We start from the raw sequence: 72089 nt of genomic DNA, 5'->3' as shown, positions 1-72089 counted from the left end.
CCCTCCTGAATTCAGTGGGTTCTAGATCGTCTCCCTGCAACCCACCCGACTGTGTCCTCCTGATCCTAAATGGAGAAACCGTGTTAAAAGTCTCCCTGCTGATTCAGACAGCAGATATCCAGCCGCAGCGGTTCAGCCACGCAGACAGACTCACCTTCCCCATAGTCTGCGTATGCTTTTGTTGCTTCTCACGGCTTCCTGTGGAACAGGGGACTGCTGGTCAGAATCCCCTCTGGACAGTACTGGAGAAGAATCAGAAGTGCTTGTGTCCTGCAGTCTTTCTGTCTTTCCTGTGAGAAAAATAAAGGAAAACACATTCATGCTCCCAAGTGTTATCACAGTAACACTTATGATGACCACAAAGAAGTCAAGAGAGATGCCAAAACAATCTGCCATTCCAAGCCAGCTGGAAAGATTTCACAAGTCAAATAGTGCGATGTTATCGGTGCAGCTAGCCACTGTTTTAAAGGATCATTTACAGCTATGTTTAGCACAATTAAATAAATTCAGTAAATCCTTTCAATATTTCACATTAGTAAGAGGATAAAACGCTTAACTGAAACTATGTGGCCTCTTTTACAATATCAAATATCATAGAGAGACAGTCAGAGAGAGTCCTAACATTGGTGTGGTCACCCCACTAAGCTACTTGATGAAAGGAGAGCATGAAAGTGCATGCAGAAGCACAGGTGGTTGTCATTTGGTGAATGGGTGGAGGACAGAAGAGGCCTGAAATACCCCTCTAAAGATGTCTAGGAGACGCCAGCGGTAGCTACCTAAAACAGGAGCGCTGGCACTCCTACAGCGAACTTCAAGCCATAGTGGAGAGTTGAGCAAGGCCAGACGAAGAGGAAAGGGAGAGAAAACACACAGGCTGTTAAGGTCAAAGTTAGCTACAGCCTCACTGAGGCCAACGTTAGCTACAGCATCACTGAGGCCAATGGTTAGCTACAGCATCACTGAGGCCAACGTTAGCTACAGCATCACTGAGGCCAACGGTTAGCTACAGCATCACTGAGGCCAACGGTTAGCTACAGCATCACTGAGGCCAACGGTTAGCTACAGCATCACTGAGGCCAACGGTTAGCTACAGCATCACTGAGGCCAACGGTTAGCTACAGCATCACTGAGGCCAACGGTTAGCTACAGCATCACTGAGGCCAACGGTTAGCTACAGCAACACTGAGGCCAACGGTTAGCTACAGCATCACTGAGGCCAACGGTTAGCTACAGCATCACTGAGGCCAACGGTTAGCTACAGCATCACTGAGGCAGACCAGCACATTAAGCGTTGAGCCAAAGGAAGATCAGGTACAAGCCGCAAGAGTCACATGGTTTGTGTGGTTTAAGTGTGCCTTATTCAGGAAGCATAGGATAAACACGATGGTTAATGTGCAGTGCATTCCAGGACACAAGCATGATGAAATTCGTACGCAGGTTGAGGTCACTGTTCTCGTTGCTTTCTGGTGCCTTGGGCCCAAGGGTGTCACTCATTGTACCCTCTGTTTGAGTGATAACACCCATCTGAGGTCTGAAGTCAGAATGCGCAGTCTGGTAAATACAATCACAAATTGACACATTTAAGAGCTTTTTGTGCCAGTATTTGCTGAGCCGAGCATGTGTGGATGTGTAAAAACAAATTTTAAAATGAATGTGATGTATAATACCTTTTCTGAACAAACAGACTGAAGAGGAGTCCCACTTACAGCCTATGGACAGAGGGCAAAACACCAGAAACTAGATCAGAGAACAGACGCAATGGACATCACAGCTACTGCAAAGCATGACATGAGACCAAAACATTAACCATGACAAGAGAAATAACAGTGATCGTACACTACCTATCACTGCCTCTATTGACATTTAATATAATGAATGAAGAGAATTCAGTACATTTATCGTCCATCTGAAATCTTAGCACCTTGTTGTCCCACTGTCCTAAGATGCTACCTAACTGACTTTTAGCATAGCAGGTCATGCTCTTGAGCTGCTATGGCACTTTTCTGAAAATTCTTCAGAAGGCAGGACAAAAGCGTGTGTGTATGTATGTGTGTACACATTTGTCCTGAGCACCTTTTGCATTGAGTAGTGTTTGTAGCTAGTTCAAAACTGGGCATCTAAGATGACAAACCTTTTGTGCCACTCCACCTTTCAAATCCTCCATGCTGGAGGACAGATGTCTGGGTTGTGACCTGAGAAAATAATGCACAATCATTCACACTGAGACTAGCAGGCCACTCGCAGAAACTCGCCTCTTCCACACGAGTCTCCAAGGCATGTAAAATAATGCAGGATGTAGTCTCGGAGCACAAGCCCTGGCCCAAACCATTCAGGACGCAGCCCATTCAGGCGGTGGAGGAGACCTGAGGTACCTGAGCTCCGTCTCTTTATGAGTGGACATTGTGGATGCAAGAAGGGGAGAGGAAACGCTGGATGTCAGCTGAAAGAAAGACAAATGAAGCAGTGTGGATTACACAGAGCACCTGACATGAGCGCCCACACCTGTAAACGCAGTTACATACCTCAGAGTGAGCTGTGACTGCCAGGTCCTTCGTCCTCACTCCGCCATTCTTCTCATCCTCCTCACTGCTGATTTGTGCTGTTGTGAGCGCTGGTGCTTATGGGTAAAAACACACAGGCCAATCAGGCATCTTCTCCAGCACAAGGTAGAATCAAGACAAGACTTGGGTAAACAACCGATACTGCTATATAAACAACTGTACTCAGAAGCTATTGTTTAATTTAAAGTTACAAGTTCCTAAATGCAATACAAGGCAAGTATGGAAATCAGATATGCAGACTTACGCTGTGACAGAGTCGTGCCGTCTCTAAACTGCCGGCACTGGCTCAGGAGGAGGGAGAGTTCCTCTATACGCCGATCCTGCACAAACCCAACAAACCAATTACACTGCAATTCATATACGGAGTATATAATAACAGGAACAATGCATAAAAGAACTGTACTTGCAATATAAGCAATCAATCTTCAACAGGAACATAGAGCATATATGGTATACACAGTTTTACTGTATTACAGTAACAAATAACTACTAACTACATTTGAACTAATCAAAAGTTCAAGAGAGAAGAAAGGACTGTGCTTCTTAGAGCACAATCGAAAACTGATGTGAAGTGCCTTGATATTTTATGGACATTATGTAATCTGTCAAATTACGGCTTTGATTAAAAGTTCAATCATCAAACTGGTAATCTGTAGAGGCATAGATTGCAGAAGCAGCCTTCCTCAGTCTGATCGTATATTACACACATGGGAGTGAAGCTGGATGACATGTGGGCTAGATTACACAACTACAATCTGGCAGAGAGTTCAGAGGCCTGGGCAGGTTTTGAAGTGGTGCCCTGGGGTGAAGCCTGCCACGTCTCTCTGATGTTTGGCAGGGCCTTGCACCTATAAGTGGGTTCAGAGGACCCAGCTGAGGGGAAGAGTTCTGGTCAAGATCCTGCCAACACCCAGTGCAGTTCCCAGACTACAGAGCTCAAGGCTCTGCTGGGAAGATGGGTCCCCTCACCCTTGCCCCATCACAAGCTAGTGAGAGAGCAGAGAACAGTGCCCCGGTGGCTACAGCACACCATTCGTTGTTCTGGGCATTTCCACATATATTCTTTTCATGAAGAATTACGCTAGTTACCGTTGGCCTATGCTTTACTGTGCTTATCCCAAATACACTTATCGTGTTTGAATGCCAAAGCCAGACATTTTTACCTTTTCATCATTGGCTGCAATTAGTAGTTCCATGCCTGCTTTTAACTTTTGCAACTCTTGATCTGTCGAGAAAGAGCAAATGTGCATCTTTACGGGAGCTGTGTGCCAGCTGCACGTGGATCGCAGTGCTTGCTGTCCTGGGTGTCCTGGGTGCTTTACACAGTCTGGATTTAATTACAAACACAGTGGACGCAGCCTGCACACAGACCTCATTACAGCACCGACACAGCTCCCACATATAAGACAGTAGAGCAGGGGTGCCCACAGTTTTCAGCTTGCGAGCTACTTATAAGATGACCCAGTCAGAAAGATCTACCGGGGTGGCGGCGAACGTAATTTGTTGAGCGGGGGGGGGGGGGGGGGGTGGGGGGGGGTGGCGGCGAACGTAATTTGTTGAGTGGATTGCAGATTGGCTACCGTGAATGTCAATCAAAATACAACCGTCAGTGCAGATGTGCGATTCATCTACTACTATTTTATGTGACGCGATCTACGCACATTCCTTCGCGATCGACCGACACTTCCTTCGCGATCGACGTAATGAGCACCCCTGCAGTAGAGGAAGAACTATATGGAGACTCACATTGATTTAGATACTGTATTAGAACGCTGCTACTGAGAACAAAGAAGCCAGCATAATTCTCCCGATTCCTCTAAAGAGCAAATTTAAGCCAGAGTATTAGACTACACCCTGGTCCACATAATAGACCAGGAACTCTGCTGCTGTAACAGGTTAGAAAGAGACAAAGCAGATTATGTGATGTAAGAACGGACAGTGACAGGCACGCTTTGATGTGTTATTACAAAAGCTTACGGGAACAGAGTGGTGTGAGTGGGAATGGGTTGGCTTAAGCACAAAAACCAGCAGGAAAACACACACATGTTCAAGCATCAAAAAGAGTCAAAGGCCAGCAGTGGAAGCAGGAGTCTTCTGTGTAGCTACACACAGCGCTTGCACATTTATGTGTGATGAACAATCTCCTGGTGTGTGTATGTGTGTAAGAGAGAGAGAGACAGTGAATAAATATTCTCAAGCCTTCTTACGTTTGCTGTGGAGCCTTCTCCTGTATATCTCCTCTAGTGATGAGAGCAGGGTGGAGAGGACACAGAGCCTCTGTTAGACACACAAACATTCGCAGACACCACAAACACCTGCAATACAAACACCACACCAACACCTACCATGCAGACAGCACAAACACCTCCTACACAAACACCTCACCAACACCTACCATGCAGACACCACAATCACCTGCTATACAAAACACCAACAGTTATTATGCACACACCACACCAACAATTACCATGCAGACACCACATGCTGTTACACATACCACCAAAGACCAATTCACACTCTGGTGGAATCACAGCTCTTGTATACTTAATTTGAACCACATATTGAGCAGGAAGATCACCTATTGCTATTGTTGAATATAGTATTTTAAGATTTATTCTGGAAATTTCCTCCTGATCCATCAGGCATTTACAACAATCAATAGGGTAGATTAGGACATTACATGGACTACCATAATTCTTACTACGAGAGCAAGAAGCACATTCATACACCAGTAGGGATTGTGCGCTGATACAGCCATTAGCAAACCTGCAGTATGGGTGGTGTACCTCTCTCTGAGCTGTCCACAGACACGGGGGCTCTGGCCAGGAGCTGCGTCTGAAGGGTCTCTATCTCAGCGTTCTTACACTGCAGAAGCTGCTGGAGGCTTGAGATCTCCACCTGTAGGGAGGCGGTTCCTGCGTCAGTCTTTACGGTTGCATAAAGAGCCTTGAAGGATGATGAACTCACAAGTGTGATGGAATAAAAGAGGTGATTATGGAAGTGGATGTATACTACACATATTTCTATTTCATACAGACATGAACAAACATGTGTAACCTCAGTATTATAGACCAGAGGCAGAAAATGTAAACGAAGCAACTAAGGTATGTTTTGAAAGAAGGGGTCGCATGTTTTAAATGGCTACCTTTACCAATGGTTCCTTAGCAAACCTTAAAATGTGTGAACCTTACTGTGACCCTCCGTCACACAGTAATTACAGTGCATGTTTCATGGAGCCATGAAGAGTTGTGCTTCACCCCACAGCAATTATCACATGCAGGAGATGCCATTATTAGACGTCATTATTCCAGAGGCATTGAACTAGCCACCCAACAGAAAAGTACAAGAGTTTCTGATAAAAAGATACAAGAACTTTATCTGGGAAGAGCTGAACTCATAGCAGACGTTATTGTCATCATACATACAGACCAAGGATGGAAGAACGTCAATCACTTCAAAAAAAAGAGGGAAATGACAAAAGGAGAGAGAAGCTGTGAAGGGATGAGTGGAAGATGAAAGAGCGTTCAGGTCTGAAGGAGCCAGGAGGGTGGAGAAGGAGTGCAGGAGGTCTCAGGAGGAAGGAGGGTAGGAGGTGGAGAAGGTGTGGCTGAGGAGGGGCGGAGACGAGACTGAGGCAGCCAGGACGTGGAGGAGGCGGGACTGGAGAGGGGAGGAGGTGGGACTGGGGAGGGGAGGAGGTGGGACTGGGGAGGGGAGGAGGTGGGACTGGGGAGGGGAGGAGGTGGGACTGGGGAGGGGAGGAGGTGGGACTGGGGAGGGGAGGAGGTGGGACTGGGGAGGGGAGGAGGTGGGACTGGGGAGGGGAGGAGGCGGCACCTGGAGCCTCCTGCTGCGCTCCTCCCACTGCTGCTTCTCCACCTGGAGGTGCTCGACTGAGAGCCTCAGACTGGACAGCTGAGTCACCAGAGACTGGTAACACACGTGAAGAGAGCAGGAGACAGAGAGCTACAGAGAGACGAGCAGAAGAGACCCAGAGAGAGAGAGAGAGAGAGAGAGAGAGAGAGAGAGAGAGAGAGAGAGAGAGAGAGAGAGAGAGAGAGAGAATAAAGGAAGCAAAGAGGAAGATGAACAACAATACAAAGTCCTACTATGAAAGGGGCCTGTGCAGTAGTGAAAAGTGTCTGGCGCGCTTTGCTGTTTGCTGCTCTGTCGGTTCAAAACAGGGAAGTTTTAAATACAGATGTAAAATAATGATGAGTCCTCCATGAAGAGAGTGCTGCAGACAGGGAGATGTAGTCTTGCACAGTGCCACCCGGCCACCACCCCTGTGGAAGATCACGTACTTCTGCGTTTGTACCTTTGTAGCTTTGAGTTTCCTCTCGCACTGCGACTTCTCATCCTCAAGCACATTGACTTTGTTTTTCAGCAATCTCAGTTCCTGGAGCAAGCCCTGTTTGGAAGAACACGACATACGATACGATCACACAACATGATTACTACCCTGAGCAATGTCTGTTCTCACTCCATGCTCAAACAGTTCACTGTGCTTGTTTGTAGGGGTTCAAAGGAAGGCTTCAAAAGTTTTGTTATGACTTCAAGCTACAAACAATTTAGTTAAGCTTAATAAAACACGGAGCTCTCAAGTTAACCGTTTTCATGCCGAGTTAAACATGTGTCCAGAGCTAGACCAGACCAATATGCAGTGGTGCATAAACAGAGCAACAACAAAAAGAAAACCCCAAACAATAGAAACAAAAATACAAGAAACCTCAAGCCCAAATTACCAAGCATATTATTACAGATGCACTGGATAAGTAACAGGCGTTCATTTTGGTCAGCAAGTGACAAAAACAGCAAAACACAAGTCTGGCAGTAGGTTCACGGGCCAGTCCAACATTCCCTCAAAAGCAGAGATCTAAAAGGTTAACACAGTGCCTACACTTTCTTTGCCACAGCAACAGATCTCCTCAGCATCTAAACCTCCGGAGCCTGGCTCCAGCACGGGCCCGTCTTCGGCCTCCACTGCCCCACCTGGAAGAGCCTCGGGCGGGCTAGCTCCCGCACCCTCGTCAGGGTCCAGCTCCTGGGCCTCTGCGTCCCGTTTCTCACGGATCTTACAAGAGAGCTCTTGCTGAATTCTACACATCTCCTCCTGCAGCTCGCTAATCAGATTCACTACATGCTGTCAGAAAGAAGGACAGGACAGAAAAATTGGCATGACAAAGGTAAGAGAGGAAGAAGCCGTGAGATATGGTGTACATGCCAGTGTTTGGTGCATTCATGCCAACTTGAGTAGGATCAAGTAATCATTATTTTTTACAACATTTGGCACATTGACCTGCATATTTATCAAAAACAAAATGTTCCTTCGTATAAGAGGTTCTGCTTTTTGACTTATGCCACTTGCCAGGTTTTGCTGGCCGGAATATTTCCGAGCTGTATAAGTGTGTCACTCAGCAGGACATTTATAAGAGCAGAACGAAACCACATAGAAAAAACACCACACAACACCGGCTTAAGGCCACAGAGGTGTCACGGCTGGCGGGGCCTTGGGAAATCGGTCCAGCCGCCAGAGTAAACAGCTCCCTGACCCTGTGTGTGTGTGTCTGTGTGTGTGTGTGTGTGTGTGTGTGTGTGTGTGTGTGTGTGTGTGTGTGTGCTTTTTTTTGGCATGCCAGGAACTCAACTATAAAGCCTTTTGTTTGGAGGCCAAATGGTAATATTCCACTTCCTGGATATGCAGCATGGGTCTAAATGCGAACCAGCTTCAAATGTTGCATTTATATGACTTCATCGTCTGGCTAGCCGAATCACAGCACTGATCTGACCTTTAATTCAATTAACCGATATAGCTGTCCCCTGTAGGAAAACTAAGCTCCACTCTGCAAAAAAAAAAAAACAGAATATATGTGGTGAACAACTTAATAAAATATGCTGCACTTGTTTCATTGAGTGATGTGGAGTAGCCAGACTGGTTTCAGTCTAACGTGTGTAAACATCAGTTAATCAAGGACTGGCACGTGAACGAAGGAAGTGTCACGCGCTACAGACAGAGCCAGAAAACAGCAGCGGAGAGGACAAGTCCCAGATCGCTATCTATAGAGCTCCGGTGCCTGCCACCATTGGCGGAGCCCCGGCCCGCCAAATTGCTGTCATTCCTTCATTTCAAGAGAAGCCCCACAGTTGGTGGTGGTGCAGCTCGTGTGTACAGCCCAGGTTAAAATATAGATGGACTACTAATCTCGCACACACTCAAGACAGCACAGACGGTGTCTAACCACAAAAAGACAGCAAGAATCCCAGGGCTTAACAGAGGGCTGCCTGTGACACGAGTGTTTGCTACTGAAGGATGGGTGTGACACAATATGTTTGTTGTTTTGAGTCATATTTACATGGGAGGTAGCCGACCTCACAGACACACACTCCACACGCGCGCCACGTGTGCACACAGACACACACTCCACACACGTGCCACGTGTGCACACAGACACACATGACTTTGGCAAACATGCCAAAAAACCTAAGGCAAGATATATTTTACATCACCAAACACTAACTGTCCTGGGTAACCTAGCAATTACAACTGGCACATAAGCCTCACTTTTACATTACTGTAATTACGAAAGGGGGGAAAGCCTCTAATTTGTTGTTGGAATATGGTTGCTGCTAACACATTTACAAATGGGGATGCACCAACAAACAAGAGCCCGTGTGAATACTGAACACTCATAAGCTTCAAGTAGCACCATTTTCATCCATTAAATAAAAACATTGCCACAAACTGGAGACCTCATTCAAGTCTCATTCAAGGCAATGAAAGGATTCAAAGGAATAACTACTGGAATGAAATTATCCCTTAGTCTTTAGTATTCATTCACTTCACATCATTGCTGAGAAGTGTTGGGGAGTCTGAATATGAGCCCAATCGCTTTTCCACTTACTGCTCCAGAGCCTCGGCAAGCCGGTTTGGAGACGAGCGCTTCTCATGGCCAAGTGACTTCTCCGAACTCCCCCCACAACACATACAGCTAACAAAACGCATGTACTGGTCTGGCATTGTTGTGTGAGGGAAAGCTGAACAAAGTAGAGTCATGAGCTCAACTCTTAAAACTTCTCTTACTTTATTATTGAGACTGTAAGACAGTCAATCCTCAGGGGTTTGCCACAAGATTCGAGGGGGTAAATGAAGAGCAGTGTGGTACCTCAGCATTCTGCTGCCTCTCCGTTGCGTGATTCTGCCTCTCTTCCATGCCCACCAACTTCAGTTTCAAAAACGAAACCTCATCCATCAGATCCAGTTTCTGGGTCTCCAGCGCCGTCCTGCTCAACAGTTCCTACACAAGCAGGCACACGGCACACATCATATGCACACGTACGTAAACAAAACACTGAGGTGGATCTCAGAGAAAACCTTTCCTCAAAGAGACTTCAAATGTTTTCCCCAGGCTCTGCTGAGCCCCTGCGTGACTTGGGCTAAATATACACAGCCTATGAGGGCTATATTTACTTCGCCTCTCAATGAGGGAATGACACAAGGTGGTGCCAAGCTTGTGCAGGCGAGAGTACTGCTGCAGCTGGACAGGGTGAGGCCACAAACAGGAACACACACACACACACACACACACACACACACACACACACACACACACACACGCACACACACGCACACACACGCACACACACGCACACACACGCACGCACGCACGCACGCACGCACACACGCACACACACACACACACACGTACACGCACGCACGTACACGCACGCACGTACACGCACGCACGTACACGCACGCACGTACACGCACGCACGCACTCCGGCAGATTAACAGGTGCTTTGCTATTTGTGTGAGAACTGCAGGCAATCACCATAAAGCAAAAGCCCATAAACAGACTCAAAAACGCAAACAGCACCAAACACAATGTCACAGATCTTCCAATTAAGATAAGATGCTAACTTCAACACCTGAAGGTGGTTCTAGGCAGGGACATGTTCGTCACATGGTACAGGCCCAAGAAAGCATGTCAAACGCTCGACTTTGAGCAAGCTTGGTGCTTTTAACAGGCGTCACATGGAAAATATTAGAGCAGTGTCACTGGAAACAGATTTCCTTCTGAAGGCCAAAACCTCATAATGACCACATCTCAGGCAAGCACACTAAAAATACTTCCAATCAGAGAACCCAGCGCTGCAGATTCAATCACTGAAAAAACACACTCAAAACAGAAACGTGCAATTAACTCCCCAGCAAAACTAATGTTGAACAAAGTGAAAAATGTTTCTTAATTTCTAGATCAGATGGAGAACTTGGAAATGAAGCAGAAACAACAGTTTCGCTCACCAACGTTTTGGAATAGGCTAGATGTCTTTCTTATAAGGCTAAATTTTTGCTTGCTCCACTGAGGCCAAGGATATTAGAGTGGTGCTCTGAAAGATGTGAGTAATATAAACCTGAAAGATCACTTTATTGTTAACTTCACATCAATTACCTAATATCACTGCTCAGAGTCTCTCACGTCTAGTCAATTACATTATCTCACGGCTCAAATCTTTCTCTTTTCTCTTATCTAATGTTGAAGCTTTCTCTCTTCCAGATCTCACTGCTTAACTTGTATTTCTCTCTTCTAGTCTCATACTAAATCTTTATCTTCCCGTGAGCTAATCTCACTGCTCTAATCTCAATACAAAGACCAGGCATTTCTCTCTTCTCATCAGTTACCTAATCTCACTGCTCACTGCCCTGAGACTACCTCTCTGCTCACCTGGCCTGAAGCTCACCATCCCGGCTGGGCACAAACCCAACCCTGGAACACCACAAAGACCCTTAAATATTCATGTTGCTAGGGCAATACGGGGGCCAGCAGTCTGGAATCCCGTAGAAGAATTTCCTGCTATGAAACTCCAAACACTCAGAGGTCTGCTGTGGGCACATCAAGTCCAGATTTTCCCCAAAGATATGAGAAAGACATCTATTTTAACTGAAGCCTGGAATTACAGCAGTGAGAAGGACCTTAGCTAAAAACTCTTTCACATATCTAAATAAAGCCAAGAGTGATGAAAAAACACAGATGAAACCAGCAAACATGTGAACGGGGTATCAGTGAACTTACACATGTGAAGAAAATACTGTAAAAACAAAACAAAAAGAACAAAACAAGACCATGAGCACGAAGTGAGTGGAAACTGAACACTGCAGAAACAGACAGACTAAACAACCAGCAACCACATAACACATCCATGCCTGAAGCTCCCTTTGGACATTTAATCGTTCACTTTTCCAATTATTTACAGTTTTTGACGACTGCTAACATGCGTTTGTCCAATCTACAGTCACATTTTCAAAACTCTAAACGCATTGAACACAACATCAGTCTTCAGTGGCTATATTATTAGTTCAATTCATGTTGTTATGGCACAAAATGCAGTCATTTTACATGTTTTTATAATGCTTACATTTTCTAAATACACAAGGTTATCCAATAACAAAATTCTGGATCGTTTTTGCCTTATTTACAATTGCTTACACACAGCATGTCAAAAATGCTAAAACCTAAGGTTCAACACCTTAAATACTGTATAAAATGCAAAGTTCTACAAAAACAAAGGCAGCTGAAAAGCTATTACTGTAATACATATTTTTTGCACATATCCATCAATGAAATAAAATGAAGTACAGAAATGTACAGGGTCAGAGAGGAGCAAATATAACAATTTGTCCTGCAATCTCAAGTGCTGGTTTGGTCCTTCACAAATGCCAGATTGGTCCCTAGAACAGTGTCCTCCTTCTTTAATTTTTGAATGAACTCTACCAACAACTGGTTCCAGAAGCAGAAATGGAACAGGAGGACATTTGTGATGGGACAATGTAGCATTTTGTCATTCTCATGTCATCACAAACTGGTTTATAGACCATCCAAGAGTGATGTCCCTTTTCCTCCCGCCCTACTCGCCTTTCCTCAACCCCACTAAGGAACTTTTTTTAGTCTGGAGGTGGAAGGTGTATTATCATCGGCCCCATGACCAAATGTCCCTCCTGGATGGATCCCGGCTGCAGAGACATTTCAGCTGATGACTGCCAGGGGTGGATAAGGCATACCAAGTTTTTCTATCCCAGGTGCATGGCAAGGGCCAACATCAGATGTGATGAGGATGAAAACATGTGGCCAACTGCTGAAGACCACTTACATTACACATAACAAGACTGTTCAGTTTTGTATTCTGGTTTTTCCCCCTTGTGTGGCTTTTTTTTTGTATATGTGTATTTTACACATATGGGACTATGGCTAATTATGTTTACAATTATGGTAATTATTTTTTGGGTTAGGCCACAATTTACAGTAATGTCCCTAATACAGTAAAATACAACCTTTACTGCAAAACTGTTACTGACTCCTTTTTTGTCTAAGCTACATTCCATATAGTACCTAACAGTAAATATCACTCATTGTGTAGACAGTATGTTGCCAAAAATGCACACATTTGAAAAAAAGTCCAAATGAAGCGGATTACAGTAAAAATGAACTGACTAAGAAAACAACAGATGTTACTGTAAAATGTCTGTTGTTTGCTGGGAGAGAGTAAAATATTACATGTAATACTGTTTCTGTATTGCCATCAAATGTTAGCAGTCGTCAAAAACTGTAAAACAAAGTGAACACTGGAAGAAAAGCCAATAGCCACACCTTTAGTGCTAGATTTCCATACTGTAAAGCTAGTCCAAAACCATAGGAACCATTTTCTAATTGTGTTAGCACTAATGTTGAATGTGAACAATACCTGTTGCAGCATCTCTTCTGTGGAGTTGAGTTTGTGCTGGTGTTCTTCTAGAGAATTCTCCAAGTCTCTGATCTTTTCTCCCTGAGCTTCTACCTGGTCTGTCAACACACTCACCTGTAAGTTTGTTTACATTTATGAGAGACAGAAACACACACAAATAAAAAAGATTACAACAACCTACTCACACTCCCTAACAGGCTACACTGCACAGGCTGAATCAGCACGTCTTTACTCCACTCCACCTGTCTTTATTTGGCATTCAGGTGCAACATAAATATTAGTAATTTAAGCAAAGACTCAGGAGGCGTTCCTGGTCTAAACATGTCCTGCACAGGTTGCTGATCCACAACGCTTTCTGCACATGACCGCAACAGAGACACTCGAAACCAATAAGCCAAGACAAGCCCTGTCCATTTCAATGAGTTTTGAAACAGTCTGAGCTCGTAATCCTGAAGCAGACAAGCAAAGCTGGCCCTAGATGTTTAAGAGTTAGCGTAGCTGCCACACACACACACACACACACTCAGGTAAGGGCCGAAGGCGCTAACTTTGAATCCCGCCAAGCAACCTGACGGGTTGCGGCCATAAGGGTCACGACCTCTGCGATCTGCTTACCGCTCTCAAGCGCAGCCGTCCACACACGTGACAGAGAGGAGAAGTTCCTCCCTCCTGGCTCAACTTCAGCTTCAGAGGACTGTGTTACCTGATCCAGCCAGTGTTTATATTTCCCCACACGCTCCCCACAGGGGTCACACAACTGTCTGCTATAGGGCATGCTCATACCTAACCAGTGTCCACCCCTCTGTACTGTGGCCAGGCTACTCAAGGGGTTATGGTTTCACAACATAACATCCGTCATGAATTCAAAATATTTAGCGGAAAGCCGCCATGTCATACATACATCATGTGAATAATTTAGTAATTAGACCTGAAAGTGTGAATAATTAATGTGGACCACAATTCAAGTCTCAAACATTTGTGTGTGTGAGATTGGGGGGGGGGGGGGTTGTGCTATATGATAGAAAATGGAACCAAAATAAAGAAAAAGGAACCAACACGCGCATGGACACACATGCACACACAGACTTCCACAATATAATTTCAGCACATGCAGACCGCCTGTCTCACCTGTAACACGAGAGACTCCTTGTCTCCCTCCAGGCGGGACAGACGCTCTTGGTAGCTCTCGCCGCTCTCGCTGCTCTCGAGTCTGCGCAGGTTGACCTGAGGACCAGTGGTCAGGCATAGATAGCATTACATTCACATGTGGCTACAGATTTACTTACTGCAACACAAAACAGGCAGGAGAAAACACGGCAAACCATGCAGACCCAGAGGGTCACGGGGGCAATCACTCATGCCTCCTGGGAGCCCAAGAGAGAGGTTTGCCCATCACGTGTTTTCTGCCCCTTCTCCAAGCCGAGCTCCTCGACTAACTCATGAGCTTGTTCACGTGAAGAATGAAGGACCTCCTCCCTTTTATTGCTTTTAATAGGAAGCATAAGAACTTGTGTCTGGACATAGAGCTGGTGTTTATCAGCCTGACCTCTCTGTCCTGTATTTGGTTTCCCTTCTGAGAAGTGCTGTTGAGTTCTTCCTCCTTTAGACTCATGAAGTGTTCAAAATACCAACTCATCTATTCAAGCCCAAGCAAGCACTGCTAGCCACTTTTGTGTTCATATAACTTCCCCTGCTGTAAAAACCTACAGTTCCTCTTCAAAAAAACAACGAATCACATGGGATCGGTGGCTCTCTGTGGTGTGCACAGGCAAAACAATCAATGATGTACAATTTCTCAGCAAAACAAATAAAACAGAAACACCAAAAATTAACACCATAGTCAGGCTTACCTTGTTAAGCCACGCAAAATGTTTATAAAAATCAATGTCACACTCCATGTTTCAGGGCCATGATCCTGCTAGCTTCTTTTTGCAGTTACCAGAACGAAGACTACCTCAGTGCTTGAATCAAACACAGAACTAAACACAGCAGCGTGCATTGAGCTCTGAGCTACTTCTTCCGTGTCTCCAGTTTCTGAGCGCAGTGTGTCGGGTTTACTCTCTCTCTCCAGATGAAGGCTGCTTCAGGTTCCCGAGCATCTGGTTTGGAGTACTGAGAAAGCTCCAGTCTCTAATATCAGACTGCGGGATCCTGACTTCAGTCTAACCAGCTGCTCACTTTCATCCTCCCTCCCCCCATCCTCCTCCTCCTCCTCTTCCTCGCTGTTTTCTCTGTCCTCTATGGTAATTCAGTTCTACTATGTTCTGTTTCTTCTCCTCATGCCCTGTAGCTCCCTTGCGCAGGTCTAAACTCACGCGCCGTCTCCGGTCTCTGGACTCGCACGGCTCTCTGATTAACGCGCGCTCCGGAGGCCACGTCCCAACAGCGCGTTGCTTTTGTGGGGCTTTGTGAGGAGGAGAACACACACGCGCCCGCCACACACATGTTGCACGGCAGGCGGGAGGAGGGAAGGGGGGGAGAGAGCAGGGGTGGCGAGGGGAGCCGCGGAGGGAGGGAGGTGAAAGTACAGTACCGTACACGAGCTAGGAGAGAGAGCGAGAGAGAGAGACGAGGCAGAGGGGAAACAGCACAGAGGAAAAACTGAGGGAAATAAAAGGGTTGAAGGAAATGTTTGAAAGAGGTGGGGGCAGGACACCGAGAGACCTCCACCTCAACTCATTGCCTCTGTCTCTCATTACTGGTGGAGTGCATACCCAGAAGCCCTCGGCAAAACTCATTTCCTCCCGGAGGGGCCCCCGGGTGCAGACTACCACACTTGAGGAATTGCTGAAGGTGTATGTAAGCTACAAAATAGCGCTTTACAATATGCAGTAGCTGGTTTGTAGATGGGTCAGTCCCGCAGAACAGACAGGTGAGCAAAGTTCAGAAAGCCACAGCATTTGTATCAAACAATAATTGCATTAAACAGTATTTGCTTAATTTTAACGCTTCATACTCACTAGGAGTCCAGACCGGCTCAAACCAGCTCTATTGTGTTAACTTTTTCTAACTTCTGCATCATTATGATTAAAAAAAAATTTTCAGACACCTAATCTCATCATCAAAGGACTGATGGTACGAAGCACTTAGTACCTAGTATGTAAAGAAACACAAAAAGACCCATGCGGTCTAGACCCACCAGCCCAGCGAAGTCCCACCCAGTACTCACCAGGCCTTGGTCCAGCCACATCAGAAGCGTGTGTGTAGTGGCAGTGGGCACCTGCCTCCTCAGGGCTTCCCTGTCCTCCACACATGCCTGGGCATCCAGGCTGCCCCTCAGCTCCTCGGCCAGTCGCAGAACCCTTGCTGAGGGCCGCCGTTCCACCAAGACGCCGGCCGCCAGACCCGCCGGGCCCTCCGGACCCACGATCCTGGAGCCTGCAGCGGAGACAGGCAGGGGTGGAGAGCCCTGGTCCTGGTGTCCGGATTTGAGTTTACAGTCTCCTTATATTTTTAGTGATGCGAACATGATGTGTGTGTGTTCTGTGCTGTAGTGAGCATGTGCTTATGTTTGGAACGACGCCATAGCTTTTGAGGTGCCATCAAAGACGAGCTGCAACTTTTACAAGTAAGAACATGTTTCTCTCATCAGCCAAATTTCCATTACAGTTAATGGCATTAGGGGAACTAACAGGATGAGGCCACACACGATGCTTTAGTGCTTCTGTGGGTTCTGCTTTGATCTTTAGGCAATAATGGAAACAGTACTAACCTCATACATGTGATTATATTTAGAATATATAATAAAGTACAGTAACATGTAAAAGTATAATCATATGGTTACAAACTAAAATATGATTTATGGTTAGATTCTGTGAACATGGACAGTTAACATCGGTGTCCACCAGATGGCAGACTCACCATTTCTGAAAATAGCTGACTGAGATTAAAGAACTCCTACTTGAACTGGGCAATTTTTAGAACAGTAAAATTCTGATCCACTCTACTTTAAACATATGTTCCATGGGATGGACCTAAATTGGCCTTTCATAATAAAAATTCGGGCTCATTCACAATGTTGTTTTATTTATTTATTTTCTACTTGTTTGTAAACAGAGCGAAAGTATTTTGCAGCTACTAACAGTCCTGCTGCCTGAACCAAACTGAAGAGACAGAGTTCAATTGACGGCTGATTCAAGAGCTGTTTAGGTTTCGGGAACCAAACCAAACTCTCCTGCAGACTGCACACTGTTCAGTTTTGAAGGCGGTTCCTGGACATCTACTATTTGATGGACAGCAGGTGTGATATTTAGAACATTATCATTTAATTTATTTCAAAATACTACACAGAGTGCCACTGTAAACCAGTACTGGATCATCATGTGTCTGTGGAATTTAGACCAAGGGCTAATCTTTCCTCAACATGAAAACATTACAGTTAATCACATCACTTGACTGTGTTTTTGAAGCATCTTGCTGAGGCTGGATTGGGTTTCCCATGGATTTATTCATAGATGACTGCAGGTAACATGGCAAAACCACTTTTAGAGACGTCAGAGCCATGAGCCATGGCACTGCACTTCCCACAGCCCCGCCTCCTCCCACAGCACCTCAAACACACATACACCAAGTATTGCAGTACCACACTGCTGAATAAAGGTTCACATTATCCCTGGGATATTAGAAATGTTTCTCTTAGCAGTGTCATAACCTGCACTGCACGGAACCCCACTGCAGTGCACACTTTACCCCTTTAGCCTCTGGGTGTTTCTCTCATTCACACACTTAATAAGCTCTGAAATGCACCACTGATGAAAGCCTACAAAATCAATCTGTGCTCTTGCTCCAAGGAGATCAACTCATTCACACTTGGTTTGAATTTCTTCCCATGCACCTCCCAAACCCTCATTAGTATGTCTGTGGGACCTATAAATGGGTCTATGGACCTATAAAGGAGGATTCCCTGACTGTCGTTCTGTCTGACTTTCCCATTAGTAGTCCTGCAAGCTTCTTGGTGAATCACTGTCTGTAATTGCCTTCTTACTGTTCAGACTTAACTATGCGCCATCAAAGACTGGGAGATGCCGCCATGCTATTCTCATAGTAAGTGGAGCTGATGTAAAGAAGCTCTCTTGAATCTCGGTTTGTTGCTCCTTAGGGGCCAGAGGGAAAACACTCACAGAAAAAGAGATCAGGATGTGGGGATGCAGGAAGGAGAACAAGAACACTCACATATTTGTAGAAATGTTTCAAAGTGTTACGGGGTCCTATATGTTGCCTTTTATAAACCCTGAGAGCTGTGGAGTATGTTCATTTCGTGATGATGTCTGATATGCTGCTTCTCCCTTCCTGAGCTTATGTCAGGGCACTGAAGCAATTTTAAACAAGATGTCAAACTGCATATTACAAACAAAACAATATATATATATATATATATATATATATATATATATATATATATATATATATATATATATATATATATATATATATATATATATATATATATTGTGTGTGTGTATATATATATATATACACACACACACAAATGATTTACCACACACTTAGGTCATTCCATATTTATCACACATCAGTAAAAAACAAACATCAAAGTTGAATGCAATACTTGTAACTGAGACACAAGTCTTACCAGCTATGATGCCATCCATCTGCTCTAAGGCTGCCTCCAGCATGTGACTGGCGTCTGATGCCATGGTGACAAACTACCTCTTCAAATGTGGAGCTTCAGCAGGCAATAGGAGACATTCGGAAAAATCCAAGCAGCCATCAAAGTATGCACTGAAAGCCAAGATTGGAAGAGGGGGGGTGTCAACAATCATTTCAATCCCCCCCTGACTTCCTAGATCCATCCAGAGGAATAACAACAGCAGATGCTGGAAACGGTGTTGTATATATTCACAGTGGAAGTAGTTTTGGTTTTAGACTCTTCTCTCATTTGGAAGCAGCCATTCCTGCTGTTGTCCACATTTCTAGCCAATTGCAGTGGAATAGGGATGCATAATTGATTTATTCTGCGCTTCAGTTCAGTGTGAAAAATGTGATTATTACATGACCAACTACACAGAAATTACCACATTACTTGGGCTAACCATGTCCACCTCAAAAGCTCTCTGAAACAGGTTAACGAAGCCCAAAAAGAACAAAATGATCTTGCTTAAAATAGTCTTATTTTACCACAAGGCAATTGTATCATTATCGTATGACTATTAGCATAGATATATTCTGTAAGTGCTTGTGTTCAGCAGTACCACAGCCCTCCATAAGCACTTACAGGATCGTATGGACCTTCTCTTGACACATCATTAAAGACCAGTTTGACAGGGAAGACCCAGGACCCGGGGAAGTACAAATACACACACACACACACACACACACACACATCAACATCATCTAGGCCAGCAGTAATCACTCTGACAACACAGATTACGCAGTCGCCTTGGTGACAATGCCTGATAGCTATTACTGCAAATAGTGTGTGAAACACCTGACATCATAGCTGTCTAAATAATTAGCATCAAAGCACACGTGCATGTCCCACACTCTTTCCACACAAACCAGACTGAACTGATGATAAAAATGTTTCACAGACTGAAAAGTGAAATGTGAAAAATGAACAGATTATTTTTAAATGTTACAATACAAGTACACTTATGCTTGGAACGTAACTGGCAGCCACGATGTGGAAATATTTCAAGGACAAAATCAATAATATTTAAAAGCCAAAAGAATCCCCCATCCTCACCTTGGGAACGGTTTGAGGCTCTGAAGAATGACCGGAGAGAGCGGAGCTCCGTCATCCTGCGGCTGGGATACGAACCCGCTCCGCCAGCAGGTCCGAGCCACACTCGCCAGGACCGAGAAGCACTCACCTGGTCCCTCGGCACTTCATGTGGGTAGAACAAATTGCAATGAAATAAAGATTTAAAGTTTATACAACGCAACTGTTAGCATCAGCTTCACACTGGCACGAGGAAAGTGGACGAGCGCATGGATAAAACTGAAACTTCTCACGTGGAAGTAAAACATATATTTCTGGGTTCTTTTTTAACCGATTCCCAACGTGTTCTAGCGACAGTGGCATTTTCTTCATATCTTTTCAAACTCTCGATTTGATCATGAGTTTGGAAGGGAGCTAATTAAGTAGGGTGTTAATAAAATTGTGCAATTACAGAAATCTAGGGAACATTCAATAGATGACTCATCTGAGTGGAGTATCATTGTGTCTTGCGGAAAAGAGGCAGATGCGCCCCGCACTATTAGCGCAGCGGGGTACAAATAGACCCACGCGCTCCGGCTCGTGATGCTTTTAATGATAGTACAGCAATTAAGCTTAATCTCCTCTGGCAGGCAACACAGGCAACATATGGCAAGACTCCAAGCTACACTACCTCATAGAGAGAGAGAGAGAGAGAGAGAGAGAGAGAGAGAGAGAGAGAGCGAGAGAAAATGTGAGTGAGAGAGAGAGTGTGAGTGAGGGAGTGAGTGAGTGAGTGAGAGAGTGTGAGTGAGTGAGTGAGTGAGTGAGAGAGTGTGAGTGAGTGAGTGAGTGAGAGAGAGAGAGAGATGCCTCCAAAATTCAATGTTTCGTGTTATTTTTTGTATTCATAATTTATTTAAAATTCCATTCTACAGCTATTCACGGTTCTTCAAAAATGCCATTCTTATTATTTCTTTCTTTATCTATCTATCCATCTATCTATCTATTCTGAGCGTGGAGCAACGCCTCAGGTGATTAATACACAGTGAATAATGTCTGAAGTTTAACTTAATTATTCTTTAAATAAATATAATTATATATTTTTTATCCTCATTATATTCATATTTAGATGAATAGATGTTTGGCTGCGTAATGCGGATTGGTTTTAAGTAGCAATTCAGGCTGACGTTAGTCTTGATAATCTTATATAAAGCAATAAGATTTTACACATTGTAGACCTGCAAAATACTTACGTCGTTCTCACTAATACGACTATACACATAGTAAACTGCCACGCTGACAAGTTTAGTTATAGTGCTGGGTAACAGAAGTACACTAGGTACAGGACTACACAATAAAAGACATTAAACAAAGACGCACGTGTAGTTCTAAACCCAACTGTACGTTCATAACTCATTCACGTGCATTTAAAAAGCGACTCAAACCACCGGACAGAAAACAGGAAACAACTGTGGGAGGCAAAACGGGAGCGACACACTCACCAATAAGCGGAGTCCACTTCTTTTGATCGGGAGGAACAGGTAATTGTCGAGACGCCTACGTCGAGGTTTCACTCAGAGCTAATCTGAGCCCTTTACTCTTTAGCGCCCTCCACAGGCGAGATTGAGCGCCGTCGCTCCGCAGATACATCGCGAAAGCTAGAGGTGAGGCAAGCGGCTCCTTCATAAACATTTACACTCGTAAAACCAACATTTGATCTAGAACAAACTAATGTCAACAAAGTCCACAGTCACCTGTGATGGGGATTAGACTTTCCTGCAATATCTAAACATAGTTCCAAATTAAAATATCGTTTCACATAGCCCTTGATAATTTCTTATAATGTAGACTTCGATAAACCTGTTTTGTTAATGGTTCCCTCAGACTACTCGAGGCGATCCATTCTTTGCTGTCCATCAAGTGTCAATATTTCTATTTTTACTTGTAGCTTTATTTATTTATATATTTTACGAAATAACAGACATCCAACCAGCTCTGTAAAACTGCAATATTTTATTGTAATTTATTATTTTCTTTATTTTATTTGGTCTTTTATGATGTTTTATGTATTTAAAAAAATGCTTACATTCATCATAAACTTCGCTTTTGTGACCACGGCAATGAAAATTATGAAGTTTTATTACAGAAACAGACGATTTTGCATCTTCTTCATTGCAAATTTACACAGATTACCAAAAACTGTTCAGACGTGTGTGGTTTTCCGAGATTTACGACTATACTGCAAATCAGATTCTTGGTGACGCTTCCTCTGATCTGTGGCTTAATGTTTTCATCTAATAAGGTCCATTGCTTGAGCCTTGATGTCAGAAGCTGAGCGTTGGACTTGGTGAGACCAAGGTCTCTGATCAGATCATTGAGATCTTTTTGGTTAGGTTAGTATGGCTTCTCCTCAGCTGCATATGAGAAATCATGATCTTCATCATCTTCCTCGGTGTCTGACCTGTTGCTTTCTTCTGAAGGTGGTGCTGCTCTGTCTGGAGATGTTGGTACAGGAAGTTCAGGGCATTGTGGTACTGGGGCAATAGATGAAAGAATGCCAGGATATGTTACAGGCGTTGCATTTTTGCCAGTGCGACGTTTGGAAGGGTCCACCATGCAGAAGTAGCTATTTGTTGAGCGATTAGTCGGTTCACGCCAAATTCTTGGGACAGCAAAATGCATGGCTCTCTTCTCTCCCCTGTACCAACCTATAAGCAAACAAAATAAAATGTGGATTGAGAATTTGATTTTGGCCTATTTCACACTAATGATTAGTGATATGTGCTATATTAACACAGTTTATATATCTGTTATACAGTTGTGATCAAATTTATTCAACCCCCACTGAAATAAAGTGTTTTGGCCAGTTTGACATTGATTTTGATAATTTCAGTCATCTTATTTACAATTATATCAAAGAGGCACTTATAAATTAGACAAACATAACATAATATTTATGATGGAATAACCACAAATGTCTTTACTGTGCTCACATCATTATCAGTTTTATTCAACCCCCTAGTGACATTATTTTTTAGTACTTAGTACAACATCCTTTTCCAGTTATGACAGCTTTCAAGCGTGAAGCATAGCTTGACACAAGTGTCTTGCAGCGACCTATGGGTATCTTAGCCCATTCTTCATGGGCAAAAGCCTCCAGTTCAGTCACATTCTTAGGCTTGCGCACTGCAACTGCCTTCTTTAGGTCCCACCTGAGGTTCTCAATTGGATTTAAGTCTGGTGATTGCGATGGCCACTCTAGAATGTTCCAGCCTTTCATGTTCAACCATGCTCTAGTGGACTTGGATGTGTGCTTCGGATCATTGTCCTGTTGGAAGGTCCAACGTCTCCCAAGCCGCAGGTTTGTGACTGACTCCATCACATTTTCCTCCAAGATCTCCTGGTACTGAAGGGAATTCATGGTACCCTGCACACGTTGAAGCTTTCCTGTACCATTAGAAGCAAAACAGCCCCAAAGCATAATTGACCCCCCGCCATGCTTCACAGTAGGCAAGGTGTTCTTTTGTTCATAAGCCTGGTTCTTCCTTCACCAAACATAGCGCTGGTCCATTGTCCCAAACAGTTCTAATTTAGTTTCATCTGACCACAGTACACTGTTCCAAAACATTTGTGGCTTGTCCACATGACTTTTGGCATACTGCAGTCGACTTTTCTTGTTCTTTGGAGTCAGCAAGGGGGTGCGTCTGGGCGTTCTGGCATGGAGGTCTTCGTTATGCAGTGCGCGCCTTATTGTCTGAGCTGAAACTTCAGTGCCCACATCTGACAGGTCTTTTTTCAGTTCCTTAGCAGTCACGCGGGGATTTTTCTCCACATTACGCTTCAGGTAGCGCACAGCAGTCGCGGTCAGGATCTTCTTTCTGCCACGACCAGGTAACGTTTCCACTGTGCCCTTTAACTTGAACTTGCGAATGATACTTCCGATAGTGTCTCTTGGAATATTTAACAACTTCGCAATCTTTTTATATCCATTGCCATTCTTGTGAAGGGCAATAACCTCTTCTCTTGTCTTCTGGGACCATTCTCTTGCCTTCACCATGCTTGGAAACACACCAGTAGATGTCTAGAAGGAGCTGAGTATCACAGTCCTTTTAAATCTGCCTAATTGGTGCTTATCATGCTTGATTGCTGCTCGTTGACATCCACAGATGTTTTCAATACCTGATGGAAAACACTGGAATGAACCTCTGTTCTTAGGAGTGGTAGTCGTAAAGGGGTTGAATAATTGTGTCAATGAAGAAATCACAAAAAGGCCATTTAATACTTTATGACAAAAAAAATTGATGCTATCTTAGTTGCATTTAGTTCTTTAACAAGTCCTTGTAAGATTTCATTATGAACACAATTACAAATGTGCACTGAATTCCATAAAACCCTTCGCAGCATTGGGGGTTGAATAAATTTGATCACAACTGTATATCAAACAATAAAATATATCTGTATATATTGTATTATTTGACATATTTAACTACAACATGTGAAAAGGTGCTCTTTTAAACTTTAACTGATTTAAAAATGTTGCAAAATAAAAATTTGAATCTGCTATTTAAGAAAGTAGCATTTATCCGCTTACCTTCAAGACTTTTCTTGCAGTGCTAACATGTGAAATGTCACCATCAGGCATGCCGAAGTATGCTTTGTAGGCCTCACACATCTTATCAGATGCTTCCACAGAGTACTTTTTCGCTCTGGTCTTTATAAAATGGCCGCATACATAGCAAAATGCGTCTGCTGGATGTATGCAACCTCTTGATGCCATCTAAATTGACTAAGTTGCTGTGTACTCGATAAAAATGGTCAATCTTTATTCCATGCAGTATCAAAGTACAAGAGTGTACTGAGGATTCAGCAGAGCAAGACTGATCACCCGCAGAGTAACACACAATATATACATTTTAAAGTAGTGGTCCTTCTTAGAATCCTTCTGTAATGGTTGTGGGGTGAAGTGTGGATACTGTCGTTATCAGAATCTGAATAGATATTGAATTCACACCTGTCTGTCTAGGTAAATTCCCCTTTGTCTGTGATGGCTGTTGCCCACTTACTATGCAATCCCAATCAATTAGATCATGTCTCTCCGTCTCTCAGGAAGGGCTATAGTGGCCCTATATAACTGTAGTTATACAGCTACCTACATTTCTGTACAGTCCCAGAAAGTTCTAGATCATTCTAGACAATTCTAGAAACTTCTTGATAGTTCTCACAATTCCCGAAGCTTCCTAAGTATCTTGAAATATGGCGAATATACTTAAAAATAGATCAATTTCAAAATATCATTGTGCTGACCACAAAAGCAAAGTTTACAGGGAATAATAAGTTTTTTCTATTCATTTAGGGTACAAACAATCAGGAAAGCACGAAAACACACTTAACAATTTTTTTGAAAATTGTTACATGGTGTAATTAGCTGATGAGCTGTGATTCTTTACTGCAGAACTCTTAAGCTAGGTCTGAATTAACCCAACAGGTATATTAGTATTACAAATAATTTTCTGGAAAAAAAACAAGCAGAATCATTCTGAAGAATACGGTCTAACAATGAGAAAATACACATTATATGACAATATATTATAAATTGGGCCATATACTATTCTTAAAATTCCACTTATTTCTTCACTCTATTTCATGCTTAACCTCTAGGAACTTAATTGAACTATTTCTTAAGTTCTGATGTCAGGACGATAGATACCTAATGTTTAGGTATAACAAGAATCAGGTAGTATGCCCTGCATAGCTGCACTTGACGTCTTCTGTACTTTTGTTTTATAACCACTAGGTGGAGCCAGATTTATACATTTGCAAACTGTGTGCAGGTACTCAAATTAGTAAGCAGGAATACAAGTACCCACATGGCCATAGTTATGTAATATAACAAGCTCAACATAACATTGTAATTATTTTCAATATTATATGTTTATTATGCCCAAATATTATATTTAAAGTAATTATATTTTAAAGTGAACATGCTATGTGATCAACCTTGTTTTAACTCAAGTGTTCCAGTGTTAAAGAGTGTTTGAATTGTGACTAACGTATTACAAGATCCTGAGCCTCATTATTGTGTTCAGTGTAACAGTGGAGCTGTTTGACCTTTCACATTTAGTTGGAATTTCAGTTCAGCTTTGTGGTCTCGAATTGAACTTTAAATTGTTCAGCTCTGACTCTGGACTGGGACAGTGACATAAACCTCACTGATAAGACTCAGTCTATGATAAGACTCAGTCTCCTCATGATATCAGTCTTATCACAGTATTGCCCCCGGTTAGGCTTGGTCTTTACACAGACATGATATGTGAAGGTTAAAAGATCTTTTACCTGTTTCTAGTGTCATCTAAAGTGGTCTCAAACACACTCTCAATTTCTGTGTGTGTGTGTGTGTGTGTGTGTGTGTGTGTGTGTGTGTTTGAACATAATGGAAAGCTGTGCAAGATGAATGAACAATTAATGATAAAGATCCTAGCAGCATTGCCAAAGGGAACACTCTGACATTCTGAGAGCTTACTCAGTTCAAATAGCACAACCCTCATTATCAAATCCGAGTGGCTTACAAAATATCAGAGTTCAGAGGTTTTAGCATAATTTACCCTCTTTAACATAAAATGTACAACTATCAATCCGCATTATCACAGATTTTAGCTAATCCGTGATGCTTTTTCAGTGCACATCGGTAGTTTTAACCAGAACACAAGACTCTGATCTGTATTTGAACCCTGAATCAAACTCAACAAACAATTTATTTATTAATTTATTCACAACAGCAAGAAGAATTCATTATTTTGCCAGGACCATTTGTAAGCAGAATCTGGGCTCTCTAGGGTCCGGGGGCTGGGGCCAGGGTGGAGGGTTGTGTCTTGAGTGTGTTCTTCATCCTGGTCCTCTGTCAGTCTGATGGACCTGACCTTCTCCACCAGCCCTGCGCTCTCACTAATGTAGTTTTCCCAGAGAGCAGCAGATCAGTCAGCACCTCAACAGCCAACCGGCCACACAAAGTGGCAACTATGCTGCCGTGTTGTACATCATTCGATTTTAGGGGGAAGTGACATATAGGCCATAAGCCGTATATCTTTGGCCGGCAGTATGGTAGTACTTAAGAGCCACAGCGCTGCCACAAGTGAATTTATGGGCAGCACCTGCGCATTATTCATTCCTTCCACTCAAGTCATTAAAGGTGGCATTTAACCTAGAATTATGTGGTCTAACATGTATGTTTTAGACTATCTAAAAATAATAATACGACACTGACAACAATGGTGTTCCTAAAAATAGTAACAACATCTGTTTGTTGAGCGTATATCAAAAGAGAGCTCTTTTCTCAACATTTACGTAGACTTCCTTTGTTGATCGTGTTAGGTGCCGGTTCTTACATCAGCAGCCATCATCAAAGGGGCAGAGGGAGAGAGCTAAGCGTGCTCGGGGGCTTCTGTGCAGCATGTTTGAATAAAGGAAACCCTCCTGCGGAAGCCACATCTGCTGAGCTAGCGACAGGGACGACAGGGACGACAGGGACGACAGGGACGACGGGGACGACGAGGACGCCAGTGGACACATCCCAGACTCCGTGAGCAGAGAGCGCAGGACACCTGACCATGTAAGCAGACTTAGAGCTGCACCGAATCTCCTTTGCAGCGTTTAGAGAGGGGAGAGTGAACGTAGGCTTAAGTCTAACATCTTCCCACAGGATCATTGAGCTTCTTGTAACCTAACCCTCCCTTGATAAGGAGATATCAAGCTGCTGTACATGTCTATGGACACGTATGGAATAAAGGCTGTAGTGTGGCATACAACAGGAGCAAGCTCGTTTAGCTGGATGCAAATCAGAAATATATCAAGGGTAGTTTATATAGTTATTTAGAAATATTTCAAGGGTGTTTTAAGAAGCAAATAGGAGCATTCTGAGTTGCAAAATGCTGTCTGCATAGTTTCAGCTGCCAATTATGATTATGGTTTTAATGATAAATGTAGACATTAATGTTGATTAGATCCATGACTAATAATGATTAGTGCAGTAATTTTACAAGGGTGATGATAATTAGAATCATAACAAGGACATTGTAACAGCACAGACACGTACTACAAAATAGAATTAATAATTTCTAAGCTGCTAAAGGTTTGTGTGACATACAAAGAGCAAGAGAAAGAGAAAGGGAGAGCGAGGAAGAGAGAATGAAAGAGAGAGAAAGGGAGGGAGAGAAAGGGAGACAGAAAGATAGGAAGAGAAAGGGAGAGAGGGGAGAAGGAGAGAGAGAGAGAGAGAGACAGAGAGAGAGAGAGAGAGAGAGAGAGAGATGCATCAGTGCACTTCCTCTGTTCACCTAAACTCAGGGGATTCTTTACACCCCTACAGATTGTTGTCTTTCATCCCATTACTGGGGTAAGATGAATATTTCAGTTTTCATGTATAGAAGCAAGAATCATATGTCTAATATCCTTTATTGCTCCTTTAATATATGTAGCGTGAACTGTTTTAATTCTGGTTGCTATGAAAGTGAAATAAACATATTTAAGAATAAATAGTATTAATTCATGACATCAATGTTAGGACTATTTATGTTTGTACAAAGTAAACGTGTCTTACAGTGGTTTTCTCATTTATAAGGAGTTATTGAACATGTTGTGGTCTATTCCCTCCCCATGTTTTTTAGGCTAATAGTAAGATTTTGTTGATAATAAAGGAATTAGAAACACTCACTGGCTGCCTAATCAGATGAGCAATGAGAGGTATCTTATATGTGCATTTCATAGGTGAGCATTCATGTATGTGAACATTCATACTGTATCCTAGCCAGATACTGGATTCCTTCCTGGTCAGTTTATGACCACAGCAGCACTGCTGATGGGACATTATTTGGATGGCTGACCATTCTGAGCACAGCAGCGGGTGTCATGCAGCGAGGAGTCTGTCAGGCCCAGCAGTGCTGCTCCAGGTTCTCAACATCAATGTCACTGCTGGGCTGAGAGTGCCCAGCCACCCCAGAATATCCATCCCACATCCTCTGGTCAAAAATGGACCATTAATGAGTAGGAGGAGGACTCACACAAATGTATATGGGAGCAAACGGACTACCGTCCGTCCTGCATGGTGATGCTAATAAACGCTTCTGAAACAGTGTACGGGGAATGAAACTGTGCACCTACAAGGTCTTCTGTTATAGAAATGGGTTTCATTAAGTGGGAGTTGTGGTTTGGATAATAAGATAATGAAAATATAAATTTGGATAATAATGAAAATTTTTTGTAATACACATTGAATAGAATTCAAAAACAACACAGCAAACTCCAAAGCATGTCTTCTGTGCTAACACCTACTGTCTTGGGTTGTGTTAAAAGTAACCTATGTAATATCTGAATGACCTTACAGTCAAACTGAGAGAAAATATGGCATTATTCTGTAGGCATAACATGGCAGTCAAAAATATGAGTCATGTACAGAGGGTAGTGTAAGGGCAGAGAACCAAACATCTTTATAAATCCACCTGACAAAGCCGAGCATGACAAATCCATGCTCAAAAGACCTGCAACCAGAACCTTGGAAAAAGAGGGAAAACACCTCAGTGATTCTAAGACAGCGGAAGGACAACAAAGCAAAAGAAAAAAAATATATGCACGTGCAGCACCACTCATGACTGTAAAAGCTAGTAAAAACTCAAAGGCTCACCAGTGGGAGGGGCTTGTGTGGGACGGCCCATGATGTGTGTCAGGGCGGAGCCTGTCTCCTCACTGCAGTTCAGCATCTTGAACACTTCGTGGGTATAAAAAATAGGTCCCTCATTAAAGCACATACTCTCATGAATGTTTTCTCAGTCACTCTGGTACCAGCGTGTGAACTAATATTCCATGTAAAGAAGCACAATCTTGTCTTAGACTGCCACATATCTTGTGCTGTGAAAGTTGCATTTTCAATAAAAGACAAGTCTGAACTATGAATGAATGAATAAATGAACTTCAATAGTGCCTTTCTGAGCCAATACAGAGCTTTAACATCCTGTCAACACACCGTTGATAAGTTTCACTGTACACAGCATACTCTCAACTGGAAACCACAACCCACTAAGCCTTTGGAGAGTGATACTGAGAAGGTGGTAATGCGCAATGTTTTGATGTACTGAAGCAGATCTGGCAAATTGTCTTACAGATATACATAATCTTGTAAGTGTACAAACATGTTTTCTGAAGTGTAAAGGAATCTTTTTGCGTGTATATCACAGCAGTATTCCATGGAAAAATCACAATCCAAAGTGAAAAACTCTAAGGTTTTAATGGAAATACGGACGTTGTGATGTAACTTTGAGACAGGCATCTTTTTTTTGCTCAGCTACTGTACTGTACTGTACTGATTGAGCAGAGGCAGCATGACTGTACCGGTTGGCTTTATTATGTGCACTCAAAGCAGTGCAGTCATAACAACAGAACAAGGTCAACAAATAGGCTGACAGGAACAAACTAGAAAAATCCATAATCTTATAATCAGGAAAAAAAAAACATTCAGAATTGGACACAGATGGGCTGATGAACGCTAACAGAGAAAGGAAACGGAAACAAAATTTAAGAGATTTAGAGAATGTAACTGAGAACACTGTGAAAACTACTGTAACACCTTAGAAAAGGGAAACTGACAGGAAGAGGAATACGGGACTAATGAGGTGTGAGGATCAAAGAAACAAAAAGACTTGTGTGGTGGGTGAGCTGAGCTGACCAGTGTAGGATCAGGTGAAGAGAGGATAGCACCCTGTACTTGGGAGTCTGTGACAGCAGCTCGTTAGTCTCAGGACCTGAGGTGAATAGCACTACACATGGAGCTTCATAAATGTTAAATGATCTTTGATGTTTTTACATTTTAACTGGAAACCACATACATCTCCATTTCTCCCATTTCTGCCAGTCCCATCTCGAAACAAAAGGGTGGAACTTGGGAAAGACCAGAATTAGAAACAGCCATGTTAATGCACTCTGCTGTACTCTGTTAGCAGCAGTAAATTCCCCTAGATCACTTCTTCTTGCATTTAAAGTAAATAAACTCTTGAATCTCTGCAGCGTAGACCACAGTGGGAGACAGAGCAGCAATTGCATTCACCATGAACTCGTTGTCTGGCCTGTGCGCTACAGAAATATGCCCATGAGCTCCCTCTGCATCCCCTCCCCCAGCTCTGTGAGACGGGCTGAGGTTCCCCAGCAACCGAAAGGCAGAGAGTGCTCACAGAAGCACATTAAAGACGATAACGATGAAAGGGGCCTTGGGGAAAGACAGCGGATGTACGGTAAGGCCGTTCTGCAGGAGTTAAAAGTAAGGGGGGGGGGGGGGGGGGGTTGCTGGTGGTCGCTGCACGAGGTCAGGCCACAGTTAATGCTTTAAGAAGGAGATTTTCTAAAGGTTCCAGCATGAAACCCATGGTAAAGACGTCTTATCATTTTCTATTGTGTTTATTTGTTTTATTCATTTTTTACAGACCTGCATGTGTTGCTGGTGATTTGCTACCCTTTCAAGAGCCACACAAAACAAAAGTGCAAAGTGATCTGAACCTAACATTGCCAGAAAATGGAATTTAAGATCACAGAGAACTCCTGAATCTGCATACAGACACCCTGTTTCCATATCAACAATGTCGTTCACTGAGATAACAGTGGTCCCAGTCACGGGACACATCATTTATGCATAGGATTTCTATCATAGTGCTGCCAGATCAAAATCCCATTTTCATGACAGTCTGTGTGTACCTATCTCATCATTATTATTTCTTCTCAATCTGAAACAATTTCCTCTGGTAGTCGTGCAGATATGCCGTCCCATTCTCGAAGATCAGAAATGCTTTAACGTTTTAAAAACTTGAGATTTGTATTTGAATGTGTTCAGCAAAGTGTGAAACCACAGCATATAATGTCATACCATTGCTTACAAACCCTCACCACTGAGAACCAGACCACTGTGTGACTCACCACTGAGAACCAGACCACTGTGTGACTCACCACTGAGAACCAGACCACTGTGTGACTCACCACTGAGAACCAGAGCACTGTGTGACTCACCACTGAGAACCAGACCACTGTGTGACTCACCACTGAGAACCAGAGCACTGTGTGACTCACCACTGAGAACCAGACCACTGTGTGACTCACCACTGAGAACCAGACCACTGTGTGACTCACCACTGAGAACCAGAGCACTGTGTGACTCACCACTGAGAACCAGAGCACTGTGTGACTCACCACTGAGAACCAGACCACTGTGTGACTCACCACTGAGAACCAGAGCACTGTGTGACTCACCACTGAGAACCAGAGCACTGTGTGACTCACCACTGAGAACCAGAGCACTGTGTGACTCACCACTGAGAACCAGACCACTGTGTGACTCACCACGGTTTGGAATGCTTCTTCCAGCGATCAAGCGTTGCTTGACATAGCATTAATTTCAGCTTTTAGTCATGCCGAAGGAAAACATACAAACACTGTAGTAAATGTTGGGTGCCTCTTCAGTCTCTGCTCTAACATATCACCCATCCCTCTCCCGTCCCCTAACGAGTGTCCCTAACGAGGGTGTAATGAACCTCTTGCGCGCCTGCCCCTGGCCTCTTACAGCTGCAGTGACAGGCTGTGTGTCATTCTGGACAACAGACGTGGGCCACTCTCATTTCCCAAGTGATGTGCAAAATGTCACTGCTACATGCCTAGACACACACTGCTAACAAACTCTCAACACTGCTTTAACAGCTTTCTGGACAATTGCATTCATGTATGTATGTATTTATTTATTTATTAGCTGGGACCTGACCATATCTGAGAGGAGAGAGGGATGTAAAAGGTGCATAATGGTTTAATTTTTGCATAGGAATGCAGGTGTTAGTTTTAATAACGCTCTGACCTGCACAAGCATGCATGTGGGGGTGGGTATTTTTACATTTGTTCCCTGCAGTTTATTCTAGGACTTGAAGTCATGTCTGTTAATGCTAACTGTTCAGGCATCTCTCAGGCTTGGACAAACCGTGTACTAAAACAAGCTCTTCGCCACGGGTAATTCTGTGAGCTATGATTCATTTTTATTAATACTAAACAGTAGGCAGTCTGTACAATTTAGATTGTGGTATGAAGTAAATTAAATAAGCACTGGAAATAGATTTAGGCCCATGCTGAACATGGGGTGATAGTATTGTGCTTTTATCCAGAGCAACGTATCAGTGTGACAGCTTGTAGGGTCCCTGTGCACTGACCCCATTGCCTTGGTGTTGCTAGCACCTTGCTCTACCTGATCCAGAAGGTGAGATACAGGAGTGTGTTGCTACCACAGAACAAAAAAATCAAATGTTCCATTTGGTAAATAATTTATTCTGATAATACATTCAGTATAATACTGTATTCATTGTATTATAGTGCAATAGTGTTGGCTATGGTTCATGCGTTTATTCTATTCCTGACCTCTTTCTCATCTTATGTCATGCTGTCCTGCTACTCTGATTTCCCAGAGCTCCACTCTATCAGCGCTTACGATCAATGCCCAGCCAAACCGAGCCGACGTGCACAGGCAGAGACAAGGCAGCCGTGGCCAAGCGGCTCTCTCTCTTCCCGCGGGGTGTCTGCGCAAAGCGGGCTGTTCCTCCGAGCGAAAGGTTCGCCCGCTACACAGTACCACCTTACGGCGGGATCAGAGCAGCACTGCTCAGCTCATCTGTGGCCTGCAGGCAGCTAACAGCCTTGTGCTGTTTTTGGGAAAGGTGAAATTTACCTGACCGCTTAACACAAGAATGGAACGACTTGTTCCTGTCATTTAACCATTTAACCATGCAGAGGCGGCGGTGGCTTCTGAGCAAATGCGAGTGAGTAGATCTGAGCTCTTTTCAGAGTTTTACAGTGTCGTTCTTAGGCTAAACTCATTAGGTTAGTTCAGGTAGGCTATAATGCTTTCTCAGCCTCCTTTGCATCTAAGATTAAATATGCAGCTAGTTGAACTAAATATTTCAATGATTAAACCAGCAGGATTAATTTATTATTCACACATATACTAAAAGACCAGAACACACAGTGAACTCTGTTTTCCAAGTCTTAAATTGCTCTTGCGTAATTCTGCGTGGATCACAATATCTTTTATATCCCAGAAACATGCTCACAGGTCAGTGAGTGATTAAGGTAACTAGTGTCAGTATGGTGCATGTTTAGTTGCTCTTCACAATGTCTGATGGGTAAATCTGTGCTTTAAGGACATGGGCGCGTATGATGGAGAATATTTCATATGCTTCATTTTCACCAGCATAAAATGACTACACTGAACAATTTAGTAAATGTGGAAATTTGCATGCAGAATCCCAAATGTATCTAATTTTGGTTATTTTGCAATGGAAGACCAGGTCACTTTTGCATGTCTAGCATTCTTAGAATGACAATTACCTTTAGTTATATTCTAATCTCTTTAAGCTCCTCAGGTTTTAAACATGTTTTATGTATTTCTGTACCGTAAACATGGAAAACGTGACCAGTGGACCAAAGGAAATATGACCAGTGGTTAAACTAAAAGGTGATATAACCAGTTTAAAAGTTAAAACTGATCAGATCAGTTCACTGAAACTCAAAAATTCACAATTGTTTTTAAGAAATGAGTGTTTAATATCATGAAATAACATTTTATTTTTAAAGTTTATAAGTAACCCATCAGCAAATGGAAACATTTCATGACAGAATTCACACATTATTTCATGACAAAAACGCTTTAGACTGTACCTCACCAAAACACATTCATGCACTTTTGAGTAAAAAAGGAAGGATGTAGGAGAAAAACATGACCTCAAGATCTACAAATAACACAATAACATACATTACAATATCCAGTTAAAAACACGAACCAAGACTATGTTTATAAAAGAGAGACATTGTCAAATCAAACCTACAGACACCCATACAGACGCTTCTTGTGACTCATAACTCTTTTAGTCTTCGAGAGACTTATTCTTTAAAAGCACTCCAGTGCAAAGTGAACTCAAGGTTGAACCCCCTGTTGTACTGAGTTCATCACTCTGAGAGGACTGGGCACAACAGCACCACTCTCCTGGTCACTAAAGGGATGTACCAGTTACTCAGATGTGTGCATAAAGGAGCCCGCTGTTGGGCCAGTGGGTCAGAGAGCAACAGCAGGCCGCATGTGCATCGGATGACACATGCACTAGCCTTCACCCTTCCTGATTGGTGGCTGTGCCTTAGGGGAGGGACTTGTTAGGCTTTGATCTGGCTACTTCAAAATTGTAGGTGGGGAGGTGGGGTGTGTGTGTGAGGGGAGGTAAAAACAACAACAAAAAAAAAACCTTGTGTTCTTTTCATATCACCATATTTTGTATAATGGAACCGTACAGTATGTGACCACTCAACATGCAGCTGAAACAATCAGTGTTCCCATGCAAGGAAGGGCCTCCAGAGGACCAGGTTCAAGAGAATGGTGTTCCAGTGTCTTCATGAGAAACACACAGCTGGATCTCAGCAGCCCTGGGTCTGGCCTCTTAGCTCCCAGGGCGGAGCTTCTCTCCCCGTGTGCTGACGGAGGCTGGCCTTGTTCTAAGGGGAGGGAGGAGTCTTGAGGGAGTTACAGGATCCAGTCTGGCTTCCCCCACCAGACCCCTGATACTGCAGAATACAGAGGAGCAGGAGATGTTATTCAGGAATGGGCTTACCTTACGGCTGTTGTCAAAATGAAGATGCAGATACATGAATCCAGTGTTTTTAATCTAAAACTTTAATCATATATTAAATGAAAGATGCATATAAGGCATACAGTGATATAGTATTAAGCTTTCAAATCAGAAGCAGAAAGCAGGTTTTGAACTGAGAGTAAACTGCCACTTCTGTATTATGGAAATCAAACATGGTGCTTGGATTACACAGTGCACTTTTCCACCCCAGCCTGAAAACCATCTGTTGTGAGAGAAATTCTGTGTACTTTCTGCCTGGTGTGCAACACAAGAGCCCAAAATAGCCTTATTAAAATATTATACAGACTGTTACTGGAACAAACAGGAATCAGAACACTGCCTTCTCTGTGCTGTGTGCTGTTCTTTAAGATTAATAAATTAATAACAATAATTACTACTTTTATTTCTTAATTTCTTTGTCACTGCCAGGAATACAATTTTTTGTGCGAGTTCAAACAGTGGTGCAGGTTCACTGACAGGAGGTGGACATAGTGTGCAAACTGATGGCATTCTGAATATGTGTTTAGAGAGATAAATGGGGTTTGTGCAGGCATTATAACCTTCACTCAAATGGCATGAGATGAAAACTGCTAAATAATAAATGAGCTCCCTTTACAGTTCAGGCCACAGTTCGAAAACGCAGGAGGACTGAGTGACTGAGAGACACCACATAGAGTTACATCCCCCTACTTCTTTTTATTCTTTATAACATCTCTCTGCCTCTATCTGCCTGTCCCCTATCTGTGTTAATGTCTCTCTCTCTCTCTCTCTCTCTCTCTCTCTCTCTCTCTCTCTCTCTCTCTCTCTCTCTCTCTCTCTCTCTCTCTCTCTCTCTCTCTCTCTCTCTCTCTCTCTCTCTCTCTCTCTCTCTCTCCCCCTCCCTCCCTCCCTCCCTCCCACCATCCGGCTTGTCGCTTCACTTTCCCAAAGCTTGGCAGAACCATAGTTTTATCATTATTATTTATTTAGTACACACCCATTCTCCATGATGTTCTGAACTGTTCTTCTAGGAAAAGTGCAGAGGTCACAACTATGGTCTTGCTACTACATCATTATTGCCTTGTTTTTGTTTGTGGGAGCACCAGGTTCACAACCACAGCCTGAGTCCTCTCACGTCCTCCAGTAACTGGACAAACTCACTAAATAAAGTGACACCCTCACTCAAATGTAAAGCCACTAAACAAAAAGAAAAGAAAAACTATATACTAATGGAAATACAAAGTGCACTGGCTTCCAGAAACTCTTCCACAAATGAATAAATGGTTGAATGAATGAATGAATGAGTGCATTATGTGGACTTGAACATGATTTATATGGTCATGAAAGGTAATTTGATTACACACTCGTGAATGAAATTACCCATATAAAAACATTTATCCACATAATGTCCTATTTTGTTCAGTTGTATTTCTAGTTCTGATGCCCAAGACAATCTTACCTCAACAAGAGGATGCCATCGAGCGATGGGTTTCCGTGGATACGTTAGCATCTCGTTCCAGTGGTCTCTGCCCAAACTCTCTGCGTCGTTGCCCACCCGACACACACCTATAACCTCATTGTGGCCTACACTGTGAGACGCGCCAAGCACAAACACTCTTTACTGCGCACGAACGACAGCTTTTGTCTGGCACAGAGTCAGAAGTATGGAATTCAATAATCTTCCTCGCAAAGGACTGAGTTCTTATAAAAGTCTCTAAGAAAAAAGCCTATGTTGCTTATGTGAGACATATTGATCATAATAGCAAGAGGTTGTGACTCACCGATCGTAGTCCATCACAGCTATTAAAAGGCTAATTTGATCAATGTTCTCTGGTGGGACATCAAACACTATAGCCTCGTTATAAACAGGGTTCAGTGTGTTCCTTTTGGTGGACGTTTTCCTCTTTTTTAATCGCCTCCCTTCACACATTAAAGAAACCTTCACATATGGATCTGTAAAACAGGCCAGGAAATTAGAATAAGGCAAAATAGCGTATGTCTCTTTCTGCATATTGTAAACCTGTGATATCATTACATTGAGCTGGTTGTAATATTTAGATTTGTAGTGTTCCTTCCATGTAAAGAAAACTGATCTAAAGCCGGTTTCATTGATTAGAGAATTATAATCTGAGGCTACTGCACAAGGCAAATTGATTTTTAGGTCTTCTCAGATAATGAGGTCTAGGGTATGTGATGCAAGCATACATCTCTTCCATAAGATTCTACTATCTGCTCTGGAAGTTGATATGCTTTGTTCACTGGCTGCTATCATGAACTACAGTATAGGGAAAGTCAAATTCATAAATTTGAAAAATGAATGCTTGTTCATATCAAAAGTCAGTATGAATTCATTTGGGTTTGAATGATACTTGCATTAATGTCTCTGAGGTTTTTTATCTTTTGTCCTCACAGACCTCTGAAATGAAGATAGCACTCCTAAAATGACAACAGCGTTCTTAAAACATATCTTCAGAAGAGAATGACGTGGAACATATTCTCTGCGGCTGTACCTGATGCTCCAGTGATGTCCATGGCTTTAAGGTTGCGTGCTTTTATCATTGTGATGGTGAGGCGACCAGCAGTGGGCAGGTAGCACAAGGAAAACATCAGATCCCCCAGGTCCACATTGTCCTGTCAACAGAGTTAGAAATGTTCTCATGTTACAGCTCTCGTGTTTCACTCTTGAAGTTGTGCAATGAGAACATGCAAAGATTATTGCATAGTGTTGCAAACCTGAGCATTTTCTATATGATACTTTTTATTAATCCTTGCATATGCACTGAAACACAGAATTCCTAGCCATTATACAAAAAGTGAATAAAACTCAAGGTAGATTCCTACACATCATTTCAACAGTAGCATCAGTTTCCATTTTAGAAATTAACAGCCAGATTAACACTTGCTCTCAAAATACCTCGCCTGTGAAAATACACCCAGGTTTTCTCACACTTATTCATCTGTGTTTCACAATGATAGCTTTTTTTACAAGGCACTTGATATGTAGTTATCAAGCTAGCTATTAAGAATTCATAAGACTCAAAGTCCTAAATATCATTTGGCAACAATGTCTGAGTAACACCACTACATTTCTGCAGGCCACAGACACAGACATCTCTGCAGCATAATGTTGGAATTTATGTCTTGTGGATAGACATGCAGAAGGCTTCCTGAGCCAGATATGTAACTTTGTAAAAGCACTGGTAAGATAATCCTAGCAGATATGATGACCAGAGTCCTTGATCTTCAGAGGGTCTTTGGACTGTGATGTTGGAAAACATTCCTAATTCATTTTCGAAAAGTTAAAAGAAAGAGGGAATGATAGTGATAGAGTGCAAGAGAGAGAAAAAGAGAGCGAGAGAGAGAGGGGGAGGGATGCAGAGAAAGCATATTTGTGTGTATCTGTGGCAATTTTGTTTATCCTAGGGGCTGCATGTCTAAGCCAGACAATATATTCTCTTCTGACATTTACCAATCATATCTTAATTCTTATTTTCCTGGGGTGAAAAGACCCAAGGAGGTAAAGGCTGCAAAAATGGGGTGAGATTAGAAAGCTGTGCCCTGTTGTTAATCGCAGGGCCCACTTAGCAGGGAGCAAAACTTCTTCCAGAGGAAAAGGTCACCCTGTTGGTGTGCTAAGATCAGTATGTCCCAGACTGTAACAACCACGCAACTAAAACATCCACTGCGATGCGTTTCACAGTTTTTTGGCTACTAATTCAACCCATTGGAACTTGACAGTTCCTGTACTCCGGATTATATAATAAACACATTATTGCATTCACAAAATTATCTCTGTGGTGCAGTACAACTCCCAAGACCTAAGTGACAATGCTCCACAGCTTGAGATGTACAGGTCCATGTAATCTAATGATGCTCTCCCAAGGCTAGCGAGCCATAGGAAATATCAATATGTTTTGTGCCTCAAACAATCTGCATATAAAGGTGGATAAAAATAGCCTGTTGGTGGCCTTCAAGCTCAGGCCAATCTAGAGCACTGCAATTTCATGGCCACATTATGTTTGATTTGTTTTGATATGCTGAAATCGAGGGCACAGACTGACATTTAAACTTCCATTTTATTGTGAGGTCGGGAGGTCTCAAACTGTCTAAAATGAGGCATTCACAGAGGCCACGGTTATCTCATACTAACAGGCACCGTCATTATTTCAGCCCTACGGTATTGGAATACGAGTATGCAGTGCTTATGGGCCTTATGACAAAATGTCACAAACTGTGACTTAATGCTCAATTTCCACCTAAAGCAATGTATTGCCAATTTATATCTGTAGTATCCTGGCCATAATGTTCAAATATGCATTTCATTCTAGGATGCACCTGTGGCTTGTGGATCCAAATTTATATATGAAACAGCAATCATGACTATAAAATGGCCACCAGTTCAAATTGATTCATAGTATGACTATGCAGGTAATAGTATGTGGCTGTGTTACACATCTGAAGTAGGACCACCTTTGGGATTTAGGTGGATGAAAACATGTAAATACAGGATCTGTCAGTCCTTTGCTTCTACTGCAAGAAACCACAAAGTCAGAATTTGTGAGAATTTGTTTTGTGCTAATTATCGTGAATCGCTTCACTCCAATCCAGATATGCTGAGTCAATCAAGGCATTTGGCAGAACTTCAGCTAGAAATGTCACTAAAGTGGCTGGGAATGTGACATTTAAATTACCAGAGTCTTTGTCAAGGAAAGAAATGATTACTTTAATTCAGCTGAGAGGAGTGTGACATCTCTTGGAAAAGCAGCAGAGGCATAATTAAAATTCCTCATACAAATCTGCATTTATCTTGATCCATACTATTGACTGATAGATCTGTTGCACAATAGATGTGTTAGGTTTTTTTTTTTTTTCTGCACTCCGAGTCACTGATGAATAATGAATTCTGGATGCTAATTAGATAAAGGTCACGAGCAGTAGAAGAACCACGGACGAGGCCTGCACATGTCAGTCTGTAGGGTCAGTGAGCACACGTCAGTCTGTAGGGTTAGTGAGGACGTCAGTCTGTAGGGTCAGTGAGCACATGTCAGTCTGTAGGGTCAGTGAGCACATGTCAGTCTGTAGGGTCAGTGAGCACATGTCAGTCTGTAGGGTCAGTGAGCACATGTCAGTCTGTAGGGTCAGTGAGCACATGTCAGTCTGCAGGGTCAGTGAGCACACGTCAGTCTGCAGGGTCAGTGAGCACACGTCAGTCTGTAGGGTCAGTGAGCACATGTCAGTCTGTAGGGTCAGTGAGCACACGTCAGTCTGTAGGGTTAGTGAGGACGTCAGTCTGTAGGGTCAGTGAGCACATGTCAGCCTGTAGGGTCAGTGAGCACATGTCAGTCTAAAGGGTCAGTGAGCACACGTCACCCTGCAGGGTCAGTGAGCACATGTCAGTCTGTAGGGTCAGTGAGCACATGTCAGTCTGTAAGGTCAGTGAGCACATGTCAACCTGTAGGGTCAGTGAGCACATACAGGTGTTTGGTCAGCTTTCAGTTTCATTAAATACATGATGAAACTTTATCCACCTCTGCCTCCAACAAAGAGATTAAGGGCTAAATTGAGAGAGGTTATGTAGTCGTCCTCTGACTCGCGGAGACAGAAGCTGCGTTGGCGCCTCCGTGTTTCTAAAGAGCGTGTTGGAGCTTGGGAAAGAGCCATACGCCAGTATGAGGTCTGCTGGAGAACGCTTGACTATTTTATATATTTCTTGTACCTTGTCATTACAGTAAACACTTGCAGGAGTATATAAACAGTAATCAAGCAACAGCTTTGTATACATATCAACAGCAAAAGGTTCAAATACATGTGTGTTGCCTTGGCTTCTTTCTTCTTCACATATGCACTAAACCAGGGGTCGGCAACCTTTGAGACATGGAGTGCCAACTTTAACATTTCTAGTCAATGAGTGTGCCACTATCAACAAATAAAATTTGGGGGGGGGGGGGGGGGGGGGTTTGCATGTTGCGTACGAACAGTCATGCTGTCTACATTCTGATTAAGAACAGGGCTGCCCTCACTAGCCTAAATTCCAGCAAACCTGGAACACAATGCAACATTAATTTTCATCAGGTAAATGTTCCTTCCCCTGTTTTTGAGGGGTGTTTCTTTATACTGCCACATATTGTTTCGGACAACACTGCAAAGAATGTGACGCAGAAAGTATAAATGCCTCCACCATTCGCGCGGGTTCGCACGAGGTGTGCGGAGTCGCGCTACGGTCACTCGCGAAAGTATAATCCATAATAAATAATCCAGCCTTGACTCAGGGATTAAGTCACACGCAGCACCGTGCGGCCGTAAGGGTTATTTAAACAAATTTAAACATAGGTCTGTGGCGGGAGCCGAGTGCAGAGTGTTGAGGAGCGATTTCGATTGGAGGATCGTGCTCTCTGCCTGAGATTTTTTATTATTAATTTTTTTTGCTGATGCTGGTCCAGCGTGTTGTGTGCCAGTTATTATGCCTTGGCGTGCCAACGGTGGCACGCGTGCCATAGGTTGCCGACCCCTGCACTAAACAAAGGTGAAAAGTGAAAGGTGAGAAGTGACATGGGAGCTCTTAAAAAGTGATGACCAATTATACCAATTGGCATTAGATTGCTCTACTTAAGGACACAATAGATGTTTTGACCTTTATCTCTTGAAAAGGAAATCTCTTTTGTTTTGACTGAACTGATCCATGTACAATTATGAAAACAGAAATGTTGTCCATAAGAAGCAGTCTGGAGAAGAAATCGTACTTTTGAAGAACATCTGGGAGAAGCACTAATCCAGTCTGACTAAGACAACCGCCACCCTAACAACCTTATCCACCTTACAAACAGCATGACAACGGACCCATTTAACACAGAAGACAACCTGCAGGTAGAAAAGACAAGATAAGAGAGAACATCAGAAGGCCAGGTGAGAGATTGATGAGGTGATGCACAAATAATTGTCAAGAATAAGCAAATAGGATAAAAAAGAGGCTAACGCAGGAGGAAAGAGAAGAAAACGAGCCTGGGGCAGGGTTCACATTTATTCTGTAGGTCTGAGTTCTTTTTAACTTTGCAACTGTGCCAAGTATCAGCAGTCAAATAACATACAACTAAGAAACTATAGAAACTGCAGGAAAACTGAACTTCAAACTATTCTCTGAAATGAAAACACAGGAGCGCAGAAAAATTAGTTCAGTGGATTCCTTTCAACTCGGATGTATGTTCTCTCTATACAATCTACTGTATTTGTCATTAGTAAAACAACATGAAAGGAGCTCCAGTGTAATTTCTTGTAATTGCATTTGCAATGGTTAACCCTTCTCTATGGAACAGCGTCTGGTCATGTGATTGCTCTGACTCACACACGCCCTAAAGGCATGTTAATGGCTAATTTAGCAAGACATTTAAATAACAATTATGACTAACATAACATGACATTAAAACATTTTTGACTAACAAAAAGAGAAAAGTTACAGGCGTACTAAAATAATTGTTTTAGTGCTTTTATTTTGCAGTAGGTATTATAAATTTTACAACTTCACTACTAAGCGAAACATTTAATTTACTAATTTGAAACAATAGTATACTATTAATAAGAAGTTGATTTGTAAATGATTTGTTAACAAATATTGTTTGATGTTATACAGGGAAACCCGTGATGTACTGATGAAATCGTGAGGTATGTGGCAACTTTGTGTTTCATGTAATGCTGAGCCCTTTGGGCAGCTGTGCCGTTTATGTGAAGTGTGTGAAAGAAATGTGTGTCACGAGAAATGTAAACATGTGGCACGTGAAAGGGAAATGTTTCTAGCTATGTGAAAATATACTGGGTCGTGCCTAAGATCTGAGCGGAGTGGATTTTAAATGTAACAGCAAAGACACAACTATTGACGGAACAACGATACAACCACTGACAGAACAATTATACAACTACTGGCGGAACAGTCCCATACTGACACGCCCCTCATTCTCACCTGCATCTTTTCATTTAGTTTCTCCGTAATTACTCACAGGTCCCGCTGTTCGGTGCTGTGTATTCCTTGAGCCTGCCCCGACAGAGCCAGCCTGCTACATGCCCTAACTGTGCCTCCTAAGGACTCATTTTAGTGCTTAAACGCCGTGAGCCATTATTACAGCACTTACTGCTCCGTTCTCTGAGACGCAAGAGCTCCCATCTCGCCTCCTGCTGCTTCCATGTCATCACAACGTTCTCAACACCTTTTTGATTAAATATAATAATTTTAATTCACGAGCTGTATTCTTAAGATCTTACAAAAACAAAGACCTAACTTTTAAATGAGTCTCTGTCGTTAGACAGACTGGACTGGAGATGGATGCAAGAGAAGAATAAAATGTAGACAATGAAAATGAACAAATGAAGGAGTGTGAAGGATGTAACAGCAGTCTGGGCTCACGGCTGGTCAGGAGTCTGCAGCAGAACCAGGAGACTGGAGCAGCTCTCCAGAGGACTTATGAAGAATATGCAAAGAAGTCAGAGGGTCTGCTGAGAAAATGGGCAACACAGAAAATGCTTGTGATTTACCTTTTTTAAAAAATATAATATTGTTTTCTGTATTCAGCCTATGATGGCTTGACTATTTGTCCATTTTCTTCTTATTCTTATTATTAACCCAGCAGAATTATTATTATCCTTGATAAATGTATAGCTGCTTCTTTTCACACTTTGTTCATAAATGCTAATTTGTTGCCATGCCTTTCTGAAAGTGTAACAGTCCATTATGTTTTCTGCTGGTCTCATTTGACGCCGCATAATGATGTTGAAGCAAATCCTGCTGTCTGCAATGTAACATCAAAAGAAAATCAGGGGAAACAAAACATTCAGCTGTAAAATGCCAAGACAGAACAAAAGTAAAGCAGAGAAATATGGCACAGAAAGAGTTTACCCAAAGTATAAAGTCAAATCAACCAACACGCTGTATAATCCAACAGTTCGATGGGGAGAGTCCTGCCAGGAAGGACCTACAGGACATGCCAGCAAAAACCAAAGGAAGGTGATGCCTCGCCAACACGTTTCACCAAGCTTTCAGGTTATCCAAAAACCACCTGGTGTAAGATGAGATCTTTTCTTTGTTCAGTATGCAGAAGTCCTATGCATAAGACTGCCCTTTTGTCAAAGGCACTGCTCTCCTGTGATGGAGGATGAAAAGCCTTCCACATCATATGCATCATGTCATGATAGCCGGTGTGGCAAGACTGCAAAAGGGCTTAACACAAATGTAATGGACCCAGAGAAAGACCCAGGTAGCCACAAAATAAATGTTACTCAAAGTGAGCCAGTGATTTTAAAAATGAGGTGGCTTGAGGTGGAATTGCGTGACAAGTTGGCTGAAAGACATGCTGGAGGGAAAGGGGGATGCAAAACTAAAGCAAAAAGAAGCAGCTCAAGAAAAGAAAAAGATTGAGAACAAGGCAATGCGAAAGAGAGCATGGATACAGAGTAAGAAGGATCAGAGGAAAAAGAATGATTGAGGGAGGAGTAATGAGGACCAAACGGAGAAAGAAAAGATGTGGGAGATAAATCAGAAAAAAAGCACCTTGTTCAGCACAAAGAGAGGGACATTTCTGAACTCGAGAGCAGAAAAAGATGCTTGAGAGAAGAAGGGAGGAACAAATGTGTATCATAAATGAAGAGAATAAAGAAAAAAGTTAGAGAAGACAGCATAAAAAAGTGGTGAAGAAGAAAGAAAAACAGGAAAGGAGCTGTAGGATGAGGGAGAAAATGAAAAGCTAGACTAAATGACGAAGAGAAAGAGTAATGGTCCATTAGACAGACGACTCTACCCGGAATGCCCAAATACACACCAACCTATCACTCCACCCAGAATGCCCAAATACACACCAACCTATCACTCCACCCAGAATGCCCAAATACACACCAACCTATTACTCTACCCGGAATGCCCAAATACACACCAACCTATCACTCTACCAAGAATGCCGAAATACACACCAACCTTTCATTCTGCCCAGAATGCTCAAATACACGCCAACCTATCACTCTACCCAGAATGCCCAAATACACAGCAACCTATCACTCTACCCAGAATGCCCAAATACACACCAACCTATCACTCTACCCAAACACTCAACAAATGGATCAAATGCAGTACATGAAAATCAATGGAAAGGTTGCTCATTTAAAAAGGAGCTTTTAAATGAACGTGCTTGGAAAAATAAATGTGATGTCCAAATAACTCTTATTTCAGCTGTAAAATATCATTGCCATCCATTTTATATATATTTGTAGAGTTTCATTGATGGTAAAACCCTTGGTAAAATATAAGCACATTTTTACAAATCAGTAATTTTGTATATCCATGTCTAAATTATATGATGTACTGCAAATGAAATTTCTGGATAATTATACTATTTAATCTTAAATATGTAAATATTTAACATGCTGTTAGTTTAATCTTGTATTTCAGGATTTTCATTTTGTCTTGTACCTTCTCAGATTGCAGACAGTTCTAGGCTGATTCTGACTTTCATGCCCGAGTGTTGATTAATTACCATGAAGGTTTTAGGCGTGTGGGTCAGGACAGGCTCAGGTGCCTGATGGGCTCATGTGGCTTTGTGTTGTGTGGGCCGTGAATGATGAGGTCCTAATCTGTCATATGTGGCCCACTACTACAGATAACTGTTCCAGAACAACATAACTAGATAATTGAGGTAGTTAAAGCAGATTCATCCTGGCTACTTTAAAACATTGAAAGTGGAATATTATTTTGGTTTAGATGGACTTACTGTTAGTTAATGTTAGCTTTCTCTGGTTTATATTGTGTTAGCCAGTAGCAAACCATGACCATTAAACCTGGGCCCGCTCCCACCCCCCCCGAAAAAAATTTGTTTTCTCTCCTAATTAACTGCAATTTAAAAATAATAAAAAAATTGAGACGACAGTACAGCTTTTAAAACGCAATAAACAATAATATCTGTATTAGATAACTTCTTAAGCAAAATAAGGTTCCAACAAAATAAGGTTCACAGTTCCGTGTTCCTCGGGAGCGGAATATGTAAATAACGTGCACGAGGACATCAAAGGAATGAATCGAAACTAGCTAGCGGTGGTACGCTAACGACAGTGGGCGGAAATTATCATACAGTTAAGCCCACCCACTAAGAGGGAAGATATGATTGGTCAATTTTACTGTCATTTGAAACTGGTATTGCGCTGAATTATAACTGCCAGGCCCTCTGTAAACGAACAGCGGGCATCACAGTCCTGATAGGGGGAGACACAGGCTCACAGGCTTCCACTTCTCTTCCAACACAGATTGAATAGACACGGGTGAATAATTTATTTGCTTATATTTTTGTAATTGTTTAGATGTCGATTGTCAAGCTGAAAGTAGATCAAATAAAATTGGATAAATTATATTATATATATTTATGTTTTAAGAATATTTTAGGCCATCTGAGAGGGCGTAGAGGGCCCTGACGGTTCCCCACTGGTGTTAGCCAACATCAAGTAGCCAGATGCTATTAGTCATAGTATTACATGACCTTAGCCTGCATTATGAAGTCAAGAATTTTGCATATCATATAATAAGATAACATTCAGCATAATTTGGAAAACTATCTTGATGAACACTTGATGAAAAAAGTGACATTTGCGACTAAGTGATTCTTGGTCACTGTGTGTTACAATGATATACTAATGTAAGTGAATGAGAATTAAAGGTGATGTTGATAAATCTAATCTTCACTGTGTATTCAGGGAAAGATAACACAAAGTGGAAACCGAGATCCTGACAATTGACCTAAAGATGTACTGGAACTAGAACGTACAGATTTAGCAGGTCCAGTTGATCCCCCATTAAAGGACAGACATAGAAATGCAATGGTACTCACAGATTTTCGCATTGCAATATTTGTATAGTTTCTTAAAAACGAGTGACACCTGGAGTTGATGACTGCAACGATAATTTCATGATGGGAGGTGAATCTCAACATAGTAACCAAACTGATTAAACTTGACGTTACTGAAAACCCACAACATAGGGGAATTTACCTAGGGACAACTTAGCAACTGCAAAATGTGCAAAATGCTGATTCTGTCAAAGATCAACATGAAAGGAATTTACATATAGATACATATACATATAGAACAATTAATAATTTGACAATAACATTAACTAAGAATAGAAATTCTGGTATTTGAGTGAGTAAAGTCATAATTAGAGGACTACTCACCGAGGACACATAATGGATGTCCCTACACAGCTTGGTCTCCCGGGGAAAGTCTACCAGGTCCAGGAAGTTGTCTACCACCACTTGTCCAATGATGTCATGACGTGAGAAGCGGTCAAAATCGTAAACAGTGAAGTGAAGCTTTCGTGTTGGAAGCTCAGCATACGCCACAGGGAAGAGGAAGACTTCATCAAACACGGGGTTCAGAGTCTTCCGGTGCACCTTGGTCTGGTGCTTGGTCTTGCGATCGGGCAGAAGATAGATCTTAACATAGGGGTCTGAGGTGCCAGAAAAGTCCTTTGCAGGAAGGTCTTGGGCACGATGGATCTTGACGATGAGCTGCTCCAGATCACAGTCATATTTGAGGACAAAATGGAGGCGGCCGCAGGTACCCCCCCGGCCAGCTCGTGTCTCCTCTCCGTCCAGAGAGCGCTGCTTGTACAACTCTGGTTTGAGACGCCCGAGGCTCATGCCCGTCAGAGAGTCTTGTCTCTGGAACTGAGCTACCATAAAGTCAGGATTGGACTGGTTCATATGACGCCGGATAGAGCCTGGCCTGTAAATGAGATGACAAAGGACAAGAGTTGATGAACTTCACCACTGTAATCTGGAGGAGAATCATATAGACATTAGATAACATATAGATGGATAGAAGTTTGGCTACAAGGAGAACAGGAGAACAGATCTTTTAGTGAGCGTACTTCATCTAAGAAGGTGTTGAGGCACTTTATGCAAGAACAAATATAAATGCCTCTGTCTAACCTCACTGACCGAACACAGGTTGAGGATGGATCAGTGATTTGCCTCTGTATGCGACTGTTTCCATAGACTCCATTCTCCGCCGTCTTGCACTCCGCCTCTAGGGCGATGTCAGGCGAGGTGTGGCTGATCTTCAGGGCTGTTTCAGGCACCGGAACTGGTGGGGGAGAGCTGGGGGGTGGTGGGGAGACTGGCGTGGGGGGCACCGTCGACTCCTTAACCACCGAACCACGAGGCTGGCTCCGGCGATCGAGGGTGGTGTCCACCTCTGTGTAGATGGGCTGTGGTTGTAGGGGCGGAGGGGGTGGGAGGGGGTGGTCTGGTTGACCCTCTTTGGTGCCAGGAGAGAGACCTCGCTCCCGCCATGGAATCCAGCACAGCTTCCAGGAGACAAAGAGTGAGACGCCAAACAAAGCCAGGCCACAGGCGGTCACTACCAGCGACAGCAGGCTCACTGACACATCTGCAGTGCGAGACAGACAGAAAGGGTTTACGCGGATTGAGTGATGACAGAATACCGAACCAAATGTCAGTATAAAACAGAACAGCGTTGTGAAATTTCCCTGGGAGTTATACCAAAGACAGAAAAAGTGAAGGCTGATGTCACTTAAATAGCATTAGCATAGCTTCAGTGCAGGGCTACACAGAATGTCTTTTATTTGTTTTTATTATTAGAATCATTGGATAATATCTGTTCTTCATCGTACCTTCATTATACTTTCATTAGTCGTTACCATACCAAAGACAAAGTATTACTTTCCCCAGCTCCCTTCAGAAAACTGCACTCTGTTAGTGTAAGTTCACTGCTGCTCCCCAGTATGCCTGCTGGGTTTTTTTCCACTTGGTGCCATTTGACAGTGGATGCTGTCACCAAATTGATAGCTCTTAACCACTAGTGACTCTACTGAAATCCCTGAGCTTTAATTGAAAGCAGAATCATCAGTTAATTAGGCCCGAGTCGCACAGAGGACAACCCTATCTACCTTGACTTAAAAGAAGTGGTTACATGTTTAATTAAGATTACCAAAGTTGGTTTAATTATGTGGAGTCTGGCTTATCTTTGCCCCGGATCACTGTGGTATGCCTATGTGCCCTCTTTACAGGTCAAAATGACTGAAGTTTTGGAAAAACCTGTTAGAACTAGCAATCTGTGTGTACTTTGAATATAGACCCCAAATTGGTTATTAAAGTAGTTTTGCACTCAGAGTGTGAATAATATTTAAATCAGAAACCAAATGGAAACTGCATATTCATACAGTGGTTCCTTTTTTAAATTACATCCCTTTCAATGTTTGTCACTCTGGTGATTTTTTATATACACGAATGAAATGAGAACTGGGTCTGTTTTGGAATAAACATGTAATACTATCAAGCCAAAGGTTTTGAAGCATTTGCATGAAGGAAAATACTAAATACTAAATCGTGCGCGTGGATAATCCAGCCCTTCCACACGTGCTTTAGGTTCCACAGCCACAGAGGGAGTGTTGAGGAGAAGCGAGAAGTCACGACAGGCGCTGTGAACACGCTCCCTTCGTCACCTCCAGCTCACTTCACAAAAGCAGCTTCAAACCATGGACAAACACACCAACATAGCAAGATGATTTTAGAATCACAGAAATAAGCAGCCTTGCCTTGCTTCAGCACAAACGTTTTCAGTTGGTTGTTTTTTTGTATTTCACAAAGTCATTTAGAAACGTGTATATCAATCACAATGTCAACTAAATAGTGGACAAAAACTGATGGTTGTAACACCGAGACGCACTTCAGATTATCTGGGGTTATGCAGGATTTATGGTCAAATATCCTTGTTGGATAACAGTTTTAACAGTTTGAGTATTCCCTTTTTAAAGCTGCTTCCTGCAGGTTCTTACTCATTCATTGTTGACTTACTGAATGAGAGTCACTGAAGGCAAAACTATTCTGCAAACATCTGAAAAATCAAGCCATGAATCAGGCAAATGTTCTGAATCCCGCTAAACTAGCAGGGTGAATTTTTGGCCACATAGCTCTTGGCATTTTCATCATTTTCAGCGATATTCTGTCACAGCCAAGCACAATGAACATAAGTACCTGGGGGCTTCATTAACTTTGCCAGTGTAAAGCTATAAATAATGAGCAAATACACCAAAAGGTATGAGAAGTGGCCTTTATAGTTCCTCACATTAAACACTGCACACATAGGCATATACTGTGATCCTATTTGGAATAACTGTACATTTGCTTCTCTACAGATTAAAACAGTTTGTAGCTTAATGTGATAGTGAAATCGCAATTATATAATCAAGACACTTTTCCATAATTGCTAAATGTTAGTTTACAATATACACAGGCTAGTGACTTGTGGGATTTGCTTTACAAACAGCCCTTTTCTCTTCTGTGACGAGAAGTGAGGCAAACAGTGTTATGTGCCTGCTGGCCGTGAGTTCTGAGACTGTTTCATTGTAGTTGAAGAATCCAACAATAAAGACCTTTAAAACCCACACATTCAGGAGTGTTTTAAGGCCAGGATAATGACAACTCAACAAAAAAACTAGTTTTTACATACTAATAACCAGAAAATTAACTGTACCAAGTAAATAAATAATCCTTGCACAGAAGCCAGTGTGTTGGAGTGTATTAGAAGTCTCAGTTCTTTGAGGTCTGTACAAAAAGTGGTTGCAAATGAAATGCACTTTTGTAAATGTGAGCCACAGCAAAGCATCGATATGAACTTACTGTTGTAACCCAGATGAGATGTAATATTGTGTAAGAGCTGGTGAGCCTCTGTGTTAGTGTGTGTGCACAGTAGAAGGTCAGACATGCTCCCAGCTACTGTTCCACAACTTTAGTGCTATTTCAAGCACTATGAGGTCATGTGTATGAGACAATTAATCCATGCCTTACAGAAACATACCTCCAGATATCCTCGGGCTTTAGTATTATTTTTTTGTGTGTTTCTACCTCATGTCATGTAGGTACATTTTATGAACTGTAATAAATACCAGAACATCCCGTCTTTGACATGACTCTCAGTACTGAAAACATTAGCTGTTTGCTAAGGGGGCTGTTCATAAGGGATTTAGCATAAGGGAAAGTGGCATTTGAATATTAGGTCTATATTAAAAGTCCTTTTGGCAAACTACCAAGCACTTGAATGAATTATGAATTTGCAAATGTGACTGGCATGTAATAAAATTTGTAAGAATATCCAAACATACTTTCATACTTCAAAATTTTGCATGTTTAATCAAAATGTGTTGGGATGGCCACATATTTTTAAGAGAATGGATGAACTGACAACAAGAATTCATTTTGAGCTCATCATCCTACAAACACAACAGTGCATAATATTATACTTAAACATTAAACACTTCAAATTCCTTTAGGATTTTGAAATCTCCACTAATCTACAATCTAGACACAAACATCAGAGACAACTTCATCAACAGTGAGATAAATTCAGATAACGTTGTTACCGTCGCCTGCAACAGCTTAAGATTTGCTACATGTAAATTTATTAACACAACCACTAAAAAATCAATTGTAATCACCCATTTCTCCTCATGCATTACTGCAGGAGTCGTCTAATGTATTAGTTGCAAGAGCTGTAATCAGCTTTACATTGGAGAATCCAAGAGAAGGCTTGTTGATCAATTTGTTGAACACCAGAAATAAGGATTTGCCATTTCCGATTGAAATGCACTGTAATGCTAATGGACATTATGTTAATATGTTTGTATTGCAAGTTGTTGCTATAGCAGCAATAGTTAGGCGACTCAAAAAGAAAGAAGTGATCAGCACACTCAGAACTTTATATACATTTTATGCTTCAAACATCTACCTTTTCTAAAATTAACCTACATCCGACTCCTAGAACTTCAGAAGCACTTTACTTGGGAGACTGTCCAAAATGTTGCGTTTTTTTCTGTCTCTACAAGGATTTTCACACTCACAGGATCCATTTATATGGAACTAACGAGAATGTACTAATTGAAAACCTCAAGCAGCTTGAAAATTATTGTTTGCTCTTTGCCCAGCCTTTCTCATGCTAATGATCTAATTACAGTTTGCAGTACCACAGTGCTCCACACTGAACCCTCCATGAGAGGAGAGCCCGTATACTGTGGCTAAAGACCCATCACATGGTTTCCATTTGCTTATAATGCAATAATGTTTAGCTGCCTATAAGCCAGTCATCACTACATTAATTTTTCATTTCTATAGAGTCGGAGAAAAAGAATGGAATCTGGAGTTCGGGGACAAGGAAATTGATCTCTCTTTCTCTCTGTCTCTCATACACACAGACACACATACACAGAGAGCAGAGGATTACAGTTTGGAGTCTAGATTGCCTGCGAGGCTTCCAAGAATTTTACTCCTTATAGAAGAAGACGACCAGTCAGGTTTATTAAATGGCATTTTGTGTTTATACACACAAAATCCTGAATGTGAGTATATATTGCATTATTATTATGTACATTTGATTGTAATCTGCACATCTGAGATGTAACAGCAGATGAGCAGCATTTGAACTGCACTGCTACAAGCATTTTCTGTGCAGTCAGTAGCGACTTTCAACCGGTCAATACATAAGGTGACATAAGAGATTTGTCTATGCATGTGTATAGTGTAGATGCAAAATGTATAACATGCATTTGTTCTACTATTTATTGCTACTAATTATAATACTTCTTCAGTATGACTATTATTCAGAATCCTTCAAGCTTGCACTCATAAAAATTCTATCTGAGAACCTCAGTGATCTAACCAATGGCAATTTATTACTATTCTTTCCCCATTGCACTCCTATAATGGGAAGAAATTCAGTCTGACAGAGAAGACATGCCTCAGATGTGAGTCTTCATTAAGGGATAACTCCAGGACTCCTCAAGAGAAACTAGACCACGGTGTTTCATTCAACCACCACTGCCAAGAAGGAACAGCTGTCCATATATGTGTGTGTATGCCTATCTGCAAGTGTTTGTTTGTGTGTGTGTGTGTGTGTGTGTGTGTGTGTGTGTGTGTGTGTGTGTGTGTGTGTGTGTGTGTGTGTGTGTGTGTACTCATGCAATCGGTCATGCCTGTGTAGGCATTTAAGCCAGAAAACATTTTGACTGTTATTGTTAAAAATAGTGATGGCAGAGCCCTGAAAGCTATTTCTCATAATGTGTGATGGAGCAGCTTGGTCTGGGGTGACATCTCGCTGCAGGAAAAGCTTGAAAATAATCGCCCATGTCCTACAGCTTCAAATCATTCAAGAGGAGCCAGAATGAATGTTCAGGCTGCTCCTGAATAACACACTACTCGTGGGTGGTAAAAAAATCCTGCTTCTCTTTTCTGTGCATCCCACCTTCCTTACAACAGTGCAATATCAACCATTATTAAGCATGGAGCACCGCTGTGTAGGACTCCGTAATCAACTGCACAAATCTTCACCAAGTATGCTGTCTTTCCATAATGATACGGCATCCATGGTACTCATTGAAATGTTTGACTGATAGGCAAAATGTTTTTGATTACCATGTACTGTTCTTTGAGGGCCACTCAGCAAAAAAAAAATAGAAGAGAAAAAACGTTCACGTACATGCAATAAATGGGTCAAGTAGTCTAAACGGAGAGAGAAAGCGTGAGAGAGAAAGCATGAAACTTGGCACTGATCGTCGTGTCACATACTGTACGGAATATGTTGTTGCTCGCTTAGAATACTCTTCTGTTACCTCGGGTAGCCAACAGTAAGAGAACGAGAGGTCGTTTCTAGGTTGACTAGTTTTAGAAGTTGGACCAGTCAGTCCGTTGCCGCCGTGATGCTGACATGCACTAGGAACATTCTCCGAACTGAGTTTACACCATAGAAACATTGAAATGCATGGTAATTGCAGTTTAATGGTAAAGGCTACCGCAACTTTGCCATTTCTCCACTGCATTGCCATTTGGGCAGGTGGCAGCTTTTCACGTGCCTGACCAAAAGAAAAGCAAATTATTATACCGACCGGGCAGCTCCGTTCCACAGGTTGTATACATGTGCTTGCGTTACTTCAAAATGCAGCTAAGTAGTAAAGCGCAATCTCAAATCAAAAAAAGTGAATGTGTAGTAGCTAATGCGAAAACTATTGTCGACTAAATAAATCAGTTGTAAACGTTTCAACTGGAGTGCATTTTGGACGCAAGTCCACTGAGTGCAATAACAAAGAGATTCATGTGCCGTTAAACGACATGACTGAAGACGCGAGTTGTGCCGCCTACCTGATTCCGAATACCGCGGTCTTGCGAGGTCTCGGAAATAGTAAATGAAGTCCAAACAGTTCTCGTTCTGCACTTCCCCTTTAGAGCAGAGATCCGATAAGAGTTCTAGCGCTTTTTGACAAATCTCGGCCTCTCTGTCGACAGGCATTTCCCACCAGCATCCTTCTGAATGGAGGCGCGCCTCAGCAGCGCCGCTCCACTCCTCCTCCCGCCGCAATCCACACCTCTCACTCTCCGCCCTTCTCCTCCAACCACAGCCTCACTTTATAATGGCCATGGAGTGTAAAAGGCTCCGACGTTATGTCACTTTTTACTTTATTTGGATCTTTCAACTGTATCGTAACGGTATTTCATTGCATCCCGTCAATGCAGTCAAATAGCCTCAATACCTATCAAATCAAAATGCAAGGCGAGTTGAAATTGCGGCCACCGGTTGAATCTCCAGGCGATCGGACGCAGGTCCAGTGTCCAGACTGAACTCTAGGTGGTTCTGAAAAGTGGCACCACATACGGACTTCCCTGCTGTTGCGTTCTCTCGCTGCTTTCTGGGCTCTCTGGTTACCGTACAAAATCCCACAAGACCTCCTCTGACGTATCCTCACCGGTCCGGTCGGGTTCATTACATATGTGTATTCTGAGAAAATCTCGACCATTGGATGCATAATAAATGTGGATACATTTTTAAAGGGTAGGCTACTTATTAAACACACCCGGTGTCTTCGTACAGCAAATAAGATAAATCGTAACGTTTTTCAATGGTGGTTTTCAATTCTTATTACGAAAATTTAATTTGCATGACGGGGGGGGGGGGGGGGGGGGTCAGCCAGACTCCCTGCATGTTGTATTATCTGCTTTCTACGACTGTTGAGGAAACACTTGTCACGGTTATACCATGTCCTTCATTGGTTGATCAGTTTGCATTCCTTTCCATGTTTTCTGTGTCTCTTTGTTTTGTTTTATGTTTAATTCTACGCCCTGTTCTGCCCTTTGGTTGTAATTGATTTCACCTGTGTCTTGTTTCAATTTCTTTGGTATGTATTTAAACGCAGTCTTTCATTCAGTAGGTGTGGGTTATTCTTGTTGCGTCCTTATGTGCTAGTTTTTTAGGTTATTGCGTTAGAGGTTTGATCATTAGAAGTTTCTGTGTGTTTGTAACTTCCTGGTACAACCGTAATCCTGCTCCGTGGTATGTCTGATGCAAGTAGCGAGTTGTCTCCTGATATAGTTGTGAACGTCTTGTCTGGTTTATGTGGTTTGAGTATTTTATGTATTAGTGTTCAGTGATTGATGGTGTGTATGATAACTTCCTGGTACAACCGTAATCCTGCTCCGTGGTATGTCTGATGCAAGTAGCGAGTTGTCTCCTGATATAGTTGTGAACGTCTTGTCTGGTTTATGTGATTTGAGTATTTTATGTATGTGTTCAGTGATTGATGGTGTGTATGATCGTTGACGTTTCTTAGTTTTGTTTCATCGTGTCGTACGTCTGGATGTTTGATAGGATCATGTATAGATAATGTGCTTGTTTGTTTGTCTGTCGAGTAGTGATGTGTTGAAGTAAGAGTTCATATTATGTACGTCTTGTGTTCTACATGGTGATAGTTTCTTCTTACCTAAAATGTTTATCTGGATTAGTTGTTCAAGTCATTGTCGTGATGTAAAGTTTTGTCCATGTATATTCGTTGTTTTCGTTTCAGTGGTCTAGTTTTGTTAATCTTGTTTCTTGTTTTGTGGCGTGAGCGTCAGTAGATTATTCTTGAGTCTTGTGTCCTGTTAATGTCTGAATAAAGGAGGTTTTGATCAGCATGCCTCGTCGTTCTCGTAAACGAGTCTCGAGTCTGTGTTTAGGCACAATGTCTTTATCTCCTCTCTCTGAGGTCCCTGAGCGTTCTCCGGTATCATCTTCCTCGCAGTCGTGTCTTTTTCCTGATCCCTCAGATGTTGGATCGTTACAACACTTTTGTTTTATTGTAGAAAAATACATGGGATATGTTGTTAGGCCCGGTTGTGACCCATTAAACCTTTATTCTTGTAATTACTCAGTCTAAATCAAAAAATGCCGCGTGTAAATTGGATTTTTTTTAGCTAGGCTACTATTGATTTGTTATTGAAGGTGTAGGTGGTTACAATGATTTTAAATAATGGTAAAAATGAAGAAACACACACACATACAAGGTTACACAGTAATTTATTTAATGTCGGCCTGTCAAAAGCGTTTTGCAACCATTTATACTCTAGTTTCATTTTCAGTCCCAGTGACGTGTGCATAGCGGAAGGCACTGCACCTCCAAATAGTCTGACCTATCACGTTTGACAAGCCATCGCAGTGGGAAAGGGAAAGTTCTCTCCCATCAGTCAAGGATGATGCCATCGCACCCGTGAGGAGGACACCCGGTAGGCATAGAAGCGGACAAAGCTTGAATGGTAGGAATGAGCAGACAGGAGCTTGAATGCGAGCAGTAATGAAGATGCATGTACTCTTATCAGCAAGGCCCGTGGTGCTTCACGCATTCTTACTTGGAGTTAAATGTTCTGCCTCTTCTACAGAGGTCATCTTTGCCTGGTACACACGTCGCTAAAAACATTACAATGGAAGCAAGCTGAAAGTCTAGTTTGTTGACTTGAGTGCAAGCACCAGGCTGAGTTTTAGTGGTAGCCCACTCAGGAGTGACTGATTTGTAAGATTTATTTCTGCCAGCTTTGTGCAGTGGGAGGCCTACCTCATAAATCATCCAAATAACCTTTGACCGTGAGCTTAGCAGAGGTATACACAATATACCCTCAGCCAGCAAAAGCTATTTGCCGAACTGAACAGGAGCAAAGGCACTCTGAACCTCACAGTCCCCAATTACAAAGGTTGAGCCAACAGTCATGGCTGAATAATGCATACAACATGCAGTTCCTATGCCACAGGGTCTAACGCTAAAGAAACACGTGTACAGATGTATTTGGGATGTTATCTTCTGTCTTGTGATGGTGAATGAAAACTCCAATATGAAATTAATGAATTTCAGTCTGTTGAAACCATTTAAAGCTCAAGTCATTAACATGAGCCTAGTGTAACTATAGCAGAGCAGCTGGGTTTTTTTAACTCAACTTAAAATGGTTTTATCCTATCTGTCTTCTACTTTCCTTCTTGATCCCACTTTTATGAGAGTTCTTAAAGAATAAGGAAATGTTACCAGAAATAATTAAACCTATTATGAAAAAAAATGAAACAATCAGTTTTAGCAATTGGATATTTGAACTGGCCAATAGGAATTTGTCTCTATAAGCACGATACTGACAGCGGTGAGATTGCAAGTGGTGTGTGTGATGTTCAGTGAAACAGCCCTGAATGAGTTTTATAATATGAGCCAAGCATGAAGTGACTCGAGAGCAATTGTAAAGACTGCACACCACCCTGCTGTTTTGTTCAGAGATGACAATTGAAGAGATGGCAGCAACTTCAGATCATCGAGTTCAAAAGTAGACAAAAAAGTTGAGCCCCTAAACAATGTAGCACCATGGGACAAGTGATGTGTTAAAGTGTGTGTTGCAAAGGGAACACAACGCCCAAACGTCTGTCGAACAGATTATATTTCATGGAATTTAAAGAGTGATGGGTGATAGTTGACTAGTTCACTCCCGTGTAATGTCTACAAAAGAAAAACAGAGTGATCAAAAAGACTTTTCACAGTTCTAATATACACGTTCATACAAGTCCTATATATCTCAATAGTGCTGAAAGTGTTGCCCATAGCCCTATTCAGACGGATTAAATTTACATGGTGTCCTGGGGTAATTTCTTCTTTTACCACTTGTTTGTGCTTTCACTGCCATCCAGAACCGAGAGAACGTCTGATCATTTTAGTCATGTCCAGATACAAATACCCATATTGAAGGCAGATGTCGACAGCTGCTAGTATCAGTATTTAGTCTCCTGGCGTCTGTCCACCAAGGACTTTTCTGAAGCATGACATGAAAAAAGCTTGTGAAGAATCACTCGAGCATTTACTTGGTCTTTTGATGGCGAATCTTCCACTCCATATGCTACCTGGAAGATGAAAGCAAAACCAAAATCAATGAGAAAAGCAAGATTCCACAGGCTTATTACAGGGGCAATTACAATCTCATCCACTTGCAAAAACCATTACTTAGTATCTGTATCGCTGAGAGTTCCTTAAAGATGTAATGGTAAATGCAGTTAACTTAAATCTAAATGTTTCAGTTCAAACTTCCACAAACATCCAGGTTCATAGAAAATATAAGACACTAGAAACTCACTCATTATGCAGACATTTTAATGTCATCTGGATTCATGAGTTTCAACATTGTGGAAATAAGTTCAACGTTTCAGTACAAACTCCCCTGTGATAAACAAATATGGTCCATGACATCATACACAAATAATGGTGTAGGAGAGACTGTCACCTAAGTGCAGGAAGACTTTATTATTATTATTATTATTTCATTGTCGAGGGTGCAACAGAAATGAAATAATGCATATTAGCATCTCTGAAGAGCTTTGGGACATACAGAGATTTGGGTGTTGCCCATTTAATGTTTCACACTATATAAAAGACATTACTAGAAACCTTATTTTCTTTAGCCTACAATATGAACTAAACTAAATATGAACAAAATCCAAGATTCTGATATATGACCTTGCCAAAATGTTTACTAGGTATAGTATCTAGTATAGGTATAGTAGGTATAGTAGGGTTCTGGACCCATAGTATTGTTAACCTTTTAAATCCTGTAAAGCGCTTTGTGACATGTGTTGTGAAAAGCGCTATACAAATAAACTTTGATTGATTGATTGATTGATAGTATCTCTCAAGCCTATTAGCCCCTTTGCTATGACATTTTTTATCACAATTATTTTTGTCAAAAAAATAAAAAATAAAATTACATTTAGACAATTAAAAGTTGTTCACATTTAAGATAATATGGCTCATATGGCTAATGTCAAATTGTCTTACCCTTGCTTGGATATATTTTACTGCATGTTCTCATTGTAGTAATGTAGAGGTATGGCTGCTGTGTGTGTATGTTGTTGTTGTCGTTGTCACACCCCCTTGTTAGCCTACCCTCTGTTAGTTTGTTTTACCTGTCTCTTCTTCTCCCCTCTTTCACATAAGAGTATTTAAACCTTCATGTAGTTGTTGTCTTTGTATATTTACTATCTATGTCTGTTGATTGGTGATAAATGCCATTTGTGTTCACCTAAAGAGGTCCTAAATCTGGTAGAAACCATCTGTCTGAATTAGTGCCAAATGTTGGTAGGTTTTTGTTGCGCTGGGAATATTGTCGAAAAACCTTAGTAGAAACCTTAGAAGTAGTTTCTGATCTGTCGTTTGATGTGCATACAGATAATATTACTAAAGCAACTTTCCTTCATATTTGGTACATTGCAAAACTATTAGATGCACTATTCACACATGGCTCTGAATAACAAGTTCATACATTTACAACATGTCACAGTTGCCCCTACCCTGTTTCTCTGTTATTTATTTATCTATATCTTAGTCTCAGTGGAAAATGTAAATGTATTTTTGCTCACATTCAGATGCTAACTGTGATTCTTGTCATGGGACTACTGTAATAGTCTTTTTGGGCTACATACTCAATCTCCCCAGAGGCTTTGCTAAACTGTGCTACTAGAGGTCTCACTCACACTTCACCTCATGTTCATATCACTCTTGCACTGAACTCCACTGGCCCCCTGTGCACGCTTGTATTGAGTTTATATCTCTTATTTTAATTTATAGGGCAGTTCATGGTTTAGCTCCAGTCAGCCTTTCTGACCTTGTAAGTCTTAAATTCTCCACTCTGTTCTCTTTCTGCAGCAGCTACTGAAATCCATGGATGACAGAGCATTTCCCCATAGTGCAACTTTATTATTATTGTTACTATTATTATTGTTGTTGTTCTTCTTCTTGGGGTTTAAAGACATGGAGAATTAAGGTAACCTGAGACTGTGGTGCTATCATCCCTCTTCTCATGTGTCTGTGCAGGTCTGAGGACGAGAGAGGACAGAACTTAAAGTGTCATGTCTGTACTGCCTTCAGTCTCTCTGCTTTTAGGTAAACTGTTGTAGCTGATTTAGCCAGAGTCTCTGTTGCATTCTCTTAACCATAAGTGGCCAGTGCATCACAATAGAACTAATTCCTTTATTTTCCCTTTAGCCTTACTACTGCTCAGCTCTTCTGATGCTGCCGCTAGCTGGACCCTAAAGACCCTCCATCCCTGAAGATCCTGAAGACCCTCCAGACCCTGAAGATCCTGAAGACCCTCCAGACCCCGAAGACCCTCCAGACCCTGAAGACCCTCCAGCTGCACCTTACTGGCTTACCTGCATGTTCTACTCACTATCCTGTAAAGATCAAAACTGTTCCCTGGAACCACAGATACTTTACTGAGGAACTCATCTTCATCAGCTCTCCTGCTAGACCTTGATTAGTTTAATGTGCAGACTACTAATTGGTTCTCATTAAATAATCTAAATATGTCTGCCAAATATTTTAAAGTAATTTTTAAGGCTTTTAATCGATCTGATGAGGTTTACGACAAGTAAAGGTTAAATGCAAATGTACCTTTATTCATTATGTTTTATTAGTTTTCCATCTGCTGTCGATCAGAGGAGGATGGGTTCTGCTCTTAAGGGGCCTTCGTCTTGATCTCAGGGAGTTTTTCCTTGATGTTGTCGCCTTTAGAGGCTCATTAGGCGCATTTTTATACAGTTACTCTGTATATATGATTTCTGTAAAGGGGCTTTGTGACAACGTTTTGTGAAAAACACTATGTAAATTAATTTTAATATTGTCTCTTCTTTATCCTGTGGCAGTTTCAGTATAAAGATATTTTAAACAGAAAACCTGGTTAACTGTAATTAGAAGCATCAGTTTTCCTTTCATGCTGATACCTCACACATGACTGGACTATCCATTAATGTGGGCACTGGTGTGTGTTCATAGTCAAAACATTTTTTAACAAGTTGCTATAGGTTGCCATATGGCTCTGATAACAGACAATTGGCCATCCATGACCAATAGTTTGACCTGAACGAGCTAAAGTCCTAAAAGGAATCCAATTAGATCACTAAGTCAAATGCTTAGTGAACTCCTCTGAAAGCAGTGACCCTAGAAATACACTCTGGCCACTCTACATGCTGGCATATAAATGCAATACCATCACCAGCCTACCGATCACATGCAACTACCCATGATGACCACTCTGTGCTAAGTGAAGTCTTTCTGGTCTCTCCTTCTGAAGTGTAAGCAGTTTGCAATCTGCTATGTGTTGTTATCCTGGCTTGAACTCCGAATGCCTTTATATGTGACTGCCTGCATTTACATGTCACACCTCTAAACTTGTTTTCACACATTCACCATTACCCACTCTGTTATGATCCACTGCTTTACAAAGGTGTGCGACAGGTTTGGGAGCCCTTCTCTATGAGATGAGGAGTGGCGTAAATTCTACGGACCCCTCTGGAAAGGTCTGAGAACAACCCTCCTTCTTCCAGCGTGTGTGAAGTAGCTGCTAGCTTTTTGTACCTCTAACATACAGTGCCGTTCAGCTTCTGGCACAAATAACACACACAGCACAAACGGTACAGGGCCGGAAAGCCTGCAGTGAGCTCACCCTCCCACACTGGAACCGTCGTGTGACACAGCAAGAAGTAACCTACCAGGATTGGAAATTATAGACAGCAGAACAAGGCAAAAAAAAGAAGAAAGGCACATTCTAATACATTCAAGAATGTGTGTGCCGTGAGTGTGTTTTGGACTGCATGCTTATGTGGTCATTCATCATGGACTTTTTGTGGTTTAAAAAAAAGGTGGTGGTAGTGGTTGTGGTGGGGGGGAGGTGGGGGGGGGGGGGTACCTCAAGACTGCCAGTAGCCTCCAGCCATGTTACTTGGTGTCCATGGCAACTGACAGGCAGAGGTACCTCTGCAACTCCCTCTCTCACATGCCATTACATAAACAGCTACAGTGTCGTCCACAGTGTTGGATGGGGCTTGGATTCTCACCGCAGTCAGGCGGCCAGCGGTCTGCTCTCTCTCGCCTGTCTCCTGCTAGCTGGCAATGCCCTTCTTCACGTGCTAATCATCACTCCACTCGGTGGCAAAACAGCTCGCGGTGCCGAGTATCTCCTGAATGTTTCGAATTTTCATTTAGTGTTCATTGTCAAGGCATCACTGCGACTGAGATGTCAGAAGCTCAACGGGAAAGAGGAATGACATGCAAGACGGTATACACTAAGAAAACACAGTTAAATCAGCTCTGAGAACACTCAGACACAGACGGGATGTGTGGGTGGTCTCAGCTGGATGGTGCAATATACACAAGCAAATGCAACACAAGACTGCCAGTTACAGCACTGAGGACTGTGAGTGACAGGACAGAAAGTGTGATGCAGTGTAAACAAGGCACCTGTGACACAATGAAAGAACGACACAGGACAAAGTAGGAGAAGAAAGAGGGAAAGTCAGCATTGTATACACACACACACACACACACACACACACACAAGTTCAGGTCTTGAGCTCTGAACTTCTTTTGCTCTTGACTCCCAGCTCTTTGTCGGTGCAGTGATACATGGAAAGCACTTTGTCAAGCATCATAAACACATTTGTTTGACTGCCTAAATACGGATTTGGCACACAGAATAAAAACATGGCCCAATTCAAATAATCCTGCATTGCTTAAAGAGTTGGTGGCAAATGGCACAGCAAAGCGTCTGTTCTGTTCTTCCTGTGCATAAGTAGCCTCCCTGTATTCACACACGGGCATTCAGATCTTTCTGGTGTAACTTTTTTTTAAATAATAATAGGTGGTGGCTGTGCTGTGCAGACTCTCTTGAGAAGGTTTGAAAAACAAGAATATAGATTTCTATTTGTATCACACCCTAGTGAAAACCAAAGTAGTGTTTCCTAAATCACCTTTTGTTCCCAGCCTTACTTACATTGCTTCTCTTGATGAGGACTCCATTGTAAGGAAACTGCCTTAGGCAAACAGGCAAGCTATAGAACACTGAAATGTGATTTCACTGGCTCATGCTCAAAGGGTCCTAGTGGGAAAAGTGGTTTTAACAGGTCAACCGACGTCTTGATGTAATACTTTGTCCTCAGATCTATTCCCCACACTGAAAGTTGAAATTTGTAACAGGAGCTATCCCGTGTGGTATAAGGGCGGACAGAATACTTCGGAGCATCCTGGGATCACAACCTGCAATATGTTATTAATATCTCATAGGAAACTAACAGGTCACAGCACCTAGAACAAGCCCACTGGTGTAGGCTTTCTCCATGAACACTCATATGCTTTACAAACCGTTTCCACATCATGCAGCACAAGTAGAGAACTTCAGTACCACTTCATGCAGAGAGCACAACAAGACTCTCTCATTTCACAACTGTCTCTTTAGTCAAAATAGCCTTATTATTCTACAAAGGCCTTCGTTATTCGGGTTTGAGAGTAGAGCTTTTAGGTCAATCAATACTGAGGAGAAAACCAACTGAGAATCTTTTAAACAGTAATTTGGCCACACTGTATTAGAAGGTATCATTGTAAAGTTAGCTGAATTACATATTGTCATACATAAACATCTCTATGTACTGTTTTTGAATAGGTATTAGAAAACAAACAAAAAACATATATACTTATAGGACTGTTGATATACTACTACACAAGCAACTACAGTGTTGAAACCCTTCATCTAGACCAGGGGGCAACCTTTGAGACACGGAGTGCCAACTATAACATGTCTAGTCAATGAGTGTGCCGAGTAGCGAGCGAACGTAAGTTGTTGAGCGGGGAGGGTGTGGGGGTGGGGTGGCGGTGGGGGGGGGGGGGGGGGGGTGAACGTAAGTTGGTGAGCGGGGGGGGGGGGGGGGTGTGGCGAACGTAAGTTGTTGAACGGGGGGGGGGGGGGGGTGGCGAACGTAAGCGAGGGTGTAAATGGATAATAATCGCAATTATATTATATTATATCGCGATCGATCGCCAAGTATAAACGCCTCCGCTTAGCAGAGCGTTGAGGAGCGATTTCGATTGGAGGATCGTGCTCTCTGTCTGAGATTTTTTATTACTAATTTTTTTTTGCTGATGCTGGTCCAGCGTGTTGCGTGCCACTGATTGTGCCATAGGTTGCCGACCCCTGATCTAGACTAACACTGAAATAACTAGTAATGCTGAAACAACTAGTAGCTCAACAAGCTGTCCATACCTGAGGCCTTGGAGACTGAAGCTCTCACTACTCACCTGAAGAGGTACACAAGCGAAACAGAAGTCAGGAGACTAAACAGGATTTTCTCCCATGGGTCATTGAAAGGGCACTCTCAGTGGCAGGGTCATGTGGCAGGGACATGTAGCAGGGTTATGTGGCAGGGTCATGTGGCAGGGTCATGTGGTAGGGTCATGTAGCAGGGTCATGTGGTAGGGTCATGTAGCAGGGTCATGTGGCAAGATCATGTGGTAGGGTCATGTGTCAGGGTCATGTGGCAGGGTCATGTAGCAGGGTCATGTGGTAGGGTAGTGTGGCAGGGTAATGTAGCAGGGTAATGTAGCAGGGTAATGTAGCAAGGTAATGTAGCAGGGTAATGTGGCATGGTAGCATGACAACACACCCACCAAAGCTTGAAAGTGAACAATATTGAAAAGATATATGGGAGAAGGAGGCATCACATAGCAACAATGCCCTGACATGGTCCATGACGGCTGAAGAAGACAACTGCACCTCATGAGTGCCTGTCAGCACAAATCAATGAGCTGCTAATGGATGGAACCCACCCTGATTTGTTAACTGAAGGCCAGACAGTCCTGATCCAGGCGGACACCCGTCCAATGATCTGACTTTGCACAACTTGGAAGATTCTGTCATGTATCATTGCAGCTAAGATGAGTAAGCCCAAGATCAATACATGAACAGGGGCCAGAAATGCATTAACAAGAAGAGCCAAACACAAGCTACTGGTGGATGAAACTCAAGTCAGTCACTTAGTCACTCAAGACTGAAAGACCAGACAGACCAACCTGTGCACTGCTTGAGTTGACTACAAGAAGGTCTGCAGTTCAATGCCTCACACGTGGTTCTTGGAATGCTTGAGTCTATATAGCATCAACAGGACTCTAAAGGCCTTCATTACGAAGAACCCAAGAACTTAATGAGGCTTTAGAAAACAAGTCTAGAGTCAAACTTCACGGCAATAGCATGAGTAACCATAAAGCTCAGGAGATACCTAGATAAGTAGATGCACTGTGTGAGACAGTAACTGTTTAAGCTACTGTTCTGCAAAGGCCCAGATACTGAGTGAAATTATCATCAAGTGTAGCTACAGCTTTGGAACTGAGCAACCATCAGCCTCATCCTCTAAAGAGATGGCATCAAGTTCAAGACATCAAGTGAATTCACTAATTCACTGATTCACTAATTGATCTCACCAGAGCATACAGCAACAACGTTCAGAATGGGAGTGAGTAGGAACAGGAATAAGTCTGTGTGGATAGAGGGAAGGTACCCAGAACCCAGAGGTTCACACTACTAGAAACTATCATAACAGATGAAGGCTGCTACAAGTACTTTGGAATGTCGCAGGCAAATTGTAATCAAGAAGAATGGGAATGAAGAAGAGCATGAATTATAAAGGGTAAACCTCTGCACAGTGTGTATTGCCAGCAAATAGTGGCTGGACAAATCCTACCAATGACTAAAAAACCCTGAACTGAAATATAGCATGGAGGCACGAGTCAAGAGAGCACAGGAACAAGCTCTGAATACAAGATCAATAGAAGCTGGCATTTCCACCAGGCAGGACCCCAGATGCCGGCTGTGCAAAGATGCCCCTGAGACAATCCAGCACATAACAGCGGGATGCAAGATGCTAGCAGGCAGAATGTACATGGAATGCCATAACAGAGTGTCAGGCATAGCATATAGAAACATATGTGCTGAGTGAGGGCTGGAAGTTCCAAGGTCAAAGTGGGGTTACACCCCTGAAGGTGGTATAATATAAAATAAAATAGGCTTTATTAAGTTTCACACAACAGAAAACAACCCACAACCTTCAGACCCACATCCTATACTTCAAGGCACTTTTGCTGTGAGCTAACCCTGCCAAAAAAAACAAACAGAAAGAAAAATATGAAATGAAGAGTCACAGCTAGCCAATGAATACTTCTCATTAACGGATGCTACATATGTCCCACTGGTGTGCACAGGTACCTTGTGAAAGTTAATATCCATTAACCCAGTGAAATCATCATCATCATCATCATGAAATCATCATGATATCATCATGTGAAATCATGTGTCTACATAACTGTCTCCTACAAAATATAATGCAATAAGAAAAAAGAGAAGCAGGAAAAATAGACAAAATGAAAAACAGCTCAAAGGAAATTCCCTGTTATCCCCATTTTTTTGTTTAGCTACAAGGCTAATAGACATGGATTGCTTGTCACATTGGCGATTAGTCTTGGTTCTTCAGAGTGCATGATTATTGAGTTACAGAAATGAACTGTATTTCAGACTACTTTTCAGGAGTTTGCATATATGATGCATATATGACCAGCTGTGTAGCAGGCATGAATATTATCTCCCCTCTTCTAGAAGATCCATAAACAGCTTCCAAACGTGGCCAACAACGAGGTCAAATTTGAGGACTTGTAAACCAAATAAAGACATAATAATATCATCCACATGTAAGGTTACCGCCTTTGACTGCCTGTAAGTGTTTTCAGCAGAAGTATGTTAGGGAATTTCAAATTCTGCTATAAAATCAGTTCTCTTATTATTCCCTCTTTTCCAGATGCCTCAGAATTATGTTCAGACCTTGTTATGTCCGTCTCCTTGTGTGTGTGTGTGTGTGTGTGTGTGTGTGTGTGTGTGTGTGTGTGTGTGTGTGTGTGTGTGTGTTAGTCATGCAATACTCTGTATTTCAGGAAAGCAGTCCTCTCTGTGTTCCGCTCCAGGAATCCTTGCTACCCCTGGACCCATCATTCCTTGCTACGTGGAACAATCAAGCATGTCCCCACCCATGGCTGCCGGGATAGAAGGAGTAAACAGGAGGAACCAGCTAGCTCATTTGTGAAGCTCGGGATTTGGTAGTGTGTTTTCAAGGATTTAGATTGTTTGAGTGTGACTTTGACGCTGTTATTCTGTGTATGACTTTGTTGCTTGGAATTTAGCTGTTGCTTTTGCTTGCCACTAAAAAAGTATATAGTAAAAATGGTTTTGTTTGTTGTGTGCACACGGTGAGTAAGAAATGGGTGCCATTTTGTTTGGGTTGTGGGTTTGTATGTGTTTGTATATAGGGAGTCAGTGTAGTATTTTTGTTTCACCCTGTAAGTGTAGTTGTGTCTGTTTATTTCCTGTGTGGGTTTTGTTTATTAATGTGGCCTAGGTGACTTCTGACATTTGTACCATGTCTTCTGCTCCTATATATATTTGTAAATACAAATACACAATAGTTTGTATATACTGGAACTCTGGTACACTGTGTCTGTCACCCTTTCCTATTCACACCCCTGTGGCCTGGATCCTAGGGCAGGTCGTAACACCTTGTTAAAATATACCTGCCTGCATCAGTAGGTGGAATATCTGCAGCCACAACACTAGTGTCACACAGCATCACAGGCTGTGCCCCAAAATATCTCATGTTACATGTATGTCTACCTAACATTGACCTAGCCATGAATGGCACAAGGAGCTTGTGCAGAGAGAGCCCTCCATCGAAACCTGCTGTGCCCGTTTGTGTTACCTGAGACCCAACAAAATCCTGAAGATATCACAGTTTCTGGACATGTTGAACAGTGGGGTTGGACTCATGTAGTCCAAGGGGGATTTATATGAAGGGATGGGCCCGGACGTTAGATCGATGTTCTTTTGGACGTAGGCTCAGTAAGCAGTTCTTTTGAATACTGCAACTAACTTTTGCACAGTTCTGCCATGACATGTCTGCGTTGTCTCACATTAACTGTGCTGAGAACCAACATCTTCAGAACATTTCAAATCCCTATTGAAGTGCCATCGTCTTTGAAGATAGACATATACCAAAACCACAATTCATAGGCTAATTAAATTCATGCTACCATTGACAAGGTGGGAGCAAGTTAATCCAATTTCTAAATTAATCACAGGTTAGTCTGATTTTGTCCTTTGTTTCAAATTTTACACAAAGGTTAATAATGTGTTAGTATTGTTTTTTAGACCATAGTTTAACTTGGTTAGTTTTGTATTCTGCCTTTATGTATCACACATGAGTTTATGGCCAAGCTGTTTCACTAAAAGCTATTTCAAGATACATTTTACATTATGTACATAAAATTCAGAGGTGTTGTGATTTGTTCAAGGAGGAATGAACAACAAGAGCAAAAGAGAGCATCACTGAAGCTCAAAGGAACAAATGAGATGAGAAAAGGATGAGAAAAGTCAATCAGGGCACAACCATGAAGACAAGTCTGTAGACTCATAGGCCTGGAGGATTTGTTGAGGGCTTAAATAGATACAGTGGATCCTGCCTGACCTGTGACCTCCTGTTATGAATCTCACTCATGAACGTGTGGATCATCTAATTGCATCTGAGTTCATTAGCACAAGCATTTAACTTCTTCCAACTTCAGAGTGTTACATGTGAAGAGCTTGTCTGATGGCATGAAACGTGACTGGAACATTTCCTTGCAAGAAGCCTCCTGCTGTCTGTTTTGGCCCTCGAACACTAAGTTCAGAGGGTGATTCAGATGCAATGCTGTATCCATGTGCATGCCATGGATAAGTGTAACATGTTCATAAAAGAAACATAAGGCATGGCGTGACCTTACATGTGTATGTCTTCATGTAGCTCATGCAATGACATAACATTACAACATGTGTGTAGCTGCCTTAACAGTATGGATCTGCCTTTAGGGCATTTGGAAAAATAGCATCTTCCATAATGAGTAGTCATGACACTTTTAACAATTTTAATGATTTAATGATTGTGGCTTTTTTTGTATTATTGTGATAAACCTGTATATACCCACAAACCTAAATGCACAAGAACAATGAAACATTACAAAATTGATTTTCATTCAGTGGTCATGACTGAAACAAGGTGAAATGAGGTCTAATAGACATCTCCCCCCAGACATGGGTCACTTTTCTCACTTGGTGTTTAACCTTTTTTTCTGTCATAGCCTCCATCCCCGAGGCTCTCAACAGAATGACAGACAGAGTGAGGGTTGTTAGTCCAGCTGAAAGGTGCTGTCTCAAGTGAGATGATGTTTTTTGCTTTCCCTTCTTGCCTTATATCTTGCCGTTATGTGTGATCCACCATTTTGACATTTCCCACAGCATCAGTATCTGCAGGTTTGTTGATTTTACATCCTTGTACAGGACTGGGAATGTAATGTATTATTTACATTGTGTGCTTCTAACCTTGGAAGTTTCCTGTTAGTCATCGACCCTTTTGAGAGATTAGTGGTCAAACATGTGTAACATGCCACATAATGATAGCTGAATGAAAGATGAATGTGTTCTCTCTCTCTCTGAGGTACAAGAGGATTTCATCAGTCAAAGGAAACAGACTAGAGAAAAGGTGTTTTTTGGACTGCCTTCTCAAATGCTGTAGTGTAAAAAAAGGGAAAAAAGCAGTATGTCTATATGATCTATAAATGCAGTATGGCCAGCTAAATCACACACACACACACACACACACACACACACACACACACACACACACACACACACACACACACACACACACACACAGACACTTAACAATTATCTAGTCTATTACATGGCTTTGTTTGCAAAATCGGCTCCCCGTGGTGAAGAATACTGGGCAGAACAGATCCATTTCAGTCACAAATCTTGACTGATGCCTTTACAGGACTCATTTATTGTTTCAAGAAGAACCATGCAGGTTCCACTCAAATCCTGGTTTCCGAACTAAAAAAAGGGGGGGGGGGGATTTCCGTGGGATTTAGGAACAGTAAATATGGTGAAAGGAATATAATTTCTGTATGAATGGATGATGGACCATTCTTGGATGTCATGTGCTTGGTGGAGGCTGTCATTATGTCACATAACGACACATGTAATGTTGTCTGAGGCACTATGCCTTCTGTCTAGGGGTGGGACGAAAATAACATACACTGCAAGCAGGAACTCTAAGAGAGGTGTGGTGGAAGACAACCCTCTGTAGAGTAATAGCAGCACAGATGGTTACATTCCCCGGTCTTTGGCCAGGCACCTTCCCCATTGCTCCCTGCCATATGATACTCGCCTCTCTGTGGTGCTTTTTGGTCAGATTAAAGCCGGTCTTAGCAACATTTACATATTCGGAGCTTTTGAATGGAGCTCAACAATTCTCTGAAACGCAAACTATAATCATCTATGAGCCAGAAGCTAATTCTGTTGTTTGCTGCATCAAGTTGAAAATGATAAATTTTTGATCTGGTGAAAATAGAAGTATCCTCACCCCGTTTTGATCTGCACTTCACTAGGAAGATTCGCTTGTTCTCAGCTCTAAAGATCCAAATGATTGGAGCTAGAGTGTAGGTGTGGCAGTCCTACCTGACCTACCTGCCCTGTCTGCCCTACCTGCCCTGTCTGCCCTACCTGCCCTGTCTGCCCTACCTGCCCTGTCTGCCCTACCTGCCCTGTCTGCCCTACCTGTCCTACCTGCCCTGTCTGCCCTACCTGCCCTGTCTGCCCTACCTGTCCTACCTGCCCTGTCTGCCCTACCTGCCCTACCTGTCCTACCTGTCCTACCTGTCCTACCTGCCCTGCCTGCCCTACCTGCCCTGTCTGCCCTACCTGCCCTGTCTGCCCTACCTGCCCTACCTGTCCTACATGGCCTGCCTGCCCTACCTGCCCTACCTGTCCTACATGGCCTGCCTGTCCTACCTGCCTTGGTTCCCATGTGCGCAGGCTGCGGTTGACAGCATCTAACCATCCAGATTATCCTCTGTATTCCCCAGAACTTCTGCCTTCATTATTATATTCCTGAGGCACTCTGTTATTTTGATACTTGGTGAGAACTGAATGGATAATTATGGTTAATTGTATTTACAACTGGATGGGTTTTTATTCATTAGCACATTGAGTTTTGATTGATAGCTCAAAAATTTATAAAATATGGAACAGGTGTCTTCACAGTGAGAACTGTGATAGTGAAGATTGTCAGATGCCGTCTTGGGTTCCCCAGGTTTAGCCCTAACACACCTGACACACTTCATCAGTTCATTACCTAAGTATGTTGGAAATTAAGGATTAACATCTTTAAAAGGCTTTTTTCATATAATATTCATTATATGAATATTCATATGTTGTT

At 42.3% G+C, this 72089-nt stretch overlaps 2 protein-coding genes and 2 long non-coding RNA genes across 17 annotated transcripts in view; 2 read left to right on the top strand and 2 right to left on the bottom strand.

The window, feature by feature from the left end:
- ppfibp2a (PPFIA binding protein 2a) overlaps positions 1-21553 on the bottom strand; it is a 24413-nt gene extending 2860 nt beyond the window's left edge. Inside the window, exons 1-22 of one of the 13 annotated variants that reach the window (XM_076992513.1) lie at positions 21459-21553; positions 20002-20142; positions 18889-19037; positions 16468-16676; positions 14427-14522; positions 13299-13412; positions 9725-9856; positions 7462-7704; positions 6880-6972; positions 6399-6527; positions 5348-5459; positions 4769-4801; positions 3725-3786; positions 2806-2881; positions 2523-2617; positions 2373-2440; positions 2132-2192; positions 1668-1709; positions 1434-1551; positions 777-809; positions 155-290; positions 1-65 (exon numbers count right to left, since the gene is read on the bottom strand). The exon at positions 1-65 is cut by the window's left edge and continues 64 nt beyond it. In XM_076992513.1, coding sequence (XP_076848628.1) covers positions 1-65; positions 155-290; positions 777-809; positions 1434-1551; positions 1668-1709; positions 2132-2192; positions 2373-2440; positions 2523-2617; positions 2806-2881; positions 3725-3786; positions 4769-4801; positions 5348-5459; positions 6399-6527; positions 6880-6972; positions 7462-7704; positions 9725-9856; positions 13299-13412; positions 14427-14522; positions 16468-16676; positions 18889-18952 — 1981 coding nt within the window. In that variant the 5' untranslated portion in view covers positions 18953-19037; positions 20002-20142; positions 21459-21553. Of the gene's footprint in view, positions 66-154; positions 291-776; positions 810-1433; positions 1552-1667; positions 1710-2131; positions 2193-2372; positions 2441-2522; positions 2618-2805; positions 2882-3724; positions 3787-4768; positions 4802-5347; positions 5460-6398; positions 6528-6879; positions 6973-7461; positions 7705-9724; positions 9857-13298; positions 13413-14426; positions 14523-14620; positions 14783-15148; positions 15739-16467; positions 16677-18888; positions 19038-19530; positions 19615-20001; positions 20143-21458 lie in introns of those variants that run through there. The other 12 variants (XM_076992516.1, XM_076992517.1, XM_076992515.1 and 9 more) reach the window with 12 other exon arrangements.
- A 32-nt stretch (positions 21554-21585) lies between these two features.
- Positions 21586-22675, top strand: LOC143495443 (uncharacterized). Its single transcript, XR_013125592.1, has 3 exons — positions 21586-21620; positions 22259-22349; positions 22437-22675. It is a non-coding gene; the product is annotated as an uncharacterized LOC143495443 (long non-coding RNA).
- Positions 22676-34566: 11891 nt separating this feature from the next.
- Positions 34567-55355, bottom strand: syt9a (synaptotagmin IXa). Of its 2 annotated transcripts, none has more exons than XM_076992511.1 (7): positions 54785-55355; positions 48566-49025; positions 47807-48359; positions 38126-38246; positions 37397-37568; positions 37075-37204; positions 34567-35571 (listed from the first exon to the last, which is right to left on the bottom strand). In XM_076992511.1, the coding sequence occupies exons 1-7, from the start codon at positions 54930-54932 to the stop codon at positions 35503-35505; spliced, it is 1653 nt and encodes a 550-aa protein (XP_076848626.1). In that variant the 5' UTR covers positions 54933-55355; the 3' UTR covers positions 34567-35502. The 2 variants fall into 2 exon arrangements, with proteins under 2 accessions (XP_076848626.1, XP_076848627.1); XM_076992512.1 differs by having other exon boundaries at positions 48575-49025.
- A 343-nt stretch (positions 55356-55698) lies between these two features.
- On the top strand, positions 55699-61526 carry LOC143495295 (uncharacterized). The gene is made up of 4 exons (XR_013125591.1): positions 55699-55970; positions 57035-57208; positions 60784-60852; positions 60955-61526. It is a non-coding gene; the product is annotated as an uncharacterized LOC143495295 (long non-coding RNA).
- The last annotated feature ends 10563 nt before the right edge of the window (positions 61527-72089 follow it).

This window comes from Brachyhypopomus gauderio, chromosome 2 (genome assembly GCF_052324685.1).
Source record: "Brachyhypopomus gauderio isolate BG-103 chromosome 2, BGAUD_0.2, whole genome shotgun sequence".
Taxonomy (NCBI): Eukaryota; Metazoa; Chordata; class Actinopteri; order Gymnotiformes; family Hypopomidae; genus Brachyhypopomus; species Brachyhypopomus gauderio.
Note: the sequence above shows the minus strand (reverse complement) of the source record. Positions and strands in the feature narration are given on the sequence as shown.

Excerpts from the sequence above, each read along its gene's own strand:
- syt9a (XM_076992511.1), bottom strand. The coding sequence starts at position 54,932 with ATGCCTGTCGACAGAGAGGCCGAGATTTGTCAAAAAGCGCTAGAACTC. Across the intron at positions 37,569-38,125 it reads GGACATCACTGGAGCATCAG|ATCCATATGTGAAGGTTTCT; the intron begins GTACAGCCGCAG and ends CCTGTTTTACAG. Across the intron at positions 37,205-37,396 it reads GCTGTGATGGACTACGATCG|TGTAGGCCACAATGAGGTTA; the intron begins GTGAGTCACAAC and ends CGCGTCTCACAG.